This window comes from Coffea arabica, chromosome 7e, assembly GCF_036785885.1.
Source record: "Coffea arabica cultivar ET-39 chromosome 7e, Coffea Arabica ET-39 HiFi, whole genome shotgun sequence".
Lineage (NCBI taxonomy): Eukaryota > Viridiplantae > Streptophyta > Magnoliopsida > Gentianales > Rubiaceae > Coffea > Coffea arabica.
Window position 1 is genome coordinate 29,501,644 of NC_092323.1, and position 60,948 is coordinate 29,562,591.

A 60,948-nucleotide genomic window follows, 5' to 3' on the forward strand; every position below is an offset into this window, starting at 1 on the left:
CTTGTATATATATGGATACATTTTGATCTTTTGATTATTTTGAGTATTCCACCCTTTAGTTCATTGATTGGAATTTCGAGGACGAAATTCTTTTAAGGAGGGGAGATTGTGACACCCCAACTTTTAAGATGCTATTGTTTTACGGTTTCTTTAGTTCATTTTATTTTAAAACATTATTTTGTTTCAGGGAAGATACTAAAGTTATTTCTTTGGGTTTGATTTAAAATCTTATTTTGTTTTAAAAGACTAGAAACCCTAAAATTTTAATCAAAAACCCTAGTTTACTTGTGACTATGTTTAAATCCCTCATATTTGACTCAAAACCCTAATTTTATTCTATGGAATTGTAAAATTCATCACACTTTTCTTAAAATTCCTTTTATTTGGAAATTATTTATTTAATATGATCCTCCTACTCAAGTACTCCACAATAAGTGTAAATAAACCTAGAAAGTAGGGTTTCACTCTTCGTTTTCAAGATTGGAGCAAATTAGGGTTTTCGCGATTTTTCGCCGGATGAAATTTCGGTATGGAGCAAGGATCAAATTTGGTGATTAAAAATGACTTTTAAGTGAGAAACAATATGTGATTAGAAGAAATGATACAAGGTTAGTGAATAGGAAGTAAAAACCCTAGTACGTGTGTTTTTAAGAAAAACGGTGCGAACCGGAGGGTCCCGCGCACTACCGATTGAACGCACCACTTGACCACCACTTTCTTCCCATACAAGTCTATTGATATTTGAGCAAAATATATCATAATTTACAGCTAAGCTTGACCGAAATTTGTGGCTCAAATGCAAGGAAGGAAAGAGAAAATTTTTGTGGTTGAGGTTAAGCCAAGTGTTGGCCAAACTTGTGGTTAGAATTAATTCTTATCTTTCTACCTTCTTATAAGACAAACTTAGATTAATCTCCTTCATTATTTTCTGCATCTTGGCCGAGTAAGGAGAGAGAGAAAGGGAGAGCAAGAGTTGCACCATTTTCTTCTTGATTTACACCAACCAAGTGCTAAAATCGAATTCTAAACCGATTGATCGTAAGTTTGGAAGCTTGGGAAGCTAAGGGAACCAAAAATTTCAAGAAATAGTGGAGGATCACTCTTGCAAGCCTTCTTTTTGAGGTATAAAATCTGATCTATGTCTTTGATCCTTTTATTCTTGTTTAAGATGTTAAATAGTTCATGTTTTGGTTAGATTACAAGTTATGCAAGTTGATGTGATGATTTTGGATGAGATAGGTAAGTTAGGGTTTGATTAATTTCTGCCTATACTTGATGTATGATTGATATATGTTGTATCCAAAGTTATATAGGGGGTTTTGGTAGCAAGTGTAGCAAGAAATTAAGAAAACTATCATTGAAACCAAAAGATTTCAGATTTCTGGAAATTTTCACCCTATTCTGCCCGTTTTTGTTGCACCATGTTAGAAGCCGAATTGGGCTTGCATAAAACATGAAAGTTGTAGAGAATGGTATTTTATAGGTGCCTACAAAATTTCAGCTCAATCGGAGCAACGTAGCTCTTGAAAAGACCAAAATACCCTCGCTGATTTAGGTCACTTTCCAGAGTTCCGCGTGGACAGTTTAGTCCTTTTGGTTGAATTTATTCACTATAATCCGTTTGGATTTAGCCTTTAACCAAAACATGAAAGTTTCAGTGCTCTGTCTTAGCTTTGTAACGCCACCAAGAAAACCTTAAACGGACCTTGGTAGACTGAGTTATAGTCACTTGAATGCAGTACAGTGGATTAGCCGAATAGTTGAAACCAGGTTACATGGATTGGGAATTTGATCAGGTTACACTGGAAATTGGACTAAGTGATCTTCATGAAAATTGTAGCCTTATGTCTCAGATTTCTAATGCCTTTAGAATTTATTGATTTGGATTTGTGAGCTAGGAGTTACGATCCAGCAAACATACCCTGTCCGTCACCTTAAAGTGCAAATTTCTGGCACTGTTTTCCATACTTTCGATCCATCTCTGTTCAGATTCGGATTTAAGTGTCTTCATAAAAGTTATAGACTTTTCTCTTAGCTTCGCAACGGTACCTCATGTACCTTGATCCGACACTCGTAGCCTCGATTGTACTCAAAACAGTTTTGACGGCAAAACGGCTAGGCCGCCATTCCCGTTTCCGTATGCCGTTTCCGCACATGCATGTGCCAATTTTGTCGTTTTGCTTGTTTTAGGCATATTAGTAGCCGTTTGTGATACTATGTGATGCAATCTTCTATTTCAGACGGTGGTGAGCTAGGTGGAGCCGGTGGGGCCTACTAGCTACTTTTCGCGACACGAATTTCGTCCTTTTGTTATCCTTGTTTGTTCGTTGTGTAAGTATTCAGGCCGCTCTTACGTGTTAGTTACTTATGTGTTTCGATATGTATGAAAAGGGTACCTAGGCGAGGGTGTACTTTATCGCACTCGACCTAAACCCTAATTTGCGCACATATTTGTACATGGCATATGTATATGAATCATTTTGGAACTAAACCCCTTGAGCTTGTGGCTCGGGGTGACTTTTGAATAAATTTTGTGAAGTTTGTGAGTTTGGGGCCCGATCTCATTACCTAGATGGACTATTCGAGCCGGTTAAGGCTTGGTCGAAGTCAGTCCAACCTGGTTTGAGGTCACCAAGTTTGTGAATCCGGTTCACCGAGTATGTGGACCAAGTTTGTGACCCGAGCTTGTGAACCAAGCTCAATTTCGTTCGCTCGAGCAAGTTTGTGAGGTGCCTGGCCAGAGAGGGTGATAAGGTGTACGGTGGGTGTACAAGTGAAGTTCTACGGACCATTATGTGAGGTCGACGGAGTGTCGGCAGGAGGTCACACATGACAAACGATCTGGCTTTGGAGCCACCCATATCCTTACTATGTGATGTTATCTTTCTGCTTTTGCTTTACTCTTACCATATAATTGGTTGATACGTGAAAATTTACGCTTTTGCCCCTGTTTACTTACTAAGCATATAGCTTACCCCGTTCCATTTGTTTTCCTTAGCAGGGGGACGGCACGGGGATCGCTCGGGAAGGTGGTTAGATTTTGAGCTATAGAATACTTGAATTTGTATTTGTTAAAAGTTGACGAGTAAGATGTACATTGTTGGCGTGGTGGTTGTAGTTATCAGTTTTTCTAGGTTTTACTTTCTGGTACTTGTGATATGTAATTTTTGGAGAATTTAATGTAATATTTGAGATTTATCTTATACTTCATTGGAGGACTGTAGTGAGTGAGTGAGTCCCGGCGAGAGCAGGGCAGGCGACCCGCCGAACCCTGGGGTACGCCCTAGGGGAAAGTGGGGCCGTCACAACTGTGACGACCCCACTTCTCCCAAGGGCGAACTCAAGGGTATCGGCGGGCCGCCTGCCTAGCTCGCGCCAGGACTCAAAACTTAAAGGAATAAACTAGAGAAATCGAAAGAGCACTATATACATTATATACAATCCCCAAAAGTTCTAAATACATTCTCCAAAAGTACCTGCTCACATTATTACATCCTTATCACTACAACCAAAACCAAAATGTAGACCCTAAGGAGGGTCCTGATACAAACCACCAAAACTAAAACAAAAACAAACATACTATGTCCAACTATTACAATCAAACCTAACTATGCTAGGGTACGTGCCAAAAGTCCCCGCGTCGGCCCCTGCTAAGGAAAACAAGAGGGAAGGGGTAAGCTATATGCTTAGTAAGTAAACAGGGGCGAAAGCATAAATTTCACGTACAACAGTTACACAGTAAGAGTAAAGCAAAAGTAGAAAAGTAACATCACATAATAAGGATACAGGTGGCTCCAAAGCCAGATCGTTTGCCGTGTGTGACCTCCTGCCGACACTCCGTCGACCTCAAATAATGGTCCGTAGAACTTCACTTATACCCCCACCGTACACCTTATCACCCTCTCTGGCCAGGCACCTCACAAACTTGCTCGAGCGAACGAAATTGAGCTTGGTTCACAAGCTCGGGTCGCAAACTTGGTCCACATAATCGGTGAACCGGATTCACAAACTTGGTGACCTCAAACCAGGTTGGACTGACTTCAACCAAGCCCTAACCGGCTCGAATAGTCTATCTAGGATTGAGATCGGGCCCCAAACTCACAAACTTCACAAAATTTATGCAAAAGTCACCCCGAGCCACAAGCTCAAGGGGTTTAGTTCCAAAATGATTCATATACATATGTCATGTACAAATATATACGCAAATTAGGGTGTAGGTCGAGTGCGATAAAGTACACCCTCGCCTAGGTACCCTTTTCATACATATTGAAACACATAAGCAACTAACACGTAAGATCGGCCTGAATACTTACACGACGAACAAAAGAGCAAAAGTACGAAATTCGTGCCGCGAGGAGTAGCTAGTAGGCCCCACCGGCTCCACCTAGCTCACCAACGTCTGAAATTGAAGATTGTGTCACAATATATCACAAACGGCTACTAACATACTTAAAACAAGCAAAATGGCAAAATTGGCACATGCAAGTGCGGAAACGGCACACGGAAACGGGAATGGCGGCCTAGCCATTTTGCCGTCAAAACTGTTTTGAGTCTAATCGAAGCTATGAGTGTCGGATCAAGGTACATGAGGTACCGTTGCAAAGCTAAGAGAAAAGTATATACCTTTCATGAAGACCCCTAACTCCGGATCTGAACAGAGATGGGTCGAAAGTGCAGAAAACCGTTCCAGGAATTCGCACTCCAAAGTAACGGACAGGGTATGTTTGCTGAACTATAACTCCCAGCTCACAAATCCAAATCAGGAAATTCCAATGGCATTAGAAATCTGAGACATAAGGATAAAACTTTGATGTTTTGGCCAAGACCTGAATCCACTCAGAACAGAACGAAATTTTAGTGTCAAAGTACTCGTCAGAACTGTCCAGATTCAAGGCAGTTCTGACGATCAATTTTGTTTTGGTCATAACAGGAGCTACGGAACTCGGATTTCGACGCACTTTATACCATTTCGAAGCCAAAACCAAGATCTACATTTATTATGAAGGAGTCAAAACCCAGATCGTACGGGATCAAAACCGAAAAAGTCACGGACAGAAGCTAAACTAAAAACGCACAGAACCTGATGTTCAAAACAGGCTTGAGTATTTCATCTATAACTCATGATACACTAATCCATTTGACCCAAAATTTTACAGGCATATTCAGGATTTAAGAGGCTACAATGTTGAAGAAGGCCACTCAGTCAAATTGCTAGTGTAACTATGTCAAAAATGTAACATACTACACCAGAATCGCAAAACAGGTTCACAAACCGTAGTCTAGTACAAACATCATAAAACAGCCTACATAAGTCCAAATCCAGAAATTCCAAAGCCATACGAAAGCTTAGAAACAGGAATACATTTCATTAGAAGACCAGAACAACCAATTCTGAAGTAATTCCAGCCAAAACAACCAATTACAGGCGCAATGCTTACATTCGGGTAAAACCAGAACAGAAATAGTAATTTCGACTTTTCTCACTCTACACTACTCCGATTGTCCTGAAATTTTATAGGCACCTCTAAAATGTCATTCCCTACAACTTTCATGTTTTAAGCTAAGGCCAATTAAGCCTCTATCTAGGACCTAAAAATTCGGACAGAATGCTCCCATAAGAACCCTAGGTTTTTCAATTTTCTTCCAAAACAGAAATTGGTTGCAATCTTCCACTTTTTCCACCTTCTAGAATCATTATATACCATTTCCAATCATCATACAAGGCCATACCCTCAAATTCAAGCAAATTCAAAGTTGGTGGACTACTAGCGAACACGCACGAAGTGATTTTGTTCTTGTACTACTTTTGTATTTTGAGTAAGTATTCAGGCCGTTTATGTGTATAAACTGCTTATGTGTTTTGATGTGAATAAAAGGGGAACTTAGGCGAGGGTGTACTTTATCACACTCGACCTAAACCCTAGTTTGTACCTATGTTTCTTTATGAGATGTGTATGCATGAATTATTTTGGGTTTGAACCCCTTGAGCTTGTAGTTCGGGGTGACGTTTGTAAGTTGGGGTTGATCGTCTGACCTAGATGGACTATTCGAGTCGGTTAGGGCTTGGTCGAAGCCAGTCCAACTTAGTTTGAGGTCACCAAGTTTGTGAATCCGGTTCACCGAGAATGTGGACCAAGTTTGTGACCCGAGCTTGTGACTCAAGCTCAACTTTGTGATTTCGTTCGCCCGAGCAAGTTTGTGAGGTGACTGGCCAGTGAGGGTGATAAGGTGTTCGGTGGGTGTACAAGTGGAGTTCTACGGACCTTATTTATGGTCGACGGAGTGTCAACAGGAGATCACGCATGGCAAATGACTTGGCTTTGGAGCCAACCTGTATCCTTCCTTTGTTTTGTTACTTTTGCACTCGACTTGACATTTTGTGGAATAGCTGTTTATTTAAATGTGAAATTTTACACTTTTACCCTGTTTACTTACTAAGCTTCTAGCTTACCCCGTTTCCTTTGTTTTCCTTAGCAGGGGACGATGCGGGGAACTTCTTGGCACCTTCACTATTATAGTTAGGTTTGATTGTAATAGTCGGACAGTTAGGATGTTTGTTTTTTGTTTTGGTGGTTTGTATAAGGACCCTCCATAGGGTCTACCTTCTGCTGGTTGTTATTCTAATGTATTAGAGTGGTTTGACTCGATACTTTTGAAGATGTAAATAGAACTCTTTTGGCGTTAGATATATAGTGAATAGTTGATTGTGACGCCCCGAAAAGAATGAGTGTGAGAACCCGGAAATTTTCTAATTTTCTAAGGTTTATTTTATTTAATCGCCCGCCTTTTCTACATTTTTTTATTAGAAAAATTCCCCAGATAAAGTTTATGAGCAAAGATAGTTTTAAAATGATTTTTCTAGTATCGGTTAGTTTTTGAGAAATTAAAAGCGTATTTTGAACGTGGGATCCGCAAGTGCAGTAAATGCATTATATTTTTTACAACTTGTTGGAATTTTGTATTAAGTGATATTATTTTACAATGTGTTAAGATATTTGTATTGGAGAGACAAAAAGATAAGTTTTGAACCTAAGGGTGACAAGTGTCACCTTCCTATTCAACCTTGACTTTGACCATTATTTCTTACCTTTACTAATACTCAATTTTGACCCAAAAAGCACCCAAATTTCTGCAAGCTTGGCCGACCCTCTCTCTCAAGAAAGAAAGAAAACTCTTCAAGTTTTAGGCTCCAATCTTGCTCAAGTTGAACCATCCAACCATTTGATCTTGCAATTACTCCATAAAACCCCTCCACTTAGTGATTTTGAGGTGATTGGTGAAGTTATTTGGAAAGTTAAGGTGACCACTAGCTCTCTCTCTCTCTTGTTCTAAGGTGAGTTGTGAAGAACCACCCTCCTTCTTTAATTGATGCTTAAATCATGCTTAGTGGTAGTATGAGATGCAAGTTTATGGACTATTTCTTGATTTGTGGTTGAAATGATGAAGTTTTATTATTTTTGGGGATTTTTCTGTTTTAATATAAGCATGATTGTGTGGTCATGTATGATGATTGGAAATGTTATGTAATGAAGCTGGAAGGTGGAAAAAGTGGACAATTGCAATCAATTTCTATTTTGGAAGAAATTTCAGAAAATTAGGGTTCTTGAGGGAGCATTCTGCCCGAATTTTTAGCTCCTAGATAGAGGCCGAATTGGCCTTGGCTTAAAACATGAAAGTTGTAGGGAATGACATTTTAGAGGTGCCTACAAACGTTTAGGTCAATCGGAGTAGTGTAGTATGAGAAAAGTCGAAATTACTATTGCTGTTCTGGTTTTACCCGAATGTAAGAATTGCGCCTGTAATTGGTTGTTTTGGCTGGAATTGCTTCCGAATTGGTTGTTGAGGTCTTCTGATGAAATGTATCCCTGTTTCTTAGCTTTCAGCTGGTTTTGGAATTTCTGGATTTGGACTTGGATAGCCTGATTTATGATGTTTCCGCTAGAATGCGTTCTGTGAATCTGTTTTTGTGATTCTGGTGTAGTATCTTGCATTTTGACCTGGTTACACTCGAAACTGGGTTGAGTGACCTTCTGAAATATTGTAACCCTATCTCTTAGCTTCGAAACGGTGTATCTTACACCTTCATCCGACAATCGTAGTGCCTTTGGTGCCATTACCGCAAAAGGATGTCAAAAGCTATTTTTCTGGTTTTGAGCTTAACTTTCATTTCCGAACTTTTCCCTAGCTTGACTTGTACTAGTACTACTTGGAGCTTGCTGAATGGCTATTGGATGAACTTGTTGTTGTGTGTGTACCTTTGGGACTGGCTGAGGAAATAATGAAGCCATGATGGCTGGAAAAGTTAGCAAATTCAGGGGAAGTGCTGTCCGAACTTTGAAGGGATTTGTTTGCATTGAGTTTGTGATCTAAGACTTGGATTTGAGCAAGGCAATGTTATATGCTGGATGATTTCTGAGCCGTGGAGGTGAGTGACCCTAAACTATTTCCAAAGTACTTGTGAAATGTTTCTTGCATTATGTACTCGATTGCATATCATGCATGCTTGCATGTGAGTTCATGACATGATTTGGCTTCAATGAGTTCTGGGAAAGTCTTGTGCTGGACACCAACGTCTCCACTCTGTTTATGGTTCATGTTCATGTTTATCTGGAGCTCAAGAAGGGGCTCCCTCTTAATGTTAATGTTAATGTTAAATGATCTATTTGAGCGTTGGGTGTTCAAGTGCTATGATTTCCCTGGCTCACGAGAGCACTAAACGAACATTTGATCTCTGAATCATGACATCATCGAAATGATCGAAATGCAACATTGTGAAATATATTTGTTTAATGATTTTACTGGTTACTCGCCGAGCTTCTAGCTCACCCCAAAAATATTTTATTCCCCTCCACAGGGCTCAAGGCGAAGGAAGGACTTGTAGTACTTGTGCACGTGACTGGGATGGCCTATGTTTTGTACAATTTGGATTTGGAAATCATTTTAGGTATAGTTGAGAATTATTTCCGCTTTGCTTTTGACATGTAATTATTGGAGAATTTGATGTAATATTTGAGTTATATGGAGATTTATCTTATATTTGTTTGAGGAATGTAGTGAACGACTGAGTCCCGGCGAGAGCTGGGCAGGCGGCCCGCCGAACCCTCTGGTTCGCCTTAGGGGGAGGTGGGGCTGTCACAGTTGGTATCAGAGCTTAGGCTTCAGATCTCTGTAGTGTATCCTAGGCATGAAGTTTAGGATGCCGGACTGTGGGTTTGGTTTGCAATATTAGTGATTCTTGCGGGATGTCTCGACTTGATTGGTACAAGATGGAATGTCGAGGACGACATTCTTTTAAGGAGGGGAGATTGTGACGCCCCGAAAAGAATGAGTGTGAGAACCCGGAAATTTTCTAATTTTCTAAGGTTTATTTTATTTAATCGCCCGCCTTTTCTACATTTTTTTTATTAGAAAAAATTCCCAGATAAAGTTTATGAGCAAAGATAGTTTTAAAATGATTTTTCTAGTATCGGTTAGTTTTTGAGAAATTAAAAGCGTATTTTGAACGTGGGATCCGTAAGTGCGGTAAATGCATTATATTTTTTACAACTTGTTGGAATTTTGTATTAAGTGATATTATTTTACAATGTGTTAAGATATTTGTATTGGAGAGACAAAAAGATAAGTTTTGAACCTAAGGGTGACAAGTGTCCGCTTTGCTTTTGACATGTAATTATTGGAGAATTTGATGTAATATTTGAGTTATATGGAAATTTATCTTATATTTGTTTGAGGAATGTAGTGAACGACTGAGTCCCGGCGAGAGCTGGGCAGACGGCCCGCCGAACCCTCTGGTTCGCCTTAGGGGGAGGTGGGGCTGTCACAGTTAAACAGCAATAGTAATTTCATGTTAAATCAAATCGTCGACCTCAACTAATGGTTCGTAGAACTTCACTTGTACTCCCACCGTACACCTTATCACCCTCTCTGGCCAGGCACCTCACAAACTTGCTCGAGCGAACGAAATTGAGCTTGGTTCACAAGCTCGGGTCACAAACTTGGTCCACATAATCGGTGAACCGGATTCACAAACTTGGTGACCTCAAACCAGGTTGGACTGACTTCGACCAAGCCCTGACCGGCTCGAATAGTCCATCTAGGTTGGAAGATCAACCTCAAACTCACAAACTTCACAAAATTATTCAAAAGTCACCCCGAGCCACAAGCTCAAGGGTTTTAGTTCCAAAATGATTCGTATACATATGCCATATACAAATGTGTGCGTAAATTAGGGTTTAGGTCGAGTGCGATAAAGTACACACTCGCCTAGGTACCCTTTTCATACATATCGAAACACATAAGCAACTAACACATAAGAGCGGCCTGAATACTTACACAACGAACAAAAGAGCAAAAGTACAAAATTCGTGCCGCGAGGAGTAGCTAGTAGGCCCCACCGGCTCCACCTAGCTCACCAACGTCTGAAATTGAAGATTGTGTCACAATATATCACAAATGGCTACTAACATACTTAAAACAAGCAAAATGGCAAAATTGGCACATGCAAGTGCGGAAACGGCAAAATGGGCACACGCGCCCGCGCGGAACGGCAAACAGAAATGGCTACAATATTGCTGTTCTGGTTTTACCCGAATGTAAGAATTGCGCCTGTAATTGGTTGTTTTGGTCAGGATTGCTTCCGAATTGGTTGTTGAGGTCTTCTGATGAAATGTAACCCTGTTTCTTAGTTTTCGGTTGGTTTTGGAATTTCTGGATTTGGACTTGGATAGCCTGATTTATGATGTTTCCGCTAGAATGCGTTTTGTGAATCTATTTTTCCGGTTCTGGTGTAGTTTCTTGCATGTTTGACCTAGTTACCCTCGAAACTGGACTGAGTGGCCTTCTTCAATATTGTAGCCTCTTATGTCCTGAATATATCTACAAAATTTCCGGTCAAACGGATCTGTGTAGCTCGAGTTATAACGAAAACACTCGCACCTGTTTTGTACCCTGAAATTGTGTACGTTTTGAATTTCAGCCTCTGACCGTGCATTTTTTGGTTTTGATCCTGTATGATCTGGGTGTCGACTCCTTCATAATAAATGTAGATCTTGGTTTTAGCTTCGAAACGGTATAAAGTGCGCTGAATTCCGATTTCTGTAGCTTCCGTTATGACCAAAACAAGATTGATCGTCAGAACTGCCTTTGATCTGGACAGTTCTGACGGGTACTTTGGCACTCAATTTTCGTTCTATTCTGAATGGATTCAGGTCTTGACCAAAACATCAAAGTTTTAGCCTTATGTCTTAGATTTCAAATGCCTTTGGAATTTTCTGATTTCAATTTGTGAGCTGGGAGTTATGGTCCAGCCAACATACCCTGTTCGTCACTCTAAAGTGCGAATTTCTTGAACGATTTTCCATACTTTCGACCTATTTCTGTTCAGATCCGGACTTAGGCGTCTTCATGAAAATAGTAGCCCTTCCTCTTAACTTCGCAACGGTACCTCGTGTACCTTGATCCGACATTTCTAGGCTAACTTTTGATCAAAACGGTTTGAGAAGGCAGATTTGACCATTTCCGTTTGCCGTTCCGCGCGGGCGCGTGCACCCGTTTTGCCGTTTCCGCACTTGCATGTGCCGATTTTGCCGTTTTGCTTGTTTTAAGTATGTTAGTAGCCGTTTGTGATATATTGTGACACAATCTTCAATTTCAGACGTTGGTGAGCTAGGTGGAGCCGGTAGGGCCTACTAGCTACTCCTCGCGGCACGAATTTCGTACTTTTGCTCTTTTGTTCGTTGTGTAAGTATTCAGGCCGCTCTTATGTGTTAGTTGCTTATGTGTTTTGATATGTATGAAAAGGATACCTAGGCGAGGGTGTACTTTATCGCACTCGACCTAAACCCTAATTTACGCACACATTTGTATATGGCATATGTATATGAATCATTTTGGAACTAAACCCCTTGAGCTTGTGGCTCGGGGTGACTTTTGAATAATTTTGTGAAGTTTGTGAGTTTGGGGTTGATCTTCCGACCGAGATGGACTATTCGAGCCGGTCAGGGCTAGGTCGAAGCCAGTCCAACTTAGTCTGAGGTCACCAAGTTTGTGAATCCGGTTCACCGAGAATGTGGACCAAGTTTGTGACCCGAGCTTGTGACTCAAGCTCAAGTTTGTGATTTCGTTCGCCCGGGCAAGTTTGTGAGGTGACTGGCCAGTGAGGGTGATAAGGTGTTCGGTGGGTGTACAAGTGAAGTTTCTACAGACCTTATTTATGGTCGACGGAGTGTCGACAGGAGATCACGCATGGCAAATGACTTGGCTTTGGAGCCACCTGTATCCTTATTATTGTGATGTTACTTTTCTGCTTTTGCTTTACTCTTATTGTGCAATTGTTGTTACGTGAGATTTACGCTTTTGCCCCTGTTTACTTACTAAGCATATAGCTTACCCCTTTCCTTTTGTTTTCCTTAGCAGGGGCCGACGCAGGGACTTTTGACACATACACTAGTATAGTTAGGTTTGATTGTAACAGTCGGACAGTTAGGATGTTTGTTTTTGTTTTGGTGGTCTGTATAAGAACCCTCCATAGGGTCTACCTTCTGCTGGTTGTTATTCTAATGTATTAGAGTGGTTTGACTCGATACTTTTGAAGATGTAAATAGAACTCTTTTGGCGTTAGATATCTTGTGAATAGTATGCTTGTAGGTTTAGATAATTTTATTGTTTTAAAATTTTGAGTCCCGGCGCGAGCTAGGCAGGCGTCCCGCCGATAACCTAGGGTTCGCCCTTGGGAGAAGCGGGGGCGTCACAGGCCTGTGACGGCCCCACTTTCCCCTAGGGCGTACCCCAGGGTTCGGCGGGTCGCCTGCCCAGCTCTCGCCGGGACTCACTCACTCACTACAGTCCTTCACTGAAGTATAAGATAAATCTCAAATATTACATTCAATTCTCCAAGAATTACATATCACAAGTACCAAAAAGTAAAACCTAGAAAAACTGATAACTACAACCACCACGCCAACAATGTACATCTTACTCGTCAACTTTTAACAAATACAAATTCAAGTATTCTATAGCTCAAAATCTAACCAACTTCCCGAGCGATCCCCGTGCCGTCCCCCTGCTAAGGAAAACAAAAGAATGGGGTAAGCTATATGCTTAGTAAGTAAACAGGGCAAAAGCGTAAATTTTCACGTATCAACCAATTATATGGTAAGAGTAAAGCAAAAGCAGAAAGATAACATCACATAGTAAGGATATGGGTGGCTCCAAAGCCAGATCGTTTGTCATGTGTGACCTCCTGCCGACACTCCGTCGACCTCACATAATGGTCCGTAGAACTTCACTTGTACACCCACCGTACACCTTATCACCCTCTCTGGCCAGGCACCTCACAAACTTGCTCGAGCGAACGAAATTGAGCTTGGTTCACAAGCTCGGGTCACAAACTTGGTCCACATACTCGGTGAACCGGATTCACAAACTTGGTGACCTCAAACCAGGTTGGACTGACTTCGACCAAGCCCTAACCGGCTCGAATAGTCCATCTAGGTCATGAGATCGAGCCCCAAACTCACAAACTTCACAAAATTTACTCAAAAGTCACCCCGAGCCACAAGCTCAAGGGGTTTAGTTCCAAAATGATTCATATACATATGCCATATACAAATGTGTGCGTAAATTAGGGTTTAGGTCGAGTGCGATAAAGTACACCCTCGCCTAGGTACCCTTTTCATACATATCGAATCACATAAACAACTAACACGTAAAAGCGGCCTGAATACTTACACAACGAACAAGGATAACAAAAGGACGAAATTCGCGTCGCGAAAAGTAGCTAGTAGGCCCCACCTGCTCCACCTAACTCACCACCGTCTGAAATAGAAGATTGCATCACATAGTATCACAAACGGCTACTAATATGGCTAAAACAAGCAAAACGACAAAATTGGCACATGCATGTGCGGAAACGGCATACGGAAACGGGAATGGCGGCCTAGCCGTTTTGCCGTCAAAACTGTTTTGAGTACAATCGAGGCTACGAGTGTCGGATCAAGGTACATGAGGTACCATTACGAAGCTAAGAGAAAAGTCTATAACTTTTATGAAGACACTTAAATCCGGATCTGAACAGAGATGGGTCGAAAGTATGGAAAACAGTGCCAGAAATTTGCACTTTAAGGTGACGGACAGGGTATGTTTGCTGGATCGTAACTCCTAGCTCACAAATCCAAATCAAGAAATTCCTAAGGAATTAGAAAGCTGAGACACAAGGCTACAATGTTCATGAAGATCACTTAGTCCAATTTCCAGTGTAACCTGATCAAATTCCCAATCCATGTAACCTGGTTTCAACTATTCGGCTAATACACCGTACTGCATTCAAGTGACCATATCTCAGTCTACCAAGATCCGTTTAAGGTGTTCTTGGTGGCGTTACAAAGCTAAGACAGAGTACTGAAACTTTCATGTTTTGGTGAAAGGCTAAATCCAAACGGATTATAGTGAATAAATTTAACAAAAAGGACTAAACTGTCCACGCGGAACTCTGGAAAGTGACCTAAATCAGCGAGGGTATTTTGGTCTTTTCATGAGCTACGTTGCTCCGATTGAGATGAAATTTTGTAGGTACCTATAAAATACTATCCTATACAACTTTCATGTTTTATTCCCAGCCCAATTCGGCCTCTAACATGGTGCAACAAAAACGGACAGAAAGGGGAAAAATTTTCCAGAAATCTGGAATCTTTTGGTTTCAATGATAGTTTTCTAAATTTCTTGCTACACTTGCTACCAAAACCCCCTATATTACTTTGGATACAACATATATCAATCATACATCAAGTATAGGCAGAAATTAATCAAACCCTAACTTACCTATCTCATCCAAAATCATCACATCAACTTGCATAACTTGTAATCAAACCCAAAACATGAACTATTTAACATCTTAAACAAGAATAAAAGGATCAAAGCCATAGATCAGATTTTATACCTCAAAAAGAAGGCTTGCAAGAGTGATCCTCCACTATTTCTTGAAATTTTTGGTTCCCTTAGCTTCCCAAGCTTCCAAACTTACGATCAATCGGTTTAGAATTCGATTTTAGCACTTGGTTGGTGTAAATCAAGAAGAAAATGGTGCAACTCTTGCTCTCCCTTTCTCTCTCTCCTTACTCGGCCAAGATGCAGAAAATAATGAAGGAGATTAAGCTAAGTTTGTCTTATAAGAAGGTAGAAAGATAAGAATTAATTCTAACCACAAGTTTGGCCAACACTTGGCTTAACCTCAACCACAAAAAATTTCTCTTTCCTTCCTTGCATTTGAGCCACAAATTTCGGTCAAGCTTAGCTGTAAATTAGGAGATATTTTGCTCAAATATCAATAGACTTGTATGGGAAGAAAGTGGTGCGTTCAATCGGTAGTGCGCGGGACCCTCCGGTTCGCGCCGTTTTTCTTAAAAACACACGTACTAGGGTTTTTACTTCCTATTCACTAACCTTGTATCATTGCTTCTAATCACATATTATTTCTCACTTAAAAGTCATTTTTAATCACCAAATTTGATCCTTGCTCCATACCGAAATTTCATCCGGCGAAAAATCGCGAAAACCCTAATTTGCTCCAATCTTGAAAACGAAGAGTGAAACCCTACTTTCTAGGTTTATTTACACTTATTGTGGAGTACTTGAGTAGGAGGATCATATTAAATAAATAATTTCCAAATAAAAGGAATTTTAAGAAAAGTGTGATGAATTTTACAATTCCATAAAATAAAATTAGGGTTTTGAGTCAAATATGAGGGATTTAAACATAGTCACAAGTAAACTAGGGTTTTTGATTAAAATTTTAGGGTTTCTAGTCTTTTAAAACAAAATAAGATTTTAAATCAAACCCAAAGAAATAACTTTAGTATCTTCCCTGAAACAAAATAATGTTTTAAAATAAAATGAACTAAAGAAACCGTAAAACAATAGCATCTTAAAAGTTGGGGTGTCACAATCTCCCCTCCTTAAAAGAATTTCGTCCTCGAAATTCCAATCAACGAACTAAAGGGTGGATTACTCAAAATAATCAAAAGATCAAAATGTATCCATATATATACAAGTCACGCCAAAATATACACAATATAATGCATCCTATACACCAAGGGACATTTCAAGTTAGACAAAGTCAAGAACTGCAGGTACTATATATATAGGTATTCTCATACCACAAGTAAATGACATGTAGTGCAAGGGCAAAATGAAAGAAACGCGACTTATCGTCCCACGCTCAGGGAAAATCACCCTCGTCCGGTTTCTTACTCCACTCCCCAAGGTGCCCGTTGATATCTTGTACTCACTCTAGCCAGACAAAGCCTGTTCATGTTCTCAAAATGCTAGTCTCAAGTACTAAACTCTGGAGTACTCAGGCACAAGAATCCGAAATAAGATAATTCACATCTCGAGCTGCAGTCCCAAGAGTAAACTATCTACAATCGAAATTCCTACCTGACGTACCTATCTATAGTCCTCAGATACCATGAGAAAGATTTAAGGCCTATAACATTTATGATCCATAACTTATGCTCGAACGAACACTTAGTCCTTCATACTTATTCGCCACTTTATCCAGGCTCACTCTGCGCAGAGACCACGCGAAGCAGCTATAGGTTTTATCCCTCAATTGCTTAACTTTCAAATCACATCAAATCAAATCAAATCCCACAGTCCGGCATCCTAACTTCAAGCCTATGATACACTACAGGAATCTGAAGCCTAAGCTCTGATACCACCTGTGACGACCCCACTTCTCCCAAGGGCGAACCCAAGGGTATCGCCGGGCCGCCTGCCTAGCTCGCGCCAGGACTCAAAACCTAAAGTAATAAAACTAGGTAAATCGAAAGAGCACTATATACAATATATACAAACCCCAAAAGTGTTCTAATTACATTCTTCAAAAGTACCTGCTCATACTATTACATCCTTATAATTATAACCAAAACCAAAGAGTAGACCCTAAGGAGGGTCCTTATACAAACCACCACAACAAAAATAAACATCCTAATTGTCCAACTATTACAAGCAAACTTAACTATACTAGTGTATGTGCCAAAATTCCCCGCGTCGACCCCTGCTAAGGAAAACAAAAGGAAAGGGGTAAGCTATATGCTTAGTAAGTAAACAGGGGCAAAAGCGTAAATTTCACGTAACAACAGTTACACAGTAAGAGTAAAGCAAAAGCAGAAAAGTAACATCACATAATAAGGATACAGGTAGCTCCAAAGCCAGATCGTTTGCCATGCGTGACCTCCTGCCGACACTCTGTCGACCACAAATAATGGTCCGTAGAACTTCACTTGTACTCCCACCGTACACCTTATCACCCTCTCTGGCCAGACACCTCACAAACTTGCTCGAGCGAACGAAATTGAGCTTGGTTCACAAGCTCGGGTCACAAACTTGGTCCACATAATCGGTGAACCGGATTCACAAACTTGGTGACCTCAAACCAGGTTGGACTAACTTCGACCAAGCCCTAACCGGCTCGAATAGTCCATCTAGGTCATGAGATCGAGCCCCAAACTCACAAACTTCACAAAATTTACTCAAAAGTCACCCCGAGCCACAAGCTCAAGGGGTTTAGTTCCAAAATGATTCATATACATGTGCCATGTACAAATATGTGCGTAAATTAGGGTTTAGGTCGAGTGCGATAAAGTACACCCTCGCCTAGGTACCCTTTTCATACATATCGAAACACATAGGCAACTAACACATAAGAGCGGCCTGAATACTTACACAACGAACAAAAGAGCAAAAGTACGAAATTCGTGCCGCGAGGAGTAGCTAGTAGGCCCCACCGGCTCCACCTAGCTCACCAACGTCTGAAATTGAAGATTGTGTCACAATATATCACAAACGGCTACTAACATACTTAAAACAAGCAAAACGGCAAAATCGGCACATGCAAGTGCGGAAACGGAAAAACGGGTGCACGCGCCCGCGCGGAACGGCAAACGGAAATGGCCAAATCTGCCTTCGCAAACCGTTTTGATCAAAAGTTAGGCTGGGAATGTCGGATCAAGGTACATGACATACCGTTGCGAAGCTAAGAGGTAGGGCTACAATTTTCATGAAGAAACCCAAATCCGGATCTGAACAGAAATAGGTCGAAAGTATGGAAAATCGTTCCAGAAATTTGCACTCTAGAGTAACGAACAGGGTATGTTTGCTGGACCATAACTCCCAACTCACAAATCCAAATCAGGAAATTCCAAAGGAATTAGAAATATGAGACATAAGGGTAAAACTTTGATGTTTTGGCCAAGACCTGAATCCATTCAGAACAGAACGAAAGTTGAGTGTCAAAGTACCCGTCAGAACTGTCCAGATTCAAGGCAGTTCTGACGATCAATCTTGTTTTGATCATAACGGAAGCTACGGAACTCGGATTTCGACTCACTTTATACCGTTTCGAAGCTAAAACCAAGATCTACATTTCTTATGAAGGAGTTGATACCCAGATCATAAGGAATCAAAACGGAAAAATGCACGGTCAGAAGCTGAAATTCAAAACGTACACAATTTCAGGGTACAAAACAGGTGCGAGTGTTTTGGTTATAACTCGAGCTACACAGATCCGTTTGACCGGAAATTTTGCAGATATATTCAGGACTTAAGAGGATACAATGTTGAAGAAGGCTACTCAGTCCAGTTTCGAGTGTTACTAGGTCCAAAATGCAAGATACTACACCAGAATCGCAAAAACAGGTTCACAAACCGTATTCTGGGTCAACATCATAAGTCAGGCTACCTAAGTCCAAACCAAGTGATTCCAAAGCCATACGAAAGCTAAGATACAGGACTACCTTTCATCAGAAGACCTCAACGACCAATTCTGAAGCATTCCAAAGCAAAATAACCAATTACAATCGCAGTTCTCAGGTTCGGGTAGAAACAGGACAGCAAGGGTAATTCTATCTTTTATCAAGATACGCTACTCCGATTGACCTGAAATTTTGTAGGAATCTCTAAACCATCATTCCCTACAACTTTCATGTTTTAAGCCAAGGCCAATTCGGCCTCTAACTAGGAGCTATAAATTCGGGCAGAATGTATTCATCATAACCCTAACTTTCCAAAATTTCTTCCAAAACAGAAATTGGTTGCAATTAACCACTTTTCCCACCTCCTAGAGTCATTATATACCATTTCCAATCATCATAGATGGCCACACAATCATGCTCATATTAAAACAGAAAAATCCCCAAAAATAATAAAACTTCATCACTTCAACCACAAATCAAGAAATAATCCATAAACTTGCATCTCATACTACCACTAATCATGATTTAAGCATCAATTAAGGGAGGAGGGTGGTTCTTCACAACTTACCTTAGAAACAAGAGAGAGGGAGCAACAAGTCCTCTTAGCTTTCCAAGCAAATCCACCAAACAACTCACAAACACTAATTGAAGAGGTTTTATGGAGTAATTGCAAGATTAAATGGTTGGATTGTTGAACTTGAGCAAGATGAGAGCAAGAATCTTGGAGAGTTTTTCTTCCTTTCCTCCTTAGAGAGAGTCGGCCACTCAAGCTTGGAGATGAAGTGTTTTTGGTGAATTTTTTTTGTTTATTTAGTAACATGGTAAAAGAATGACTAGTAGTCAAAAAATAAAAGCAATCCTATGGTGACACTTGTCACCTCATTTAATTCATGCCTAACTTTCTTTTTTCTTTCTCACACCTAAGCACTTGGTACCTCTAAATATCTCATAACACCCGGTAAATTAAACCCAGTATCCAAAATTTAACTTAACTGGCCGAATTTTTCCGAACTTTCCGCACTAGCGGGTCTCACGTCCGATATTTATTATTAATTTTTCAAAAACTAACTAATACTAGAAAAATCATCTAAAAACTATATTTACTCATAAAAATTATCTGGGGAAATTTCTAATAAAGAAAATGTGGAAAAGGCGGGCGATTAATAAAAATAAACCCTAGAAACGTAGAAAATTCGCGAGTTCTCGCACTCCTTCTTTCGGGGCGTCACAACCTCCCCCACTTAGAACAATTTCGTCCTCGAAATTGATTCTTTTGTTCAATGCGTACCTTCAAAGTCCACCGAAGGATTAGTCACCTCAGGTTGACCCATTGCATAGACCCTTGCTGGCCCTTTGGGTCGATTTTCCCCTGCATTTGACGGCTTCGTTGTGGTCCCTTCTGTTGGTGGTTTGCGTCCTTCCTTCTGCATCTTAGGGCACCGGGCAATCAAATGTTCGGTGCTGCCACATTTGAAACATTTCCGTACCGAACTATTTTTCCAGCAATTTTCATCAGTGTGATTGCCCCCACAGAAACCACAGGTTGGCTTAGTGGCCGTACTTGACCCTCCACGCTGGGCACTCCTCTGGGGCTCTTGCACTATCTGACCTCGCCCAAAATTATTCAGAGTTCTTACAGGTCGTGGACCGTCTGCACCTTTACTCGCCTTCGCGGGTGGCTCGTTTCGCGAGCTCTGTCCAACCGGGGGATCGTTCGAGATGGGTTGCCTCCTTTTCCGGTCATGAAAGGCTTTAACCTGTCCCTTGGCAGTCTCAATCCGCTGTGCTTTTTCTAGTGCCTGACTAAACGTGTCCAGCTGTGCGGCCGCCAGTGCTTCCTGGATTTCCACATTTAAGCCTCGGGCAAAGCGGCGAATTAGCTTTTGTTCCGTCAGCACCAGCTTTGGGGCAAAGCGAGAGAGTTTTGTTTCTATGACCACTGCCCTTCTGTTTAAAATCAACTTTGAACACGCACAAAAGAGTTCTATTTACATCTTCTGCTTTGGTGTTTGTATTCAAGCACCAAACCAAGAATAAAGTCAATCCACGCCAAGGTCGGCCGCCCTAAAGTGTAAATCAACTCAATCCTCATTCCTGCCCGACATACCAAATAGATTCTTCCCAAACTACTATAAACCTTCATCCCTATAACATATACTTAACTTCCGAATCTATCCCATAGTCCAGCATCCTAAACAATTAAGTCTAAGATACGCTATAGAGATCGATAGCCTAAGCTTTGATACCAATTGTAACAGCCCCACCTCCCCCTAAGGCGAACCAGAGGGTTCGACGGACCGTCTGCCCAGCTCTCGCCGGGACTCACTACAGTCCTCAGATAAATTACATCTCAAACTCCAAAAGGATATTAATAAACCAAATAACATTCCAAACTTAAAGGTTAAGTCAAAAGATAAACTTACATAAACAAAGTACTTGCATTACAACCAAACTCCCCACTTGCAATTCCAAAGGACAAAATTCTAATTTACAATCACCTTAGTATATACCGTCAAAATTTACGTTCATGTTAACTACCCGACCTTGAGTGTAACAAAAACTAAAGCTACAAAATGCTCTCTAAAGCCATTTACACAAAAGTATCGAAAGTTTAGGACCTGCAACTTGCTCCTCAGGGTCCTCCGCCCCCTATTAAGGAAAACAAACTAAAGGAGTGAGCTAAAGCTCAGTGAGGCCCCAAACAGTCACACAAATATCACAATTTAGAGAAAGAAGTAAGCAACAGTTAAACAATTTCAGTTACAACGAGAACCAGTTGCATAATATAATCAGTTGAATAAGGACAAAATAAGTCAATTTATGTCAAAGGATACTCTTGAAGCTACTCCAGTCCGTCATGACCGCCAGTTCCCAACACTTAAAATTAATAAGAGATCATTGGATGAAATGAACACACAGACGTTGTAACACATAATTTAATCACATGCGCAGTGGCACTTTCAACTAGGAGATGGTGTTCTCGAGAAGAACACTGCTTGAGCCTCTCAACTGAACAGTGTCTCGAGTGTCCAGGAGATAGGTGCTCATTTGGAGGACCTGCTCGAGTGTCTCGGACTAGAAGGACAGTGCAGTAGGTCAGTATCAGTCAGTGCAGTAGGTCAGTAGCAGTCAGTGCAGTAGGTCAGTAGCAGTTAGTACAGTAGGTCAGTAGCAGTCAGTATCAGTGAAAACACAGAAATTTGAGTAGGTCGAGTGCGATAAAGTACACACCCGCCTAATAATGGTATGACAGTTATCCAGTATTATACAAGAAAGTCACATAGCATACACGCATGCAAGGAACACTCACCACTAGCGAAGGTAATCGGTGCTAATCACCGAATCGTCCATCGGCTTGCCCGTGAACTCTGTGGTTAAAGTACATAGATATTATACCAAGAATTTATCAAATTCAAATCACAATACTCGTATAAGAAGATAGCCATAGCCATCAAGCTCAACTTAAACACTAAGGAAGAAAACGTCCACATTTAAGGGTTTAGTCAATCAAATTAAAAAGTCATATGCAATAGCACTTGATTCAAAATCCCAGAAATATGTGAGATACCTAAACACATTCTAAGAACATACAAGCCACTTTGGATCAAAACAAAAAGATCTTTTAGGGAAAAAAAAATATAGCGTAACTAGTTTTCTAGTTTTTGTTTTTTTTGTCACTATTTGAAAGTCAATAGGTGCAACTAGAAATCATGTTTTGAACACTTAGTTAGGTCATAAGAAACCAGGGTTATGATACTTATAAGGTACATGCAAAGTAGAGCAAGTCAATTGAAATCGATGAACAAGAACAATTCTCGTTAGGGCAAGTGCGATAAAGTACACCCTTGCCCTATCAAATCACTTATATATCATGTAATCACATTAATCAAAGATAAATCACAAATATCAAGTTCAATCAGATATTTGGAAGCACTCACCAAAAGTAGTGCCTCTAGTGATCGCGTCTGGATTGTACTCCGGGTTTGGAGTCCAAATCTGCGATAAAACTTGAATTAAGAACTTTGAAAATCGACTAAGGTTTGAAACTTAGACATTCGTTCAATAAGAATCAAGAAATTCAAATTCACTTGGAGAATAGTCGTGAAACACTTGCTCGCTTTTCCAACTGAAAAATTTTGTAACATGTATACTTGGAAATAACTTTTGAGTTGAAAGTACAAGGAAAACATACTCCGAGCAGTCGTTATTTTATTTCTCAAGGGTAAAAGCTCGGCCAAGTCCTTACTTATATACCTCGATAAAAGAAGACGCAAATATCCTAGATGGTTCAAGTAGTAATCACTCTTAACCCTTACTCAAGTCGCAAGTATATTTCTCTAGTCCTCGAGCGTAAATTTGGGCAGCATGCCCTTTGTATTTACCCAATTTTCCTGCCATTTACGGCTTCATTATTTTCCTCAGCCAATCCCAAAGTCATACACAATATAAATTTATCACAATAGCCGTTCAATAGGCTCAAGGTAATACAAGTACAAAATCAAGCTAGCGACATGTGCGGAAATGAGGTTTAGCAAAAGACAGATTTGACATGGTTTTTACGTAACGGACACAACCGAAGCTACGTTTATCGTATTGGAGTGAAATTTATACCGTTTCGAAGCTAAGACAAAGGCCTACAATTTTCATGAAGATCAATTAGTCCAAATTCCAGTATAACCCAGTCAAATTCCCAATTCACAGAACCAAATTCCAACTAACCGGCCAGTTAACCATACTACCTCCAAATGGCCATATCTCAAGCTACCAAAGTCCGTTTAAGCCGTTCTTGGAGGCGTTGAAAAGCTAAGACAAAGTACTAAAACTTTCATGTTTTGACTAAAAGCTATTTCAGTACGTATCAAGGTGAATAAATGCAACCAACTTAGTGTACTGTCAAAACTGTCCACTGACTTTACTCCTAGGGCAGTCAGGGTATTTCATCTTTTCATAGGCTATGTTGCTCTGATTGAGGTGAAATTTTGTAGGAAAGCATAAAATGTCATTCTATACAACTTTCATGTTTTGTGCTAAGCCTAGTTCGGCCTCTAACATGATAAAATAGAACCGGACAGAACTAAAGCTACAATTTCCAGAAATCTGGAATTTTGCTATATTCAAGCTATACTTCTCATTTTTACCTTGAAACTACCACTACTATCTCCTTTACAAGATTATATACCACATATATACATCATACAACTCCTAACCCATAAGAAACCCTAACTCAAAAGTCATCCATCTAATCATCAAAATCACTTGAAACAAGCATCACAAGCACAATACTACCATTAATACCCAACTTAATCATGATTAATGGGGAAAGAAAGGTTGATCAGCCATTATACCTCAAGACAAGAGCTTGCAAGAATGATCCTCCACCTCTCCTTGAAATTTTTGATTCCTTAAGCTTCCCAAGCTTCCAAACTAGTGATTAATCAGTTTAGTTTTTCTTGGTTGCACTCAAAAGGTTGGATTCAAGGTAGAAGATTGAAACTCTTCTCACTCCTTTACCTTCCCTTGCTCTCGGCCACAACAAAAAGAAAATGAGGGAAAATGAGCTGAAATGAGAGATAAGAAGGCAAGACAAAAGGTTGATCAAGGAACCATAGGTGGTTGACACTTGTCATGTAACGACCCCACCTCCCCCTAAGGCGAACTAGAGGGTTCGGCAGACCGCCTGCCCAGCTCTCGCCGGGACTCAGTCGATCACTACATTCCTCAAACAAATTGCAATATAAAACTTAAATATATAACAAATTTTCCAAGAATTTCCTATCACAATCGCAGTGGAACTAATTCCCAAACGTGAAACGTACACGTTCATCCATTCAAGTTCAAACATTCATACGAACGTATATACATATACATCCGACCAATCTCAAACCTTCATACACCCCTAACATCAACTATTACACAAGAAGAAATCCAAAGTCAAATCATACATAAGATACTCCATCCAGCTACACAAATAACGTAATACAAGCTCTTCCTTTGCCTCGATCCCTGTGGGGAGAAGAAAACATTTGGGGTGAGCTAGAAGCTCAGCGAGTGAACAGTAAAATCAGTAATCCAATAAACTTTACAATTGTGCATTTACATGATGCAAGAATTAGTGATCAAATGTGCGTGTATTGCTCTCTTGGAGCCAGTGAAATTCTTGTACTTAGATATCCAACGCTCCCTTAGATCAAGTAACGGATAAACAGGTAGAAGGAGCCATCGTGCTCCAAGGAATGCGTAAACAGTAGCGGGGACATTGGTTCTAAGCACAAGATTTTCCCAAGAACTCACCCGAGTCAAATGTCATGGCACACACACAAACACAATGATATGCAAATCATGAAATCGATGCAAGACTTATTTCCAAAGTAATTGTGGAAAAGTAGTTGAGGGATCACTCACCAACCATGGCTCACGAACCTTATCCGGCATACCTCATTACCTTGATCAAGTTGAAACCCTAAATTACAAATATCAAGTCAAGCAAAGGAAATTCTAAAATTAACAAGCTTCTATTGCCTTTTGGCATTTTAATGACAATTAAAGCTACACTTATCCGATCGAAACGAATCTTATGGCGTTACGAAGCTAAGACATATGTCAACATTTTTTTATGAAGATCTCCAAGGCCAAAACATACTTATTCAGGGTCAAAATCCGAATCCTAGAGAAAGAACGAAAACTGTCATAAAACAGGGGTTATGGGGAAGTCATGGGTATTTCGGTCAATTCACAAGCCACAGTACTCCAATCAATCTGAAATTTTGCAGGCAAGTAGTCAACTCATATATCTACAAGTTTCATGTTTTGAACAAAAGTTGATTCGGTCTACAGTACAGAGAAAATGACAGTCCAAGTTCAGTCCAGAAACAGGGAAAAACTTCAATTACTCTTCTTGAACCGACCTTTGCATATGACTATCACTAATCACAATTAAGGGCTAGAAATCCCCACTTAACATGAGACTAGCCTATACCAATCATGTACAGGCCAAAACAAGGATGAATTAACTTAAACAAAGTTTAGAAATGTCACTAATATGGAACTTAATCCTCCCAATTTCCAAATCACAAGAATTTCCATAAAATGAATCAAGATCAATTCAAATTCAAAACAAACACATACTCTCAAAAATTGGACGGCATAACCCCTAAATTTTACACATTTCCAACCTACCATTCAAATACCAATTCTCATAACAATTAACCACAGTCACCCATATGGTTCATAAACAATACCATACATTCAATTAAGCCATAATTTCCTTCAATCAAAGCCAATTAAAAGCTTAAAGCCAACCTTGGAAAAATCCCTAATTTGAAACCCTAGAAACCGGAAATTCACTTCACATATGGAAATTTTCCGCAACAACCATAAATAACGTACAAGAGCTTCTATTAACACCATTGAAACCACTAATCCAAATCCAATCCAAGACTTTCATATAAAATCATAAAAATACCCAATAAATCAGAAAATCACCATAATTTCCATAAACCCATGAAATACTCCACAAAATCACATACATGACCACCACAAACCATTAATTAACCAATATTAGAACCAAAGGAAACTCGCATATCCAATCTTACCCCAAATTCAAGAGAGCTATCCACCTAGAGTTTCCCTTCAAAAACCAAACCATCAAAAGCTTTAAACCACCATAGAGAACCCTTGTGTGAAATATTGTCCAAAACCATCGGTGAAATCGCAAGATTTGGTGAAGATTGAAACTAGGAAAAACTTGAGAGCTTTTCTCTCTTATGAAGCTCGGTTGAGCCAGGGAAGAAATGAAGATATTTGGGTGCAAAAGTGAGATAAAAAGGCAGGAAACAGTCGGTCAAACTTGGCAACCGTAGCTGTCACGTCAGAATCCGGCCGGAATCTGGCCGGATTTCCGGCCGGATTCTTGGCCGGATTCAAGACAGTGGCTAAGTCGAATTTTTTTCAAAATGTTCAAACAATCCGGCCATCAATCCGGCCAAGAACTGGCCGGATTTGCCGCCGGATTTGGCCCCTGCCTTTTTTTCAAAACTTTTCTTTTCTTTTCCAAGTTCAAACGTTGCGCTCCCCCGCTCGTCCAACAAAGATATAAAATTCCCGCGAGTACAGTGAGCATACACAACACGCACTCATACAAGAACACGTTTCTAGGACCATTAGATCGTAAAGAAATAGAATAATGCCTAGGGAGGACTTGTGAAAATTACGGGATCTCACATGTCATCACCAAAACCAACTAAAATTTTGTTTTCTTTTCCTTGCATTTCGGCCACATATTTCGGTTATATGGCTGAGGATGAGGGGGATATTTTACAAAAATATCAAGGGTATGTGGTGGTAGGGAAGTGGTGGTCAAGTGGTGGGTTCAATCGGTGGTGATCAATATTCGTCGGTTCGAGCCGATTTTCTTAAATCACGTATACTAGGGGTTTTACCTTCTAATCACTAACTTATTATTATCACTTCAAATTATATAATATTTCCTCATCCAAAAGTCACTCTTACCTCCCAATTTTGATCCTCACTCCATACCGAATAGTCATACTACAGAAAAACGTGAAAATCCTAATTCGCTCTATCTTGAAAACGGACAACGAAACCCTTACTTCTACATTCATTTACACTCATTGTAGGGTGATTGGGTAGTAGACCCATAATAAATGAATAATTTCCAAATAAAAGGGCATTTTTAAGAAAAATATAAGGAATTTGCAAGTCTTCACACAACCATTTACAAGCCGTTTCCCCCCTCTATGATGTGTTTGTATTCAAGCACCAAAACAAGAATAAAGTCAATCCACGCCAAGGTCGGCCGCTTTAAAGTGTAAATCAACTCAATCCTCATTCCTGCCCGACATACCAAATAGATTCTTCCCAAACTACTATAAACCTTCATCCCTATAACATATACTTAACTTCCGAATCTATCCCATAGTCCAACATCCTAAACAATTAAGTCTAAGATACGCTATAGAGATCGATAGCCTAAGCTTTGATACCAATTGTAACAGCCCCACCTCCCCCTAAGGCGAACCAGAGGGTTCGACGGACCGTCTGCCCAGCTCTCGCCGGGACTCACTACAGTCCTCAGATAAATTACATTTCAAACTCCAAAAGGATATTAATAAACCAAATAACATTCCAAACTTAAAGGTTAAGTCAAAAGATAAACTTACATAAACAAAGTACTTGCATTACAACCAAACTCCCCACTTGCAATTCCAAAGGACAAAATTCTAATTTACAATCACCTTAGTATATACCGTCAAAATTTACGTTCATGTTAACTACCCGACCTTGAGTGTAACAAAAACTAAAGCTACAAAATGCTCTCTAAAGCCATTTACACAAAAGTATCGAAAGTTTAGGACCTGCAACTTGCTCCTCAGGGTCCTCCGCCCCCTATTAAGGAAAACAAACTAAAGGAGTGAGCTAAAGCTCAGTGAGGCCTCTAACAGTCACACAAATATCACAATTTAGAGAAAGAAGTAAGCAACAGTTAAACAATTTCAGTTACAACGAGAACCAGTTGCATAATATAATCAGTTGAATAAGGACAAAATAAGTCAATTTATGTCAAAGGATACTCTTGAAGCTACTCCAGTCCGTCATGACCGCCAGTTCCCAACACTTAAAATTAATAAGAGATCATTGGATGAAATGAACACACAGACGTTGTAACACATAATTTAATCACATGCGCAGTGGCACTTTCAACTAGGAGATGGTGTTCTCGAGAAGAACACTGCTTGAGCCTCTCAACTGAACAGTGTCTCTCAACTGAGCAGTGTCTCGAGTGTCCAGGAGATAGGTGCTCATTTGGCGGACCTGCTCGAGTGTCTCGGACTAGAAGGACAGTGCAGTAGGTCAGTATTAGTCAGTGCAGTAGGTCAGTAGCAGTCAGTGCAGTAGGTCAGTAGCAGTTAGTACAGTAGGTCAGTAGCAGTCAGTATCAGTGAAAACACAGAAATTTGAGTAGGTCGAGTGCGATAAAGTACACACCCGCCTAATAATGGTATGACAGTTATCCAGTATTATACAAGAAAGTCACATAGCATACACGCATGCAAGGAACACTCACCACTAGCGAAGGTAATCGGTGCTAATCACCGAATCGTCCATCGGCTTGCCCGTGAACTCTGTGGTTAAAGTACATAGATATTATACCAAGAATTTATCAAATTCAAATCACAATACTCGTATAAGAAGATAACCATAGCCATCAAGCTCAACTTAAACACTAAGGAAGAAAATGTCCACATTTAAGGGTTTAGTCAATCAAATTAAAAAGTCATATGCAAGAGCACTTGATTCAAAATCCCAGAAATATGTCAGATACCTAAACACATTCTAAGAACATACAAGCCACTTTGGATCAAAACAAAAAGATCTTTTAGGGAAAAAATAATATAGCGTAACTAGTTTTCCAGTTTTTGTTTTTTTTTTGTCACTATTTGAAAGTCAATAGGTGCAACTAGAAATCATGTTTTGAAAACTTAGTTACGTCATAAGAAACCAGGGTTATGATACTTATAAGGTACATGCAAAGTCAGACCAAGGAAACGGGAGTAAAAGAAAGGTAATTAAGACGTAAAAACAATGGCAGTTTCGACACCCTACAGTGTTTTGAGCACTACTGTGGCTACGCATCTCGGATTCAGGCAAATTTTATGCCGTTTCGAAGCTAAGACATAGGGATACATTTCTTATGAAGACATCAACACCTAGTTCTCACGTTTTCAGGGTCAAATAGTCATGGTCAGAGGCTTCCGTAAAATCATGACCAGAAATAAGGCTTTGCGTGAACACTAGGATTGTGGCCGTAACTTAGGCTACAATGATGACAAAAGCTGTTTCGATCTACAACATGGAGCAATTCGCAGCTCAGTTTTAGTCACAAAACAGGGCAGAATTAAACTGTTAAAGAAACTTACCCAAACCCTTCACACCGGCAACATTCTTGACAAAATTTGAAACAGGGGTTACATTGGTCCAAAATTCACCAAATTTTGACACAAAAAACTACATTCAAAGATCTACATATGTTTAGAGGGTCACTTTAAGAGCTTCGGATCACAACCAAGTCAAATTTTAGCTATACAGTCCAGCAGCTATAAAATTAAAGTAGAACAGTCTCGAAAATCAGGAAATTTTGGAAATTTACCATAATTCACACAAATAGAACCAAAGTTTGTAATTTTCACGGTTTCTATCCTCATGAATCTAGTTTCCAACGCAACAAACGGAACTCAATTCCGACCTTCCTACACCAAGTTATGACTATTCTCCCGAAACTGTTCCAAGGTACCTGCTGCAATTCGAACTTGCAAACTAACCATTCAATCACTCGTATCAATGAAGCCCTAAATTTCAGCAATCAATCATCAACCAAAATAGAAAGATTAGTCATGAATCATCTAAAATTTAACCATACTTCTCCCCTTGTACAAGAGGTCCATCAATTAACAAGTATTACTTACGAATCAAACAACTAGTTACGTGAACAAATGAATCCCTCAATTTCAGCCAAGGTAACCCAACTTCAAGTCCATAGAACTTCATAAAAATCATGTCTTTAGTCTTCTAATCACATCAATAATCAAAGGCCCTTCAAGTTCATAAAAGAAAGCTTGAGTTTCTAGTTTTACCTCTTGACCAAAGGTGGAACTTAGAAGCAAGAAAAACTTGGTTCTTCTTGGAGCAAACCACCTCCTTGTTCAAGTTTTAGTGAAAGATTGAAGTGCTATGGCTTTCCCCTATTGATTCCTCCAAGTTCTTTGCTACAACTCAAGATGAAAACAATGAAGCTTTCCCTCTTTTTTTTTCTCTCCTTATCCACGGCCCCCTCCCTTTCTCTTCAACTCTTCAAGAGACCAAGTTATAAGATATACACTAGCTAATGTCTTGGTCAAGACTTAAGGGATGTGCAACACTTGTCTTGCTAGGATTACTTCTTAATCAAAAAATCTCCCAACTATGAAATTATTGATACCTAGCCCCTTTAATTTCCTTATCTCTATAATTTACCCCACTAACTTATCAAAATAAACTTGGTTATACAAGTGCAACTCACATTCATTTCCAAAAACAAAGAAAGCAAAGTCATCCACAGACTACTAAATTTCAAAGTAAGGCAAATCAAGAAAAAAAAATAGTTTTTGTGACGCCCCGAAAAGAATGAGTGTGAGAACCCGGAAATTTTCTAATTTTCTAGTGTTTATTTTATTTAATCGCCCGCCTTTTCTACATTTTCTTTATTAGAAAAATTCCCCAGATAAAGTTTATGAGCAAAGATAGTTTTAAAATGATTTTTCTAGTATCGGTTAGTTTTTGCGAAATTAAGAGCGTATTTTGGACGTGGGACCCGCTAGTGCGGTAAATGCATTATATTTTTGACAACTTGTTGGAATTTTGTATTAAGTGATATTATTTTACAAAGTGTTAAGATATTTGTATTGGAGAGACAAAAAGATAAGTTTTAAACCTAAAGGTGACAAGTGTCACCATTTGATTGGGCTTACCTTAAGACCTTTCTTACCATTGACTTAAATAACCAAAAATGACCCAAAATATCTTCATTTCTAAGCTTCATATGGCCGACCACCTTCAAGCAATAAGGGAAGAAAAGCTCTCCAATTTCTTTGCTCCAAGCTTGCTTAATCTTCACTTTTAACCGTTTAATTTTAGTTTTACTCCATAAAACCTCTTCACTTAGTGTTTGTGAGTTGTTTGGTGGAGTTGTTTGGAAAGTTAAGGTGACCAATAGCTCTCTCTCTCTTGTGTTCAAGGTAAGTTGTGAAGAACCACCCTCCTCCCTTAATTGATGCTTAAATCATGCTTAGTGGTTGTATGAGATGCAAATTTATGGATTATATCTTGAGTTTTGGTTGAATGATGAAGTTTTATTATTTTTGGGGATTTTTCTGTTTTAATATAAGCATGATTGTGTGGCTATCTATGATGATTGGAAATGGTCTATAATGACTTAAGGAGGTGGGAAAAGTGATTAATTGCAACCAATTTCTGTTTTGGAAGAAAATTGAAAAACCTAGGGTTCTTAAGGGAGCATTCTGTCCGAATTTTTAGGTCCTATATAGAGGCCGAATTGACCTTAGCTCAAAACATGAAAGTTGTAGGGAATGACATTTTAAAGGTGCCTACAAAATTTCAGATCAATCGGAGTAGTGTAGAATGAGATAAGTCAAAATTACTATTGCTGTTCTGGTTTTACCCGAAATTGAGAACTGCGCCTGTAATTGGTTGTTTTGGCTGGAATTGCTTCCGAATTGGTTGTTGAGGTCTTCTGATGGAATTTATCCCTGTTTCTTATCTTTCAGTTGGTTTTGGAATTTCTGGATTTGGACTTGGAGAGCCTGAGTTATGATGTTCCGCTAGAATGCGTTCTGTGAATCTGTTTTTGTGATTCTGGTATGGTATCTTGCATTTTTGACCTGGTTACACTCGAAACTGGGTTGAGTGACCTTCTGTAATATTGTAGCCCTATCTCTTAGCTTCGAAACAGTGTGTCTTACACCTTCATCCGACAATCGTAGCGCCTTTGATACCATTACCGCAAAATGACGTCAAAACTGTTTTTCTGGTTTTGAGCTTAACTTTCATTTCCGGACTTTTCCCTAGCTTGACTTGTCTTTGTACTTCTTGGAGCTTGCTGAATGGCTATTGGATGAACTTGTTGTTGTGTGTGTACCTTTGGGTTGGAATGAGGAAATAATGAAGCCGTGACGGCTGGAAAAGTAAGCAAATTCAGGGGAAGTGTTGTCCGAACTTTTGAAGGAATTTATTTGCATTGAGTTTGTGATTTAAGACTTGGATTTGAGCAAGGCAATGATACATGATGGATGGTTTCAGAGCCGTGGAGGTGAGTGACCATAAACTATTTCCAAAGTACTTGTGAAATGTTTCTTACATTATTTACTTTTGAACTGTTTCCAAAGCTACTTTTGAACTGTTTTCTTGCATATCATGCGTGCTTATATGAAAGTGTTCCTTGTTTGATATATTTCCTTGACTTCATGACTCGTATTATTGATTGATAACGTGTTACGTGCTTTGAATGATTTCCAAAACGAGCTTTCTAGGCGAGTGTGTATTTTATCGCACTCGACCTAAATCAATGTGAAATTTTCATGATAAATGATTAAATGCTACTTGCGCATGAATGTAAGCCTTTTGGGCTGAACTGGCCATTGCCCCTTGTTACCGGTCGTCTCGAGCCAGAAACGAACTCGGTCGGGCGATTAGGGACTTGGGTGAACGTTTCGGTATACTCGAGTATTACCTTGTAGGTTGGTGGAGCCTGGCCAAAAGCCAGGGACGGGGTGAATGAATGCACGAATGAAACCAAATGCAATGAAATGACAGGAGAACGAACGTATCCTTTTCACGAATGTTACTATCGCTTTCCATTGTACATGTTTCTTGAATTATTGATACTTCATATTTAATGTTTTGTAAATGTTGTAATTGTTTCTGGACTTATCATTTGATTTATGACATCATTGAAAAGAAATATTGTTAAACTGATTTGATTACTGATTTTCTGGTTACTCGCTGAGCTTCTAGCTCACCCCAAAAATGTTTTATTCCCCTCCACAGGGCTCAAAGCGAAGGAAGGCTTGTAGTACTTGTGCGCGTGATTGGATGGCCGTTATGTTGTACAGTTTGGATTTGGAATCATTTTATGTATAGTTGGGAATTGTTTCCGCTTCGCTAATGATATGTAATTATTGGAGAATTTGATGCCATATTTGAGATTTATATTGTAATTCATTTGAGGATTGTAGTGGTGAACGACTGAGTCCCGGCGAGAGCTGGGCAGGCAGTCTGCCGAACCCTTTGGTTCGCCTTAGGGGGAGGTGGGGCTGTTACAGTTTTAACGAATGGTGTAACACCTAAAATACATATCTTTATCTATTCATATGGGTTGGTTTGAGTTCTCACATATACTACTGGAAAACCATGAATTATTCGTGCATTAACTGGAGAAATATATCGTTTGGATTGACATGTTTTTCAAAAACAAGTTTTTCAAATACAATGCTACAGTAATATACAATAATTCAAAAAGCATCTCATCCATACAATATATCAAATACTTCAAAAAAAATTTATAGTAAAAATTTTTCATAGACACTGCTACAGTAAAGTTTTTCAAAATATCCCAAAAACAGCTAATTCAAACGGAGCTATTTGATAATATATTTATAATGAGATAATATGAGATAATATATTTATAATGGACATGCGGATTCGAATCGAATTGACTGGATCACAGCCAGACGAATTTTGGAGAAACCGGGCTCGACTTTGTCGAACATTATAATGAAATTCCAGAGGCCTGACCGGATCATTCTGGCAGTCAGCATCATTCAACTCCGAGCCCAATGAAGGTGGCCATGCACCTTACGTGCTATTTACCCGTAATCATTGTATTGGCAGCAGATTTATGTGTGGGCATCAGATTCTCCGCCCGGATATCGGAGACTTCAATTATAGACACAACCAATCAACAGCAGCTGCCAACAGCGATTTTTGCTCTAGGAAGCTTCTGGAGATCGGAGGCGGTGTTTGGCTGCTTGGATGGGGTTGTGCGTACGACTGTTGGCTATGCCGGTGGATCGAAAGCCAATCCCGAGTATCGGAGCTTAGGTGATCACGCTGAATCTGTTTAGGTCACCTCCTACGTTCCTTCTTTCTGCAGCCTATTGATTTACATTTTATTACTGGTTTAAGTCTTTTGGTTTTGCTAATTGGTAAAAGATTGGACAATTAGATCTTGTTTGAAATTTGAGGACTTGTCAAGATTTTGTTTTATAGTTGTTTATTGCTAATTCTCATACTCGGTTGTTGTGCCTGAGAAGGCTCTAATGTTGATTGATTGAAGATAAGTACTGGGGATGTTCTTTTTTTGTGATTAACAAAATTAGTTGGGAGAGGAAAATGGTGAATATTGATTGTTCCTATGAACTATCGTTACTCTAGGCAGATCATGGAGAATTAGTCAACTTCTTTTATTGCCAATGAGTCTTAATCAAGAAAAACTAGGAAGTATTTCCTATGCTTTGCGGGATATGGGGGATACAAGTGTAAAGATCTTGAATTGTTTTTAGCCATTCTATGCAACTTAGTTTTTGACTGTCATCGTTCTGTTTGCTTAGAAAAGGCCTTGGAGATTCTGTAACATGACCGTGCATGAGGTTATTGCTAATGGACTTGCAACAATAGGTTTCAGTCATCCCATCAACTTTGCATTGGTTACCTTTCAGCTGGATTTCTTTAGTTGTCCACCAGCACTGAGTGAGAGTGGAAGAGTGGTACTTCATTTTGTGAACTAAATGCTTGTAACAAACCTATTGTTGCAGTTTAATTTGTTATGAAGTCGTTGTAAGTCCCAAAGACAACCAAGAGGGGGGGTGAATTGGGTTGTTCAAAATCTTAATCAGATTTAGGCAATTTTTGCTAAATGAAAATTTCCTTCTTTTCTAGTAATGATCAACCAAGTAGATTAGAAAACAAGAGCAATATTGATCAGAAACACAAGTATAGACAAGCAATGAGAATTTTATTAAACAGAAAAGTAAATTGGGGAATCAAACCAAGTGTCTACCAAGCTATCCTCAAACTTGAAGACCACACACTAGGAAGAGCAACTTCTCTTTGATGGAAGACGATCAACTAGATGTACAATGGAGGGAGCACTTCCTCCTTGCCCTAAGCCTCACTTAGTCAAGGTAAGAAATTTTACAATCACTCAGAAAACCCTCAACAAAGCTACACTAAAGATCCTTTCAATCACAAAAGAAATGCTCACCAGAAATTCACACCACTTTAAAACAAATCTTGCTTTGGAGACTATTTTCTAGCTAAAATATCTCTTGAGATCTTGTAAACAAAGTGTGCAAAAGTCCTCCCTTCGTTCAGAACAGTTTGTTTTTAAAGGGGAACAGAAATGAGCTTCATTAAAGCTTCCAACGGATAGAAGGCAGATGAAGGGTCAGCTAGCCGTTGGGGCTTTCGGACGTCCGACGATCAAATCATCGTCCGAACCAATCGTCCGAAAATAGCCAAGTTGAAGTTCGGACGTCCGATGAGATTTTTGTTGTCCGACAGCACAGCGTCCGATCGTAGGCCGAGAGCTAGCAAGTTATCTTGGAATTTTTCGGACGTCCGATCTGGTTGATATGCGTCCGAGGTGTGCGTCCGATCCTTCCGGACGTCCGACAGTTTCCTTTCGGCCGTCCGACCTGATTGTCCTGTTTTTGCTTCTCATTTTGGTTGTCTTGCATTTCATGACATATTTGAACCTGATTCTTGGATAGACAAAAAAACTTGTATTTGAAGGAGGTTAGATAAACATTTCAAAGTACCAAGAATGACAAACTAGACATACTTAAAAAACAGTATCTTTGATCGGAACAAAACAATGACTAAATTCATTTATATTATTTCAATCTTGTTTGCCACATCCAAAGCATCGTAGACTGGAGTCAATCAAACATATGCTTTCCTTGTTCCATCAGGCCTGATCAATCTTGGTCAGTATAAACGAACTTTTGTGATCATCAAAACCAAGAATAACATTCTCCCCCTTTTTGATGATGACAAAACAAAAGTTTGAAATGAAATTTTATGATTGCAATGAAAACTCCCCCTTTCAAAATAGACAAGAACTCCCCCTGTCTTAGTGAATCACAAAATTTGAAAATTTTGAAAAACTCCCCCTCACAAGGCTGCCCATCCGAGTTAAACAATTAAGCATATCAGCCAATCCAAATTTAAACAATCAATCCAACATATCCTAACATCACCAATCATCAATCATGCCAACATCACCAATTATCAATCATCACTCAATCCAATCATTTGATACCATATCTCCCCCTTTTTGTCATCACAAACGGGCAACCAATCACATCAACATATCCACAAATTCACAAATTTAGACAAGTTCACACATCAAAACTTAGACCATCAATCAGAATAGACAATCCACAAATTCATTACATTCACATAAGCAGAATAGACAATCATTCATCAAAATATTCAGACATCCATCAAAACAGTACTTAAACATCCAAAACGAAACTTAAAATATCCATTACATTACATATTCATTGTTGAATACCACGAAAACATAAAAGAGACAAACAAAATGCAAATGTCCTAAATGATGAACTAAGTGGATCCAGGTGTCCTCCGAGAGAGCTGATATTGATCAAGATCCTCCTCTTCAGTTTCTTCATCATCTTCAGCAGCCTCTTCAACTGGTGCCTTGCCTTTATCTGATGTAGAGGTGCCATGAGGAGTCACAGGGGTTGAAGAACCAGGATCCGGAATTGATGAACTTGGATCAGTGGGGTGTGACTCTTTGTCATGGGAAACTTCCTCAACAACAGGGGGGGAAAACAGGAGGTTCTTTTTGTCTAGGAAGGCAGTTTGTTGCTCAGAGGACATAGTGAGCATTAGACCATGTTCTAGAAGAAGAACATGCTGTTTGAGTTCACGAAGGAGCTCAATTACTTCATCACTGGAAGAGGAAGATGCCTTAGAGGTAGATTTCCTAGGATGAATGGGAGTGAGTGGAATAGATGAAGGATCATGTGCAGCCTTAGACCTAAGTTCACTAGAAGATGCACCCTTATAAGCCCACAGATTATCTTTGAAAACAAGAATTTTCCTTTCAAAATACCCTTTTGTAAAGGCATAAGAAGATGCTTCTTTAGGACAAACACCTAGAATAGGGACTTTGTAAAACTCAAAAATCTTTTGAAGAAACTTTCCATAAGATAATTTTCTGCGAGAATCAGTGGCATAGCGAAGTAAGAACTTGCACATGACAAAACCAAAATCAATACGAATTTTTTCTTGAAAACAATAAAAGAGGTACAACTCCATTTTGTTTGCATCAGTTCTATGGCCATCAGTAGGCACAAGCAGGTTTGAAATGATAGAAAAAGCAATTAAATTCACAGGGGCCAGATCATTCAATTTAGCATCAGCAGGTGAGGAAAAACTTCTTTTGAAATAGGTTAACATTTTTGTCCCATCAAAATGATTTGCCACAGTCGGGAGCTCTTCATAGGAAAAGAAATTAGCAATCTTATCTTTGCATAAACGTTCAATGGTAGTATTTAAAATGGAGTTCACAATTTCAGAGTCAAAGATTAAGTCTACCCCATTAACCCTGGAAAATATTTCAGTTGGGTCAGAACCTTTCCTTAGATTGGCAAAAAATTGATGCAACATATCAGGATAGTAGACATTTGGCATAGAAATAAGATGTGACCATTTCTGGAAAGCAAATAGACTCAGAATGGATTCTAAACCTATGGAGCGAAATTCAGAGGGGTTTACAGTTCTTTGAGGGATGACACCCTTCTGGGATATCCAGGAGTATTTGTCTTTCGCAGCATCATCAAAGAATGTAGGAGGAGGGGCTGATTTTGGAGGCGGTTGAGAAGATGTCCCCTGTCCAGATTCAGGCTGAGAGGAGGGTTGTGGTGTAGGCCGTGACATTTGACCCTTGATAGCTCCTCTTTTGAAGCGTTTGGATGTCCGTTTGACAGTGGGAAGACTCTCATCCTCATCCCTGAGTGGATGCTTGCGTCCGGCAGTAACTTTTCCTCCCCTTAGATTCACCATTGTGCGAAATGTGTGGAATGAGGGATGCAAATGATGCACACAGCAGTAGGGAAGTGAATCGCACAGAAATTTTGGGACATAAAGTCCTTGAACAAGATTTGACAGAGCGGTTATGAGAAAGTAGGGTTTTGAGGGAAATTTGGGAATTTACGAAATGTTTTGCGATTCGATGAAATAATTAGGAGAAATGAATCGCAATCAATCAGGAAAAGTTTTGTTTGAGTCAATTTGGGAATGAGAGCTTCAGAATGGTATGAATTTGAGAGTGAGAAATGAGAGGGTTTTCGTCCGAGAGGAAATAGAAAAGAAGAGTTTGAAGCAAATGAGGGAGAAAGTTAATTTAAAAAGTGAGCCGTTGCACTGTCGGACGGCCGAACGAAGTTGTGCGTTCGACAGTTGCGTCCGAACAGGCGCAATTCTGGAAAATGGCTGAAGAACATCATCGGACGTCCGTTCATCTTCTTTCGGACGTCCGAAGACTTTGAGAAATTTTAGGATGATTTTTCGATTATTCCTAATTTTGATCTTAGATGAATGAACTGATCTAATGGCAGAGCTTTGGTAAAAATATCAGCAAATTGATCTTTAGAACAAACATAATTTACACATATGTCACCTTTTTGAACAAGATCACGAATAAAGTGATGCTTTATATCTATGTGCTTTGTCCTAAAATGATGAATAGGATTTTTGGTCAAATTTATAGCACTAGTATTATCACAGAATACAGGCATGCAGTCATACAACAATCCAAAATCATTCAAAGTGTGCTTCATCCATAAAAGTTGAGCACAACATGCACTAGCGGCAATATATTCCGCTTCGGTTGTAGACAAAGATATTGCATTTTGCTTTTTGCTAAACCAAGAGACTAAACAATTTCCAAGAAAATGACAAGTTCCACTAGTACTCTTTCTATCCACACGACAACCTCCAAAATCAGCATCCGAATAACCGTATAGTGCAAACTCATTAGATCTAGCATACCAAAGACCATAGTCTAATGTACCTTTCAAATACCTAAAAATTCTTTTTACAGCATTCAAATGTGATTCTTTTGGACAAGATTGAAATCTAGCACACAAGCAAACAGTAAACATAATATCAGGTCTACTTGCGGTTAAATAGAGTAGGCTTCCGATCATACCTCTATATTGCTTTTCATCCACATGATTACCTTCTTCATCTTTGTCAAGCTTTGTAGAAGTGCACATTGGAGTTCCAACTTGCTTTGAGTCCTCCATGCCAAACCTTTTCAGCAACTCCTTGGTATATTTTGCTTGATTTATAAAAATTCCCTCAAGAGCTTGATGTATTTGAAGTCCAAGGAAGAAATTTAATTCTCCCATCATACTCATTTCAAATTCACTTTGCATAGTGGTGGAAAAATCCTTGCATAGATACTCATTAGTAGCACCAAAAATAATATCATCAACATATATTTGCACAATAAGAAGGTCATTCAACACTAGCTTAGTAAAAAGTGTGGTGTCCACAACACCCCTTTTGAAACCATTTTCAATAAAAAAACCACTTAGTCTTTCATACCAAGCTCTTGGAGCTTGTTTTAGACCATATAAAGCTTTAGATAGTTTAAACACATGACTTGGAAATTTTGTATTTTCAAAACCGGGGGGTTGATCCACATATATTTCTTGATCAATAAAACCATTTAAAAAGGCACTTTTAACATCCATTTGAAACAATTTGAAGCCTTTAAAGCATGCAAAAGCAAGAAGCATTCTAATAGATTCTAATCTTGCTACGGGAGCAAATGTTTCATCAAAATCAATTCCTTCTTCTTGTGCATATCCTTTAGCAACTAATCTGGCTTTATTTCTTACAACAACACCTTTATCATCTAACTTATTTCTAAAAATCCACTTTGTGCCAATGATAGGTTGATTTTGAGGTCTATCAACAAGTGTCCAAACTTCATTCCTCTCAAATTGATTAAGTTCCTCTTGCATTGCCAAAATCCAGTTTTCATCCTTTAAAGCATCATTGACATTTTTGGGTTCAAAAAGAGACACTAAAGAAAAATTGTCAATCACTTTTCTAGATGAGGAACGAGTGTTTACCTTCTCGGATGGATCACCAATTATAAGCTCTTTTGGATGATTTTGGCTGAATTTCCAAGCCTTGGGAAGATCTTTGAGTGGATCATCATTTTTGTCTTCATCTTCCTCTTCTTGATCATTATGAACTTCATTTTCCATTTCAGTTGTTGCTGGTTTAGAACTTCCTTCATTTCCAATTGACAGCTTTTCCATTCCTGCTCGAACACCTACATCATCATCCTCACACGGACTTTTGGAATTATCATCATTGGTTTCATCAAATGTTATATGTATAGCTTCTTCAATCACAAGAGTCCTTCTATTAAAAACTCTATATCCTCTTTTATTCTCACAATACCCCAAAAATATTCCTTCATCAGATTTTTTATCAAACTTACCAAGATGTTCCTTTAGATTCAAAATAAAACATTTACAACCAAATACTTTGAAATAACCAACTGTAGGTTTCTTATCAAAAATCAGCCCATAAGGAGTTTTCTTTAAGATAGGTCTCAAGAGAATTCTATTCATCACATAACATGCAGTGTTTACCGCTTCAGCCCAAAGATATTTAGGCAACCTACATTCATTTAACATAGTTCTAGCAGCCTCTTGGAGAGTCCTGTTTTTCCTTTCTACAACACCATTTTGCTGTGGAGTTCTTGCAATAGAAAACTCATGAGTTATGCCATTATGATCACAAAATTCTGGAAAACCACAATACTTGAATTCTGTTCCATTATCACTTCTAATTCTAACAATTTTTAATCCAAGCAGATTTTGCACTTTAGCAAACAATGAAGTGAAATTCTTGAATGCATCATCCTTATGAGCAAGAAATATTACCCAAGTGTATCTAGAATAATCATCTACAATCACAAAACAGTATTTCTTACCACCCAAGCTAGAGATTTGAGTAGGGCCAAATAAGTCAAGATGCAAGAGTTCTAAAGGTTTGGAAGTAGATACACACTTCTTTGGTTTAAAAGAAACTTTTGTTTGCTTTCCAAATTGACATGCATCACATATTTTATCCTTTTCAAAACTGATTTTTGGCAAGCCTCTAACTAGCTCCTTTTTCGAAATTTCCTTTAGTAACTCCATGTTAAAATGACAAAGTCTTCTATGCCACAACCAAGGATCTTCATTTGAAGCTTTAAGACATGTTAAGCTAGAAGAATCAATTTTATCAAGAACCACAATATATATGTCGTTGAACCTCTTACCTTTGAACACAACATTGTATTTGGAATCAAGCACAATGCATTCATGCTTTCTAAACAACACATTCAAGTCTTTATCACACAATTGACTAACACTAAGCAAATTATAACTCAAGTTATCAACTAAGAGCACATTATGAACAAAAGTTTCACCATCCTTACCAACATCACCTATTCCAATTGTTTTAGCTTTCACATCATCACCAAATGTCACTTTTCCACTTGATCTTGATTTCAGCTTTATGAACAAAGAGGGATCACCGGTCATATGCCTTGAACAACCGCTATCAATGAACCATTTGGACTTGTGTGAGCATTTTTCCTCATTATCTCCAATAGCCATGAAGGCCATTTGAGCTGATTCTTCCTCTTCTTCAACTTCCCCTTCAGAGTTGCATTCATTCCAAGTAATCTGGAAGTTGTTGAATCTTGGCTTTCGATCAGCTTTTCCATCTTTCATTTTCTTCATGGGGCATTCGTTTGCATAGTGTCCAGGCTGTCCACATTCATAGCATTTGTCCACTTGCTTCTTGTTGAATTCTTGTTTTCCTTTGTTCCTTGCATTTGATGAATAATTTTGGAATTGATTGCTAGGTCCTCCCTTTCTGAACTTCCTTTTATTCAAGATTCTTTTGAAGCCTCTTGTGATGAGAGCAAGATCATTATCATCACCATCCGAATCTTCATCATCCAAGTGAGCTGGATCATCTTCACTTTGAGTAGTCTTTAGAGCAATATTTCTTTTTGCTCTAGCATCCTCTTCCTCCTGCACTTTAGATTTCAGTTTTAACTCATAAGAGGTTAGTGAGTTAATGATAGATTCAATAGGCACAGAACTTAAATCCTTAGCCTCCTCTATTGCAGTCACTTTATTTTCCCATTCTTTGCCCAATGCATTGAGAATTTTTCTGTTCTTCTCTCCCAAGGTGTACTCTTTGCCCAACACCTCGAGATCTTTGATCAAGTCAGTGAACCTGCAAAACATTTTGTCAATATCCTCAAGAGGTTCAATCTTAAAAGATTCATACTTTGTGACCAAGATGGCCTTTCTCTGTTCTCTCACATTGTCACCACCCTCATGGATTTCTCTTAACTTATCCCTCATTTCTTTGGCTGATTTACAGCCTTTCACTCTAATTGATTCATTTGAATCTAAGGCACTATAAAGAACATTCATGGCCTTGGCATTCAATGTGAGGTTAGTCCTGTCTTGAGCATTCATTTCAGCTCTCATTTTTGGCCGAAGCAACCCTGTATCTGCATCAAGAAAGTTAGTTTCATGCGGTCCTTCACTCACAATAAACCACAGTTCAATATCAATAGATTGCAAAAAAATAATCATCCGTTCTTTCCAGCTAACATAGTTGGAGCCACTGAACATGGGAGGCCTAGTAACAGATTGCCCCTCAACAAACATAGCATGACTGGTTGTCATCTTTACTCCAAGCCGTTAGAGCTTAATCTCAAGGAGACCAAGCTCTGATACCAATTGTAAGTCCCAAAGACAACCAAGAGGGGGGGTGAATTGGGTTGTTCAAAATCTTAATCAGATTTAGGCAATTTTTGCTAAATGAAAATTTCCTTCTTTTCTAGTAATGATCAACCAAGTAGATTAGAAGACAAGAGCAATATTGATCAGAAACACAAGTATAGACAAGCAATGAGAATTTTAATAAACAGAAAAGTAAATTGGGGAATCAAACCAAGTGTCTACCAAGCTATCCTCAAACTTGAAGACCACACACTAGGAAGAGCAACTTCTCTTTGATGGAAGACGATCAACTAGATGTACAATGGAGGGAGCACTTCCTCCTTGCCCTAAGCCTCACTTAGTCAAGCTAAGAAGTTTTACAATCACTCAGAAAACCCTCAACAAAGCTACACTAAAGATCCTTTCAATCACAAAAGAAATGCTCACCAGAAATTCACACCACTTTAAAACAAATCTTGCTTTGGAGACTATTTTCTAGCTAAAATATCTCTTGAGATCTTGTAAACAAAGTGTGCAAAAGTCCTCCCTTCGTTCAGAACAGTTTGTTTTTAAAAGGGAACAGAAATGAGCTTCATTAAAGCTTCCAACGGATAGAAGGCAGATGAAGGGTCAGCTAGCCGTTGGAGCTTTCGGACGTCCGACGATCAAATCATCGTCCGAACCAATCGTCCGAAAATAGCCAAGTTGAAGTTCGGACGTCCGATGAGATTTTTGTCGTCCGACAGCACAGCGTCCGATCGTAGGCCGAGAGCTAGCAAGTTATCTTGGAATTTTTCGGACGTCCGATCTGGTTGATATGCGTCCGAGGTGTGCGTTCGATCCTTCCGGACGTCCGACAGTTTCCCTTTCGGCCGTCCGACCTGATTGTCCTGTTTTTGCTTCTCATTTTGGTTGTCTTGCATTTCATGACATATTTGAACCTGATTCTTGGATAGACAAAAACACTTGTATTTGAAGGAGGTTAGATAAACATTTCAAAGTACCAAGAATGACAAACTAGACATACTTAAAAAACAGTATCTTTGATCGGAACAAAACGATGACTAAATTCATTTATATTATTTCAATCTTGTTTGCCACATCCAAAGCATCGTAGACTGGAGTCAATCAAACATATGCTTTTCTTGTTCCATCAGGCCTGATCAATCTTGGTCAGTATAAACGAACTTTTGTGATCATCAAAACCAAGAATAACAGTCATCACTCATTTGATTTGGGTTCTTGACATAGTTAGCTGTTTTGAGCCCTTGAAACAGATCATTATTGTAGTCTTCTGTGGAGCTAATGTAATGTTTATCCTGCCAAGAGTTTTGCTTGTGACCTGAATTAGCCGAAAGCTGGAAAACCATTTGCCTAATCTAATCTATGATAGCTTCAATAGCATAAAGGACATCCAAATTAAAAGTTTAGCAATATGAAAGTTTATGAACACTTTGACATAACATGATAGTCTCACTATACAGAAAAATGGAACTGTACTCCCAAGTCAGATACTGTTGCAATTACCAACTACCAAAATATGCTCTTTAGTAGACATTCAATTATTTCTACACTTGTTTTCTATATTGAAATCGATTCTGTGCAGATTGAATATGATCCTAAGGGAATTACTTTTAAACAACTTTTGGAGGTCTTCTGGACCAGCTACGATTCTAGGCAGGTGTTTGGGCAAGGTCCTGATGTGGGTAACCAGCACAGGTATTGTTGATAACCTGGATTGAAGTTGTATTTTCTATGTCAAAATGCTGGCTTTCTTAGTTGAAAGTTGAAAGTTGAAAGTTGAAACTTTCCAAGCAGATCCATTGTTTTCACAAATGGAACTGAAGAGTCAAGATTGGCTTCTGCAAGTAAAGAAAGAGAGCAGACAAGGTCAAAGAGTGACATTGTAACCACTCAAATTCAGCAATTGGGAACATTCTATCCTGCAGAGCCTGATCATCAGGTTAGTATCTTTCATCAACTTGTATAAATCACAAAAAAGCAAAATTGGTGTTACAAGTACAGGTTTTTCCTTTGTTTTGCTCCTATTCAGAACGGATAGGAGGGAGTCACTGTAGCCACTTGTAGATTCTGAAAGAGGTGGTCCAGCAGAATTTACGAGTGCAGAAGGATGACCTCTGCTTAGTTTTCTTTAGAAGTTAAAACCTTTATCTTATTCCTGGCTTCTGCTATATTCTTGCTGGGCACATTTTGCACTTATAAGAATGAAAGGAACATTAATGAAAATTTTGACTTGTGATCTTCAGAAATTTGAGCTGAAACGGAATCCATTTCTTCTTCAACTAATGGGAAACTTGCTTGAAGAAGAGCTGGAAAAATCAAGTCTGGCAGCCAAATTAAATGGTTATGCAGCAGAGCTTTGTCCGCCAAGATTGCAAAAACGTATTCATGCAAAGATCAATGACATCCTAAGAAAAGCTTGGCCCATCCTCAGAGAAGTTTAGGAAGAAATATTTTTTGGTGGTGAACTTAAAGATCCTGGGAGGCATATATTTTCGGGGGAAAATTTATTCAATTTCGTTCAGCCGCCTGCGACATTTTTTTTGTTAAATTATACCACTAATTTAGTTATTCCTTGGAAGATCTAACGATTCCTTGAGAAAGATTGAGCATTATGACAACTTTGGATTTCACGACATTTTTCCTCAAAATTGGAGCGACTGATTTTTTGTTTTTTGGTACAATATTTTATCTGCTTTGTAAAGGATATTATAGTCTAATTAGTTAATTCGTTTAAGGATATTATAATTTTTCTGTCGTGGATACACACTGTTACGGGTACCCTGCTGGCTACTGGCACTAGGCCATTAATAATGTGGACGTGCAAAAATAATAAAATTTTATCCTTTTCTTTTGAGTACCATCAATTATTATTATTTTTTAATATCTCATAGTCAGATTAAAGCATTTTCACTTGTATTGAAGATTATTTAGAAAACAACAGTAACGAAGAAAATACTTAATTTTAGAAAGCTGAAAAGTAAATGAAAAATAAAAGGTGCTGTTGCTGAAATTCTAATTGTAGTAATTAGTAGGACAAATTTAATGACAAAAAATCAGTTTTTACTTGTTGCATTGCATGCTCTTCGACATTTTTTGTTTTCCAACTCTTCCCACCAAAAAAAAAAGGAATAAAAATAAAAGCATTTGGGCAGTGTAACGGGCTAGTTGAAAAAGCCCATGTACACCAGAGGGCGCAGGCACACACGTAGCCCAAAGGCCGCGAGTGACCAATTTCGTTTAGGCTAATTTCTTAGAATATTCGTATAAAAAAAAAATCCGCCAAATGAAGCTCTGACACACTTTATTTCTCATCTACACCTGCCGTGCTGACCAAAAATAATTTTCCATCCACAGTCTGACAGCATAAAATTCAGTAGGGGTCTCAGTCCTAGCCGTACTGACTGTGCACGGCTCCCTGACGCGGATGTCGGCCGCAGCCGTGCACAGTCAGCACGGCTGGGGCTGACACTTCTGACCCCCTTGCAGCAGCTGTCGGCTGACTTCGGGAAAAAAAAAAGGCTAGGGGTTTGGTTTTTAAAGTTTGGTTGCTTCTAGTGTGGAAAGTAGAGTGAACTCTCCACCGTGGGCAGATGAAGCATTAACTCAATTGGGACCCAATTGAATAAGGCAACCAGCTATGGCTGTAGGGTTGGCTTAACAAACATGGCCTTGATGATGGATGGTGCCCGGAAATCCTGAGTGAATTAATGACTTTCTTGCATCAAAACCTGAGTTTTGTTATTACTGAAAAAGTGCTTAACATACTAGTCGAGTTTTCATAATTACGATCCCAAGCTTGACATGCCATGTTGGTACCAACTGGTTTATGGTTATGAAATTGGGTTCTTGTTAATTATTATTACAAGAAATATTTATAATTGGAAAAGATTCATTTCTTGCATAATGAATAATAAATATTTTTAAGAAAAATCGTTTAAAATATCTTTCACATTTCGTTAAACGAATTTTTTCATCTTTTACTTTTAAAATATTAACTTTATATATCTTACAAATTCAAATTCACAATTTTTGGCCCCAACCTAAGTTTCAACCACTTTTTAGTCTAAATTATTACATGACTCATATGCAATAATTGTTTTATACAAAAATGTCAACTTTTACTTTTTTTTAGCGACAAAAATAAATATAAATTGACAAAAATGAATATGGTATCAAGTTAGATATTGCTTGTTTAAATGCAAAAATGAATATTAATTTGATCATTTGTTTAATTATAAATGGGGTATAACTTTTTTGCCTATAAAAAAATGAACTTTTCTTTTTGCCATGATAAAAGCTACTTTTATTTTAACTATCTATAACTACCCATGACTATTTTTACTTTTAACTATTTAAGTATATCTTTTCAACATAACTACCCATAAATATCATAACTACTAATATAAAATTATTTTATGAAAAATATTTAAAAGATTAAAATGTGTTTTGATAATAAAACAATTATTTAAAATATATGATCATAAATATTATATATTTTTTGATTGCACACACATTGGATGTGCATGAGCACTAGTTATAATTGAATTCCAAATCTCGCTCCTAGTGATAATGCAATTGTTTCAAATAGTGAATATCTTCCCTACTAAATAATTAGATTGTGCTAAACTAGATCCTAAGTCTATTAGCTTCCACGGTAGATGTCAAGTTATGCTCCCACGGTAGCGGTGCAATAATTTCTGCACGTCACATGACCTTTGTCAGGCGCCTAAGAATGGCTGAGAAAGGCCCCTGGCCTTTTTTTTTGTTGATCGCCTATCCCCAGCCGTGCCCAGTCAGCACGGTAGGGGACAGGCTGATAAAAAAAAAAAATTGCACTGCTGACTGTATTGAAACTTTTACAGAGGTCAGAGAATTTATTCTACTGCCGTGCTGACTCAGCACGGTAGGTATAGTTTGAAAAATATAGTGTGTCAAAGCTATATTTGACGGATGTTTTTTTTTATGCCTATATTTTAAGCAATTAGCCTTTGGTTTAATATTATTTGATTTGAGTAGTAGGAGTATTTGATCTTGCACTTCGAGTTGGAGCTGCCACTGGTGAAGCGCAAGACATCACTCGGGTACTTATTAAGGTCAGTCAAACTCAAGCTCAGTTGTTAATTCCCACTTACTCCATTCTGTTGCTCTTCGCAGAATAAAAATTTAACCAATAAAAGCAGCAAAAATAGAGTCAGGTCGGAAGAGGAAGAAGAATTCGGCTCCAAATCCATCAACGGATCGGTCAGAAAAGCACAAGAAGAAGACGATAATGTCCTCGTCCTCATCTTCCGCAAATAGCGTTAGGGCTTCCCACATATTGATAAAGCACGAAGGATGTGACGACCCCACCTCCCCCTAAGGCGTACCACAGGGTTCGGCGGACCGCCTGCCCAGTTCTCGCCAGGACTCACTCACTCGTACCTCACGCATTCATCCAAAGGGAAAAAGAAAAAAAAAATAACATCGCAATTCAACTTAAAATATACATCGATCCACAAATCAAGATACAAAACTGCTATACACCCAAAATATTTCAAAGGACATACAAGCCAAGTACAAGTCATTCTAATCGAGTGATAGCGCGAGTACAAGTCAAAAGTCAAAACATCTAGTCTATGCTAGTCTGTACACATCTCACGCCATGCTCGTACCCCCTGTAAGGAAAACAAATGACGTGGAATGAGCTAAAAACCCAGTGAGGTTCGAAATAGCAAATCGACCATTGTTTACAAGTACAAGTGTCAATATAGCAAAGTAATGAGCATGAAAAGTTCACAAAAGTGGGCAATAATACTTCAAGCAGCAAATCGCAAAATGAGCGAGTGTAAAGTTTTTTTTCTTTTAAAACGAAACAATAATCCAATAAAAAATAATCATTCCAAAGTATAAGGATACGGATGGCTCTCAGAAGCCAAATTCCCATTGCATCACCAGAGCTTGATCAAGTAATAGTTGACACTCCGTCAACCTTCAAGTAAGTAACCAATCCATTAGAGCACCACTTACACTACTCTCCGTCCACCATTGACACCCCCTACTAGGCCCAAAATCCTCAATAAAGATTGATGGTAATACTCGAGTACACCGATTAGTCGAGGAGATAACACTCCACTCGACATCACTAACTACCCATGGTTCGTTATCTAATCGACCAAGCCCTTGCCGGCTCGACTCGATTAACTAGCCAGTGGGGTTTGGGTCCCCAGGAAAGTCGATGAGATAACGCTCCAATCGACTGAATCAAGATAAAAGTACGGAGACGGGAATGAGAGGCACCTCCCACTCGGATTGAGTGTGGTACATACTGCCGCTCCGCACTAACAACTCAAGTACAAGTATATCAAATCAATTGCAACAATAAACAAGTATATATCATATTAGGGCAAGTGCGATAAAGTATACTCTTGCCCGATCAACAAATTACATATCATTAAATCACATTGGTCAAGTATTGAAAACAAGTGTCCAGTTCAATCAGGTATTTGGAAGCACTCACCAAAAGTCTAGTGCCTCTCAAAAATCATGTTCCGGTCCAACTCCTTGGTTGGAGTCCAAATCTGCGATAAAATATCATTTACTAGTGTAAAACTCTCTAGAGTTCGAAACTTAGGAGTTTCGCTTCAAGAAAATCAAGTAAATGCAACTCATGTAAGTAGTATTCAAGATACTTATCAAATCCCAAAAAATTCATGCTCGCTCGTTTAGTTTCGATAAGGAAGCGGTTAAAACTTTAGAGTTTCCATTGGAGTCGAAAGAACGAGGAAAACATATTTCAAGTAGTCGTTATTTCCATTTTCTCAAGGGTACAAGCTCGGCCAAGTTCTAACTTATATACCTCGATAACAGAAGACGCAAATATCCTAGATGGTTCACGTGGTATTCGCTCTCAAGCCTTACTCGAGGCCCAAGTAGGTCTACCTAGTCCTCGAGCGTAAATTTGGGTAGCACGCCCTTTGTATTTACCTATTTTCTAGCCATTTATGGCTTCATTCTTTTCCTCAATCAATCCCAAAGTCACACACAAAATCATCTCATTTCAATAGCCATTCCATAGGCTCAAAGTCATACAAGTATAAAATCAAGCTAGGAACATGTGCGGAAATGAAGTTTGAGTCATAAAACAAAAGACAGATTTGCCGTCACTTAGCGTAACGGGCACAACCGAAGGTACACTTATTGGATTGGGGTGAAATTTATACCGTTTCGAAGCTAAGATAAAGGCCTACAACTTTGATGAAGACCACTCAGTCCAGTTCGTGGTGTGTCCAGGTCAAAATTTCAAATTACAGAACCAGAATCTCACATTTGGGCTAGTTAACTGCACTATGCATAAACGACAATAACTCAAGCTACCGAAGTCCGATTAAGGTGTTTTCAGGGGTGTTGAAAAGCTAAGACATAAAACTAAAACTTCTGTATTTTGGCCAAATGGTAATTCAGTATGGATCAGGGTGAACAGATGCGGTCAGATTGGTGAAATGTCAAAACTGTCCCTAACGTTCTACCTATGGCAGTCAGGGGTATTTTTATATTTTCACATGATACAGTACTCGGATTGAGCTGAAACTTTACAGAAAACTATAAAATATCATTCTCTACAACTTTCATGTTTTGTGCTAAGCCTAATTCGGCCTCTAACATGGTGAAATAGAACCGGGCAGAACCAAGCAGCGAAGAGTTCTAATTCTGGAATTCAATGAATTTAAGGTGCAAACTTCATATTTCTAGCTTGAACCACTACCTCAACCTCCTATACAAGATTATATACACCATATGCCACCTAAAAAACAGCAAATACAGTTAACCAACTCAACCCTAACTCAAGAACATGCACCATATCCATCCAAACCACTAAAATAGCTATCATTTGGCACAAATATGCATTGTTACCCAACCTTAACCAAATTTAAGTAAGAGATAAGGAGAAGACAGCCATGTACCTGCCAAAAACTCCCTTGTAGGTGTGAAACCAAACACTTTCTTCCCAAACTTTTACCACACACAACTACCTAAGCACTCAAATGAAGGTTTAATCGGTTTGGATTCAGTGATTTTGCTCAAATGAAGGTGATTCAAGGTGAAACTTGGTGGTTGCTCACTTGGTTTCTTTCTCTCCTTTTCTCCTCTCTAAGTCATGGTTCTGATGTGCAGAAATGGAGGCTAAAATGAAGCTTCAAGAAGGTTAAGATGATAGGATTTTAATTTGGTCAAAGTTGGACAAGTGTCACCTTGTGATTGGAAGTCAATTTTTTTCTTTTCTCTCTTGGTTTTAGTCCACAATTTCGGCTGCCTTAAGAAGATATTTAGGTCTGATTTTGATCAATTAATAACAAGGAGATTAAGGTAATAAAGTAGTGGTCAAGTGGTGCACTCAATCGGTAATGAACGGTACACATCGGTTCAACCCGATTTTTTTCTTATTTCGCACGTACTAGGGTTTTTCACTTATAATTTACTATCTTATGGTTATTACTTCTAATCACACACTTTTTCTTATCTAAAACTCATTCTTAATCACCAAATTTAATGCACACTCCGTACCGAATAATCATACTACGAAAAGACGTAAAAACCTTAGTTTACACTAACGATGAATGAAAAGGGAAAACTCTTAATTATATTGTTTATTCTAACCCTTGGGGATGTAAATGAGTAGTATAGCTATTATAAGGTAATGGATTTCAAATAAAAGGGGATTTTAAGAAAATTGTGAGGGATTTTACAACTCCATAGACTAAAATTAGGGTTTTGAGTAAAATCTGAGGGATTTAAGAAAAATTTGTTAGTCACAAGTAAAACTAGGATTTTGAGTACAAGGAGGGTTTCTAGTCTTTAAAACAAAATAATGTCTTAAAACCAAAAATAAAATAGCCGTAATATCCTCTTTGAGGCTAAACAAAACATTAGCCTAAATATCGAGGTATCACAAAGGATCCCGGCGCAATGCTTTCTGGAAAGATCCAGAAGCCAAATCATCAGTAACACCACTCGCGACGCTGCCGTTTCTCAGCTCATAGCTCTCCGCCAAGACATCATCTCCGGCAAGGCTAAGTTCGAGGACATTCCCGCTTGTTACTCCGATTACAGCTCTGCTAAGCACAGAGGAGACCTCGGTATTTATCCCCTTTTGTTTTAATTTTGATTTAGTTTTTCTTTCTAATTTACTTTCTTCCATTTATTTCAAGTGTTGTGCTTATGTAATTTAACCATTCAATTTTTTTTAACTTTTATTTTAAGGTGTTTTTCATTAATTTTGTCTGTGATTCTAGCTCTTAAATTTGTTATAAAGATGCTTATGTGTTAGTGGAGGCTGGTAATTTTGGTTCTTTTTTGAGATAAGTCTCTGCCTTCCCCCCCCCCCCAACAAAAAAAAAAATTTGTTTGTCAAACAGATATATGGAATTGTATCAGCAATTACTTATTTGTTTCTGCATTTTAAGGATCGAGTATTTTGGATTCTGATTGAGGACATCGAGCTCACCGGAATATGTATTAGAATTTATTGATTTTTACATGGATTAGGAGCAAGAAAATATTGGAAAAGTAGCTCCATTGCCATTGTGTTTCAAAAAGATTACCAGAATTAGTATGATAGTAATACCAATATAATCTTCATCCATGAAAAAATACTACTTCGACTGAACTTACGTTCTTAGCAATTGTTTTTTCTCATTATTTTTCTGGAATGGTATTAGTCGATAATTCCATGATAATGTGCATGCTTTTCTTGAGCTCTTTAGTTGTGGGTATTGCCTCTTCAATTAGACGAACTTTTGTTGATTTGTACTGCTTAAGCAATGTGGAAACTAATTGGCATAGTCATTTTAAACTAATAGAATTATTTGAGATGGTTTTAATTGGATAATTCCATGTCATACTTGAACAGGATGTCCTCTTCAGTTTGTTCTATGCAATCTTAGTGATAGCATGAGGCTTGTATCATTGCACGAGTAAAGATGATTATGACCATCCTAAGTGCAGAATGCCAACCAATAATTAGCTGTGTCACTTAATGACTTTTGGATCAAATTAAAGTTTTCTGGAATTTCGGTTGGTTAGAGCGTAAGATAGAGTATATATGCTGAGAATTCATTTTACATGATGAATATCACTATTCACCATGCCCTACGTCATGCTACTCAACCTCATCAGCGACATTTTATGATCACTAGTATGAAAAACATAATTTTTAAGGTCTCAAAGGCCAAATATTATCCTATACCAAATTGGGCTGCATAACATGGATTTGATGATCTCCCTTGCATAATATACGAGCTTTGACGCTCTTAAGATTACAATCATATTCTGGAATGATCACCTCCTTATAGGTGGCACAACGCCCCTGCCAAGTGGAGCTCCACGACCAGCAGCCTGAGCCTGCATACACGGATGGCACAGTCAGGCAAACTTCACCCCACAAAACTTAATTTGTAACCCCATATATTTCTCCAAGCTAATCATTTTACATACTCCGTAAAACTACATTCTCTTTGTTTTATAGTATTTGTTAAATCCTAGTTCTATAGTGGCCATCCAACATTGCTTTTTTCTTGACAAGAGATCATAATGCATTTTAGAGCTTACAGTGCAGATATGGAGTGTCATTCCTAACTTTTAGATTTAAATAAATGATCTAGGAGCATAAGATGCAAAAGTCACGAAATAGATCTTACCCTGGCTCTCATGGCAACAGCACGTCCCCGTCTAACGCCAAGTGTTGAACCCTTGCCCTTCAAAAGATAATATCAAAAGTGTAAGCAAAGCTGTGATGGTCACAAATACACTCTAATACACATGGGCAAACTGGGAAAGCACCTTGATTCTAGCTTCTAGACGTTTGAACATTGGAGCATTCTTAAGCATATCTGGAATCACCATAAACCTGATAAAAATTTGTTTTACCCGTAATCAGAACTCAGAAAGCAGTTGAGAGAATCAGAAAATATTTTATATTACAGTTTTTGTACCTGACTTTGCTGCCTTGAATGAAAACATGCTCAAGTTGTGATACCTTGCCATCCTATAAAGATACAGACCAAAATTAGTCTTCCACAAGACTAAAAAAAGCCAAAAGGGCACAACATAACATCTTAATCCAATGAAACTCTCTCTAATAGGCAGTAAAAAACAACTGAAGTCTTGAAGCTAATTTTCTTCAGTTCAGAGGTTCAAAAAAGAAGATATCAGGATTGAGGCGACTGAAGATGTAAATTATACCAGTGCTTCAAAGATCCATGAAAGGATAAGAGATTGTTCAGAAGCTATCAACAATTCAAAAAGAGATCTTACATTCTGTAGCCATTGATGTGGAAGAAATTATATGGCACTGGAAATAATTGTTAATGAATGTCAAAAATGACAGGTCCAATTTCAATGAAATTATCAAGGAAGGAATACTCTTAAAACCAGCTGTTAGTTAAAATAAGTACGATAAATGAGCATCCACAGGTCAAAAAGTTCCTTACAACCCCAACCCCAGGTAGTCCGACACACTGTGAACTCTAAAGCATGTGTGCAGAAGACACTTAATTTGTTGTAAAATCTGAGACGTGCATCTGACACCTAAAGGACACGTCATAAAATAAGATGCTTAAATCTACAATAAAAACACATATTAAGGACCTAACCCACAACCCAAAAAAAAACACATATTAAAGAACGGTTTTGCATGTAAGATCAAAGAATTTAAAAAAAGAAAATACACGACCTGGAATTTAGTTGGATAGAATTCTGTTATATGAGAACATATTGCCAATAATAGTTTTAAAATACTTTTGCCACAAATATGAAATTCTTACTAGGAAAACCTGTATAAATCATTTATGACCACAAATACAACTGACTGTCCTCGTGTTCTGAATAGCATTCACCACCCAACCCATGTTACCTCCTTAAAGAGTGAATAGATTTCAGTTCCAATTTACTAACATCCCATAGTTTCAATTTTCCTGCCACAGAAAATCATCATAGGCTTCCGCCCATCATGCATTGGAATCAAAGTGAAAGAAAAAGGCATTAAGAAGCTCGAAAGCAGCATAAAGACACCAGAAAAAGAAAAGCACTTTCATAATTCTTAATTGTGAAGACTTGCAAATTCCTTATATTTTTCTTAAAAATGCCCTTTTATTTGGGAATTATTCATTTATTATGGCCCTACTACACAATCACCCAATAATAAGTGTAAATGAATATAGAAGTAAGGGTTTCGTTGTTTGTTTTCAAGTTAGAGCGAATTAGGGTTTTCACGTTTTTCCGTAGTGTGACTATTCGGTACGGAGTGAGGATCAAATTTGGTAGGTAAGAGTGACTTTTGGATGAGAAAATATTATATGATTTGAAGTGATAATAATAAGTTAGTGATTAGAAGGTAAAAACCCTAGTATACGTGATTTAAGAAAAAACGGCTCGAACCGACGGGTATCGATCATTACCGATTGAACCCACCACTTGACCACCACTTCCCTACCACCATATACCCTTGATATTTTTTAAAAATATATCCCTCATCCTCAGCCATATAGCCGAAATATGTGGGCCAAAATGCAAGGAAAAGAAAGTAAAATTTGGATGGTTTTGGTGGTGACAAGTGTTGGTCATCTATGGTCCCTTGACCAACCCTTTTGTCTTGCCTTCTTATCTCTCATTTCAGCTCATTTCCCTCATTTTTTCTTTCTGTTTTGGCTGAGAGCAAGGAGAGGCAAAAGAGTGAGGAGAGTTTTCAATCTTCTACCTTGAATCCAACCTTTTGAGTGCAAACAAGAAAAACTAAACCGATTAATCACTAGTTTGGAAGCTTGGGAAGCTTAAGGAACCAAAAATTTCAAGGAGAGGTGAAGGATCATTCTTGCAAGCTCTTTTCTTGAGGTATAATGGCTGATCAACCTTTCTTTCTCCATTAATCATGATTAAGTTGGGTATTAATGTTAGTATTGTGCTTGTGATGCTTGTTCCAAGTGATTTTGATGATTATATGGATGACTTTTGAGTTAGGGTTTCTTGTGGGTTAGGTGTTGTATGATGTATACATCTGGTATATAATCTTGTAAAGGAGATGGTAGTGGTAGTTTCAAGGTAAAAATGTGAATTATAGCCTGAATATAGCAAAATTCCAGATTTCTGGAAATTGTAGCTTCAGTTCTGCCTGATTCCATTTCATCATCTTAGAAGCCGAATTAGCCTTAGCACAAAACATGAAAGTTGTATAGAATGACATTTTATGGTGTCCTACAAAAGTTCAACTCAATCAGAGCAACGTAGCCAGTGAAAAGATGAAAATACCCTGACTGCCCTAGGAGTAAAATCAACGGACAGTTTTGACAGTACACTAAGTTGGTTGCGTTTGTTCACCTGGATACGTACTGAACTAGCTTTTAACCAAAACATGAAAGTTTTAGTAATTTATCTTAGGTTTTCAACGCCTCCAAGAACGTCTCAAACGGACTTTGGTAGCTTGAGATATGGCCATTTTAAGGTTGTACAGTTAACTGGTCTACCAGTAGGAGTTTGGCTCTGTGAATTGGGAATTTGACCGGGTTACACTAGAAATTGGACTAAGTGATCTTCATCAAAATTGTAGCCCTTTGTCTTAGCTTCGAAACGGTATAAGTTACACCTCAATCTGATAAGCGTAGCCTCAGCTGTGTCCATTACCTAAAACCACGTCAAATCTGTCTTTTGCTAAACTTCATTTCCGCACATGTCGTTAGCTTGATTTTTGTACTTGTATTACCTTGAGCCTATTGAATGGCTATTGAAATGAGTTTGTTTTTTGTGTAACTTTAGGTTTGATTGAGGAATAGAATGAATCCATAAATGGCTGGAAATAGGAAAATACAAAGGGCGTGCTGCCCAAATTTACGCTCGAGGGCTAGGTAGACATATTTGCAACTTGAGTAAGGGTTAAGAGTGACTACTGCTTGAGCCATCTAGGATATTTGCGTCTTCTTTTACCGAGGTATATAAGTAAGGACTTGGCCGAACTTGTACCCTTGAGAAATAAAATAATGACTGCTCGGACTATATTTTCCTTGTACTTTCGACTCAAATAGCATTTCCAAGTATAAATGTTACAAAGTTTTGTAGTTTAAAAAGCGAGCAAGTGTTTCACGACTACTCTTCAAGTGAATTTCAATTTCTTGATTCTTATTGAACGAAACGTCTATGTTTCGAACCTTAGTCGATTTTCAAAGTTCTTAAGTCGAGTTTTATCGCAGATTTCGACTCGAAACCCGGAGTACAACCCAGACGCGATCACTAGAGGCACTACTTTTGGTGAGTGCTTCCAAATATCTGATTGAACTTGATATTTGTGATTTATCTTTGACCAATGTGATTACATGATATATATAAGTGATTTGATAGGGCAAGGGTGTACTTTATCGCACTTGCCCTAACGAGATTTGTTCTTGTTCATCGAATTCAATTGTCTTGCTCTACATGCGTGTGAATTATATCTTGCCTGGAACTCCAGAAACCCTGTGGCTAGTTAATCGAGTCGAGCCGGCAAGGGCCAAGTCGATTGGATAACGAACCCTGGGTAATTAGTGATGTCGAGTGGAGTATTATCTCCTCGGCTAATCGGTATACTCGAGTAATACCACCCGTATTTTGTGTGGCGTGCGGGCCCGGTAAGGGGGTTGATCGATGGACGGAGACTGGCGTGAAGTGGGGTTTTTCTGGACTAGTTCATTACTTGAAAGTTGACGGAGTGTCAACTACCAATCGATCGAGCTGTGATGGAGCCGAGATATGAGCCACTGTATCCTTACATGTGAATGTGAACCAGATATTTCTTGACTATCTGAAGCGTTATTTCTCTGATTCGACTTGTTTGCTCGCTATTTCACTATCACGCTGTTATTACTTTATCTGATGTCCAATTTGATATTTGGAATGTCACTGAGCTTTGGCTCACTCCGTTAGTTTTGTTTTTCTTACAGGGGTACGAGCGAGGCGTGAGATATGTAAAGACTAGCGTAGCCTAATTGTTTTTGACTTTTGACTTGTACTCGCGCTATCACTCGATTAGGATGATTGTACTTGGATTGTATACACTCTGAACTCGTTTGGGGTATATAAAGGCTTTGTATTTTGAATATGCATCGATGTAAATTGTAAGTGTGAATTGCGATGTTATTTATTGTCGATGGATGTATGCACGTGATACGAGTGAGTGAGTCCTGGCGAGAGTTGGGCGGGCCACTCGCTGAACCCTTTGGTACGCCTTGGGGGGAGGTGAGGTCGTCACAGGTGGTATCAGAGCCTAGGGGTGAATTGATCTGGATAGATTGAGTGCTTGATACGATAGGCTAGGGTTTTATTCTTGAGCTTAGCCTTTAGCCTTGTTTTCTACGCCTCATGTACTTACTTTTGCACCGTTATTTGCAAACATAGGTGATGGTGGGTGCTGACGCTTCTGGTGGTGCTGGCCGTCTCAGCCCGTACCTACTGACACTCCTACTGACGAGCCATATCTGGAGAGGCCCGTTTGTCGCGTGATCACGTACCAGGAGAGCCCCGATGGGCCAGTGCAGCGGTGGTCCCCAGGGCACAAGATTCGTCGTTGCGATTGCTGGAAGACCTACTCCCACCCCGATCAGGTAGTGCTCGCAGTGGACGATGAGCGGAGACGATTGGGTAGCGCCAATCGTAGGTGCCAGTTGGAGATAGAGCGTCTCCAGGCTGCTCTCCGAGTTCAGGGACCCCGGATCCGAGAGCTGGAGACCTTAATTTTGGAGGAGCAGCAGCGGACTGATGCCTTTCTCGAGCAGGCTCAGGCGGCTACTGGACGCCTTATGCGAGTGGTTGAGGATATTTGGGACCGGACCGGCCATATCCTGACTGAGTGCGAGGCACTAGTGGAGGATATGATTCAGGACTTGGCCGAAGAGGGTCAAGTGCCTGTAGTCCCTGATGTTCCTGGCGCTCCTGAGGAGGACCCGGAGGAGGAGCCGAGTGCATCCACGGAGTCGGTTGGGTCGGCATCTAGCCAGACGACTTGTTAGGATTGAGGAGATTTTTGTGGGATAGTTAGGAACATAGTAGGACGACACGTTTTCTTTTGTTTTTGACTTTGACGTGTCATGGTGGATGTCAATAGGGTTTCTTTTGTTCTATATTCCTTGGCTAGTATAGCCTTTGACTTGCATAGGTTGGCATGTATATGTGACTTGTTTGCTATGTATATAAAGAACCTGTTTATTATGCGTTTTATTGCCTCTGTTTATCCTTTTGAAACATGCTACATGAGCCATACCTTACCTTGTTTACATGTCTATAGTTGGTTAAACCCAAAACATGGAGGGTAGAAGAAGTCAAGTCAGGGGAACTAACCGAGGACGCGGTCCTAGTCGTGGCCGTGGGGGTAGACAAGCACAGGAATCGGTGCGAGAACCGAGAGAAGAGGAAGAGGCAACGATTGAGCCACAACCTGGACCCCAGGCTGTAAGGGGAGATCAAGTGGCAACTGCAATCCAACAAATGACTAATATTCTGGCCCGTTTAGTGGAACAACAGGGTCAAGCCCCTGTACATCAACCTAGGGACCCTGATATGGGGCAAGATAGGGCCTTAGAGAGATTCCAGAAGTTCTCTCCACCTAAGTTCTTGGGAGAACTAGACTCGGAGGGAGCCGAGAGATGGCTAGAGACCATGATCAACATATTTGCCGCTTTAAACTATACAGAGGATAGGCAAGTACAATTCGCTGTTTTTCAGTTCGAAGGTCCAGTCAGGGTTTGGTGGAATGTAATTAGGGCCAAATGGGAAAGAGAGAGAACTGCGTGGACCTGGTTAAATTTTGTACGGGAGTTTAACGAGAAATACCTTCCACCAATCGTCCAGGAAAAGAGAGAGGACGATTTTATTAAGCTCCGGTAGGGAACTTCTAGTGTAGCTGAGTATGAGACTCAGTTTACAAAATTATCAAAATTTGCTCCTGAACTGATAGCTACGGAGCAAAGAAGAGTACGGAGATTTGTGTACGGGCTCAATGTGGAGATACAAGAGGCCTTGGCGGCGGCCCAGATTAATACGTTTACGGAGGTTTTGGGAAATGCCCAAAGGATAGAAACTGCCAGGGCACAAGTGAGAAATTTCCACACAAAATGGAGAGAGGTACCTAGTGGAGCCCAAGGGTCAGCGCGGAGTGATCGGAACATGCCACCTGCTAAATCCGGTCGTGGGGCTGGAGGTGGACGGTTTTCGAGTGCATCTAGGGGAGGTGCTCAGAGAGGAGGTGCCCAGAGGGGAGGCCAAAGTGGTAGGGGACAAGGTAGAGGCATTCCACAGGGAGGCCAGACCTCCACTTTCCGAATAACGTGCGGATATTGTGGGAAACCGAACCATACAGATGATGAATGCTGGAGAAAGGCTCGGAAGTGCCTAAGGTGTGGAAGTACGGAGCACCAGATAGTCAACCGCCCGTTGATCAGCAATACTCAGTCGACTAGCAAGTCAAACCCAAAGCCGACCATTGTCGGAGGGACCAGGTCGAGGGTACCGGCCAGAGTGTATTCGCTGGACCAACAATTGGTGGCTGAACCAACGGAGGTAGTGGAAGATACGATTCCTGTTTTTCACCGGTTAGCCAAAATTTTGATAGACCCCTACATTTATGCTTGGAATTGGCATGAAAGTTGAAAGGCTACCTTATGACTTATGTGAGAGCCCGTAATTTTTCCATTTTAGGGTTTTATTATATTCAATGGCTTGTTTTCTGCACTTTCTGTATCCGAAAAATTTTCTAGATAATTTTT

The 60,948-nt window shown here is 39.2% G+C and overlaps 2 long non-coding RNA genes and 1 pseudogene across 2 annotated transcripts; 1 reads left to right on the top strand and 2 right to left on the bottom strand.

The window, feature by feature from the left end:
* Positions 1-27,861: 27,861 nt before the first annotated feature.
* On the bottom strand, positions 27,862-30,510 carry LOC140010902 (uncharacterized). Its single transcript, XR_011818102.1, has 2 exons — positions 30,401-30,510; positions 27,862-28,154 (listed from the first exon to the last, which is right to left on the bottom strand). It is a non-coding gene; the product is annotated as an uncharacterized lncRNA (long non-coding RNA).
* Positions 30,511-34,156: 3,646 nt separating this feature from the next.
* Positions 34,157-45,952, top strand: LOC113696700 (peptide methionine sulfoxide reductase A5-like; annotated as a pseudogene).
* Positions 45,953-53,378: 7,426 nt separating this feature from the next.
* LOC113697301 (uncharacterized) lies at positions 53,379-54,096 on the bottom strand. The gene is made up of 3 exons (XR_011818448.1): positions 54,008-54,096; positions 53,866-53,922; positions 53,379-53,569 (listed from the first exon to the last, which is right to left on the bottom strand). It is a non-coding gene; the product is annotated as an uncharacterized lncRNA (long non-coding RNA).
* Positions 54,097-60,948: the final 6,852 nt, after the last annotated feature.